The sequence below is a fragment of the Heteronotia binoei genome, chromosome 5 (genome assembly GCF_032191835.1).
Source record: "Heteronotia binoei isolate CCM8104 ecotype False Entrance Well chromosome 5, APGP_CSIRO_Hbin_v1, whole genome shotgun sequence".
Classification (NCBI taxonomy): Eukaryota; Metazoa; Chordata; class Lepidosauria; order Squamata; family Gekkonidae; genus Heteronotia; species Heteronotia binoei.
In genome coordinates, this window is record NC_083227.1 from 83463969 (window position 1) to 83536057 (window position 72089).

At 43.0% G+C, this 72089-nt stretch overlaps 2 protein-coding genes across 2 annotated transcripts; one reads left to right on the forward strand and one right to left on the reverse strand.

The window, feature by feature from the left end:
• Positions 1 to 13784: 13784 nt before the first annotated feature.
• Positions 13785 to 24573, forward strand: LOC132571487 (fibroleukin-like). The gene is given in 5 exon segments (XM_060238286.1): positions 13785 to 14156; positions 14159 to 14348; positions 19274 to 19318; positions 21029 to 21150; positions 23832 to 24573. Coding segments are annotated over 5 exon segments (1302 nt in total). The 5' UTR covers positions 13785 to 13805; the 3' UTR covers positions 24426 to 24573.
• Positions 24574 to 39191: 14618 nt separating this feature from the next.
• RPN1 (ribophorin I) lies at positions 39192 to 56671 on the reverse strand. Its single transcript, XM_060239703.1, has 10 exons — positions 56296 to 56671; positions 53554 to 53618; positions 52335 to 52641; positions 49937 to 50146; positions 47483 to 47675; positions 45645 to 45744; positions 45273 to 45411; positions 44875 to 44994; positions 41177 to 41422; positions 39192 to 40038 (listed from the first exon to the last, which is right to left on the reverse strand). The coding sequence occupies exons 1-10, from the start codon at positions 56527 to 56529 to the stop codon at positions 39856 to 39858; spliced, it is 1797 nt and encodes a 598-aa protein (XP_060095686.1). The 5' UTR covers positions 56530 to 56671; the 3' UTR covers positions 39192 to 39855.
• Positions 56672 to 72089: the final 15418 nt, after the last annotated feature.

The window sequence follows — 72089 nt, forward strand, 5'->3', positions numbered from 1 at the left end:
CACAACATTAGTTTATGTACACAACAATTAACATTCTTCTATGTACAGTTGCTGCCATCTGCTGAACATCAGTTTGGGAAATCAGTGTTCTCTCTCTACTCACACATCTGTTCATCTCATACTAGACTGAAATGCTGCATTACTATTCTGAAAACCAGTGGGACTCAGGGCAAAGAGGAGAGAGACATCCCTGGCATCTTCAATATCTTTGGTAATAGGCATTGGGAAAGAATATTCCCTGCCATTGATCCTGGAAAGCTTCTGCAAAACAATACTAAGCTAGATGGACCAATGGTCTGACTCCATATTGGACAGCATTGTATGCCAATGTGAACCCCATAAAAGGCACTTAAGCAAATGACATGGCAAATATCCCACATTCTTAAGTGTTAGAAATGTAAATTTGGACATCACTAATCTTATCTGTATTCAAGAAGCTCATTGGATTGGATAGTTTTTGTTTAGTGTCAAGAAGACTAAGAGAATAGTCCAAAGCAGTCTGTTCATAATCCTACTCCTGTCTACTCAATGAGACATAGTTCCAGGAAATTGTTTTTAGGATTGCACTGTAAATTTTTGAGCTACTGAACTCAAGTTCCTAGTACAATGGGCCAAATCCTTCCTGTATGCTAACTGTATGATCTGAACACAACTGTGCTCTTGCTGTCTGCTCCGGTCCACTTGCAAAGCATCCAGTTTCCTTTTTGCCACGCGGAAACACACAGATTCTGCATTTACCAATGGAATGACTTTAAAATATACAATCCAGACCACCCAGTTTTGTAAGTCAACATGCAGTAAAGATTTGGGTTAGCCTTTTTTATTAATGAGGATGAGCTTTTAAAAGATATGGGAGTTTGCTATGGATGTCCCAATCAGATGTCCCAAACCTCTCTGGAGTTTTGAATACAAATGACAGATTGGTTATAAGTTTCCTGGTACAAAGGGACAACTCACCTCCTCATATTGACTCTAGGCCCTTTATATTTATTTTATTTTGATAATATTGAACTTGAATATATCAATGTTATATAGGCAGGGCCTACATCTTTCAGCTCAACAAAATACCACAATGCTGTTTCTGGAACAAGTGAGATTCTTCTTGTGGCTGAAATCCTGTTATTCCATTGGAGAGAAAACAAATGGACTAAAATATCTACAAGCTTCCAAGAAACAGAAAATCCTTCACTATTTAGATCCTCCATAATTTGGATTCTGCAATATATCATAGTCTGTTTATCTGTTGTGACAGCATCATGCAGTCTGAGACTTCTGGATGATAGATGCATGTTGGGAAATGTAGTTGCAGTCAAGATAATTGCCTTAATGCAACATCAACTTCATATGCTTATATTCAGTCATCATAGTGAACAGATAGTGACAGTGTTTTAACTACTATCCCTGCTCCACTAAAATGATTACAGTGTGAACCACATATAATATTTTAATCTGGTGTGAACCATAGAATATCAAATGCAATAATTTTTCAGCAGTTACTACTACAGAGTGCTCTGACAACATAAGGGTTTTTGGAATCCTACCTGTCTTAACATAGTTAAGAAAGAGCAGGGCATTCTAAAGTCCTTCTTTATCAGTTAGAGCTTCTCCTTCCCCACATTATGTAAGCTACACCAAGATGTCCATCTAGCAGTGGTTCAGTGCTATCATTCAATGCTTTGACGGGTGCTTGACATAATCCCTTAGGAGTTTACCCTTTAATTTATGAAACAGAAAAATGTGCAAGTAGAAGAATGTGAGAGAATGTAATATTTCTGACAAGTTCTGTTTCCTCACATTTTCACTTGGACAGCCTTCAGCAACAGGACAAAAACCTATTATAAGGCTGTGTTAAGTATGGCCTGTTTAGGAATACCACCGGTACCTGTCACAAAGAATCTGCACAAAACTCAGTCTCCATATACAGGCCTATTGCTATGAATATAGAGAAAGAGTTCAGGGGCTAGGACTGAAAGGGCAATTCTTATTCCAGCCATCTGAGAAGTCTTCACATTATTCCAATGGTTCACTTCATGACCCATACAAAATGGCTCCTCCAGTGCCTCAGTGAATGATTCTAAGTGGCTTCTGCTGCCTCTGGTAAGGAGGCCAGAGTGTCTGCCTCTCCTTTTGGTGACAGTGGCAAGGATCCAGGGAGCCTTCAGATCAGAGCCATCAGAAGGTTTCCTGTCTGACGTCCTGACAGAAGCAGTGGCTCCCCAACCGCTGCTAACTCTTAGGCTTCCGGCCGGGGCTCCAGCCCGAACCCCCCTGTGCTATCAGCTCCACACCAGATGCTTTTCAGGATACTGTGGTAAAACTGTGCAAGGCATGAGCTGCAATTTGGGGTTTTCTCCAATGTCAGCCTCAAAGACAAATTGGATGGGGGGGAGGGAGAGAAAAAGATGCCCTGCCTCGTCACTGTACATTATTCACACTTGTTTTTCTTTTGCTTATGCGGAAAAAAGCAATGAGTCTTCGAGAGAGATTGTATAAAGAGCTGAAATAAGGAGAGAAATCTGATCAACTGTTGACCTGGCTAGGAAAGGGCAAGACCTTTTTCCACCATGGTCCGACCATTACTACTTTGATCGGATCATTTGTTTGTCCCCCTAGTGGTAAAGCATGGGCCACTGCACCTTCTGGTTTTCACATTTCTGGAGAACAGAGCAGGTAAAGGATATTCTTTACCTGCTCTGTTCTCCAGAACAATGTTCAATGTTCATTTCAATGTTATTTAATATATTTCTATACTGCATTTCCAAAGAAGTCAAAGCTTTGTCAAGTCAGGCAATTTTTTGCCTCTTAGGTAACCAATGTGAAGATATAATTTAGTTCCCCTCACATATATCTTCCACGAACTTTCCAAGTTGTTGGGTTTTTTGCATAAATACCTTCTAGTTTCATAGAAATCTGATATTCTTAGATTAGAACTGAAAAGCCAACATTTGTATATTAGTACAATACGGATTGTGTAGCACCTTCTCCCTCAATAGGAATTCTTATTTTTAGATGGATGTTGACCCCTTTCTGAGAAGTCTGGTTTGTTCCAACATCGTGGCATTCTGGGCTGAAAAGTAAAGTTTTCCCCCAAATGTTTCTTGTTCAGGAACAATACAGTTCCATGTATGTACAAACTGAGGTTTGAGGTAGCCAGTGCTTGTTAGATATGGCCAATTACCTTACAATCTCAAGAGCTGATCTTAATTCTCCACCTCTTTGTCAGCCATGCAAGAGTCTGCTTCTGAACCTCAGTGATCAATAATCTTTGGAGATCTGAGCTCGCACATGCAAGAAAGGGACCATGAACAGACAATGTAGATCTGGCATCCTATCTCTTTCATTCATTCATTTCCATTTTTATTCTGCCCTTCCTACAAGGAGGTTTAGGGCAGATCACAACAAACAGTATACAACAATAAAACAATAAAAATAATCCAATAATTAAAACCGTTAAGAACAATATACATTAAAAACAGGTAATACTGTCAGTTTACTTCATATGTATCGAATGTATGTACTTCATATGTATGTATTGAATTCTTGCTGTTAGCCGCCCTGAGCCTGCTTTGGCGGGGAGGGCGGGATACAAATAAAATGTGATGATGATGATGATGATGATGATTTACTTAATTGGATGCCCACTGCCTCATCCAAAGGCCTGGGAAGTTTTTCACAAGCAAGGGATATTCTTACATGACAGGCCTGGCACAGTATCTGATCTGAGTAACATCCTTGCTCTCTTCTGACAGGAACACCGTATCCCCTCTGGGTATCAATGACAGCTGCCCAGTGTACTGCTACTGCAGTACCTTTCAGTGAACTGAGTTGTACTTATAGGCAAGAATAAAGCTGAAGCTCCCTCTGATATGGCACATAATGTTTATGGGTATTGACATGCTGCTTCTGGGAATCACACACAGTTCTCAGTCTGCTCACTGGCAGTTGTTTCCACTTTCTACAAAAAAGGGAAAGAGGTTGGTGCAGGATGCTTGTTTTCTGCTTTAGCAGGTAGAGCCCTGCAAATCACAAAGCTGGACCTTAGAAGGTGTATTTATTGGACAGGGCAAGTCCTCTTTCCCTCTGGACCAGTGAGCAAAAGAGTAAAGCACAAAGAACACCAAAGGAGTCTTTTGGAGGTATCAGTGCTTTAGAGTACAGATCAGAAAGAGGAAAAGAACATGGGTGAGGTCAGCAATGAGCTGATAACCAAACTTCTGGACTGAGTTTTAGGACAGAGTTAAAACTAGAACACCAGTATTTCAACTGTGGTGCTGATTTGAATCATTTGACTCCACTGCAGGGGTTTAACCCTCTCTAGAATGCCAGGGATTGCTGTAAACTGCATGAAACAGTAAGAGAAGTGCCTTTAGCCCTCAGCCTGTTCCAGTGGCATGCTCAGAACATGTCCCTTCTGTCTCCGCTCTTCTGCTTGGCAAGGCAGGTTACTTAATGCAATGGGAAGGCCAGGAACGTTCATCACTTTTAAAGAAAGCCAGCAACATGCTTACTGCTGCCCTTTATGCCCCACACTGCTTTTTTTTCTCCAGTTACAAAAGGCATGGCTTTCCCAACATGTGTTGGTGAAAAACTAGCATGTGAAACAGCATTCCAAACTGACAGTATATGTGCCATGATAAAATGCCAGCATAGTGTGAGCTCTGAAACAGTCATTTCAGAGCTCAAATAATAAAAACTCAGAGTTATTATTATGAACATCTTGCCCAATTACTAGGTGAAGTGCAAACTAGGTGAACAGATAATTGTTTTGGCCTCTAGTGGGCGCAGAGTTACTATTTTTCACTCATTTTGTAGCTGAAAGTAAGACATGTGGGAAGTTCTATGTGCCAGTTCTTTGTTGGATGCATTCTCAGTCTTAAACATTCATGATCAATCTGTTTGTGAATCTTCCAAGTGATTGTAAGTTTCCTGAAAAAGCAACCAATGCACCTACAAAACATTTCCTCACCTACAACAGCATTTTAGTCCACTAGGGTTGCCAAGTCCAATTCAAGAAATATCTGGGGACTTTGGGGGTGGAGCCAGGAGACTTTGGGGGTGGAGCCAGGAGACTTTGGGGTGGGGGCAGGAGACATTAGGGGTGGAGCCAAGATCAAGGCTGTGACAAGCATAATTGAACTCCAAAAGGAGTTCTGGCCATCACATTTAAAGGGACAGCACACCTTTTCAAAGCCTTCCTTCCATAGGAAATAATGAAGGATGGGGCACCTTCTTATGGGGCTCATAGAATTTGACCCCTTAGTCCAATCTTTTTGAAACTTAGTGGGTATTTTGGGGAGAGGCACTAGATGATATACTGAAAAATTGGTGCCTCTACCCCAAAAAACAGCCCCCCAGAGCCCCAGATACCCACGGATCAATTCTCCATGCTTTTCTATGGGAATAAATCTCCATAGGGAATAACAGAGTTCCCAGCAGACATTTCCCTCCCCTCCCCCCGCTTTCTGACGACCCTGAAACGGGGGGAGGGCCTCCAAACCGAGGGATCCCCTGCCCCCACCTGGGGATTGGCAACACTATAGTCCACACGTATCTCCTCTGTAGTTATCATAATGTCCATTCATTCATTCACTCACTCACTCATTCATTGATAGTCCACTTTTTTCCCTAGGACTCAAGATGTATTATAAAAAAATTAAAAATTCTATCACACAGCATAAGTTCTCCAATCAACAGTCCAACAGAACTAAAGTTACAGAATAGATTGAATTGCAGTAATCTAATCTAGAGGTTTGTTGGTTGGTTGGTTCAATTTATAGCCCTCCCTCAGGGCTCAGAGTGGGTGACAATATTCATATAAACAGTGTTCACAAGTTTAAATCTATTCAGACAGCTTTTACAACACTACTGGCAACTGATAAATTAAGACATTAAAAGGAAGCACGACAATGTGCCCCTTATCTAGGGGGAGAATAGATATCTTTTTGTTGTTGTTCAGTCACACAGTCGAGTCCGATTCTTTGTGACCCCATGGACAAAGTCACGCCAGGCCCTCCTGTCTTCCACCATCCTCCAAAGTCTGCTCAAATTCGTGTTTGTTACATCCGTAACACTGTCCAACCATCTCATCTTCTGCCGTCCCCTTCTTCCTTTGCCTTCTGTCTTTCTTAGCATCAGGATCTTCTCCAGGGAGTGCTCCCTTCGCATTTGGTGGCCAAAGTATTTGAGCTTCAGCTTCAGCATCTGACCTTCCAGGGAACAGTTTGGGTTTATTTCCCTTAGGGCTGACTGATTTGATCTTCTTGATCAAATCAGATATCTTACAGATTGGTAAATAGGGAAAACAGGAAAAAGGGGAAATGGACAAGGGGAGGATAGGAGGGAGGCCAGTCTAGATGAAACTACTGCTGTCTTCAACCATTGCTGTCGTTCCCCCCACCCCCATACCCCTGATAGAATATTTTTTTTCTTACAGGCCCTGCAGAACTGCATCAGATCCCACAGGATCCAGATCTCACTCTGCAGAAAGTTTTACCAGGCCTGGGCAAGGGCTGAAAAAGCCCTGACTGTGGTTGAGGACAGCTGGATACTTTTGGGGCCAGGGATCACCAGTAAGTTGTTTTCCATTTAGTGTAAGGCTCTTGGAAGCAACAGATACAACTGGGTATCATCTGCATACTTATGGCAACCCATTCCCAAATGCCATATCAGCTAGGTGAGGGGGTGCATGTTGATGTTAAATAACATTGGGGAGAGGATTGCCCCTTGGGAAACACTACACACCAAAGGATAACATGTTGAAACCCTCCTCCCAAGCACCACCCTCTGTCCCTGACCTTGGAGAAATTAGAACAGCCATTTCAAAGCTGTCCCACATGTCCCCACATAAGTGAGGTGATGGGTCAACAGATCATAATCAACCATGTCAAATGCTGCCATCAGATCGAGTAATAACAGCAGCACTGACCCACCTTGATCCAGCTATCTATGGAGATTATCTGTGATGGCAACCAGCATTATCTCCATCCCATGGTTGGGACGGAATGGGTCCACAGCCAATGTGTCCTCCAGAAAAGCCTGGAGCTGTTGCACTGCTACTCTCTCAACCACCTTACCCAGGATTCAAAAGTGGGCAGTAGTTGGATGAATCAGTAGGATCCAGAGATGGTTTCAAGAACAGCCTCACTACTGCCTCCTTTAATCTTTAAGTGAAAATTTATCATGTCCATCAGGGGAACCTATTCTCCATCACAGCTTTTGCCAGCCATGGTGGACAGGGGTCTAGGAGGCAAAGATTTATGACAAAAGAAATGGTAAGAAAAATCTTGAACCAAAGTTTTCAAAAGATTCTGACAGTAGGAGAGAGTAGAGTTAGCATAATGAAAGAGTTGCCAAGACAAGTGATAAATGACAGGAAATCTTACAAGAAACTGACAGAGAAACTGCGTGTTAATGGAACAAGATACAGATGGATAATACCTGAAGGTTTGAGTTTTGAGCTACATGGAAGAAGGATTACAATTACGAGTGCACATGAGCTGTGTAGTTTCTATGAACAGAATAAAGACTTTGCACCATAATGGATTACAAATTATTATCTTGGAAGGTAAATGGACTAAATTCACCGCAAAAAAAGAAAGCAACATTTTATTGGATTAAAAAGCGAAATTGTAATATAATTTGTTTACAAGAAATCCATATACAACAAAAAGATTACAAATATTTATGAAATAAACAATTAGAATTGGAATTTTTTTCATTGGCGGAACAAAAGAAAAGGGGTGTAATTTTTTATATTAATCAACAATTAGAGCCAAAATTAATATTTAAAGACAAGGATGGAAGATATGTGGAGATAGAGATAATGATAAATGCAAAGAAAACGTTGTTATTAGGACTGTATGCACCAAATGGCGCAAAAGATGCTTTTTTCAAAGACATTACCCGACAGCTTGATGAAGTGACTTATGACCAGATATTGATGATGGGAGACTTTAACTGAAAAATACAGAACAAAATGGATAGGTCTGGACAAAAAAGTAACAACAAGGAAGGAAAACTGCCAAAATCTTTTTTTGAACTGGTTAAACAAGAAAATTTGGAAGATATCTGGAGAAAATTCAACCCGGAAGTAAGAGACTATACTTTTTTTTCAGTGAGACATAACACTTATTCCAGAATTGACATGTTATGGGGTACTAAAGATTTGGGCCTCATAACTAAAAAAGTAGAGATTTTATCAAAGATAAGTGCTGATCATAACCCAATATTATGGGTTACAAAACTGCAAAAAAACCCCAAGAAGATGGAGATTAAATGAAGATTTACTACAGAATAAAGAAATAGTGACATCTCTAGAAAACGAAACTAAAGCTTTCTTCCAAATAAATGATAAAGATATAGAATTTCAGACGGTATGGGATGCTTATAAAGCAGTAATGAGAGGAATATTGGTTACTTTGAATAATAAAGACAAGAGGGCAAAAGAAAAACAAATGCTCGACATTCAAAATGAAATAAAGAAAAAACAAGAGGAACTGAGAAAAAGGCCAGGGAAAAAGAAAATTATAAGGGAGATTACTATATTACAAACTCAAATGAGACATTTGCTGAACAAAGAAATTGAATGGAATTTGAAAAAATTGTAACAGAAATCTTTTGAGGGTGCAAATAAGCCTGGAAAGTATTTAGCTTGGCAATTGAAGAAAAAGAGAGAAAGTAAAATTATTAGTAAAATTGTGACTGGTGGAAGAGAGGTCGTAGATCAAGAAGGAATAAAAAGAGAATTTTTTAAGTATTATGCCAACTTATTTAAGGGTGTGAAAATAAAGAAAAGATTGAAGAGTACTTGCAAAATGTTAAAATAGCACCCTTAATGGAAAATATGAAGAAAATTTTGAATGATCCAATTGAAAAAAATGGAAATTGAAGCAGCAATTAATGCAATGAAAATTGGTAAGGTGCTTGGGCTGGATGGATATACGGCTAAATTTTTTTAAAAAATTAAAGAATTAGTACCAAAATTGATGAATATGATGAGAATAAAAGGGAAAATACCAAATACCTGGAAAAAAGCTATAATTTCGTTGATACCTAAAGAAGATAGAGATGTCACGAATGTACAGAACTATAGACCAATTTCATTATTTTTTTTTTTTTTTAAATTTAATCCAACGTTTATTGAAGTAATTCAAATTATACAAACATGGAAAGACAAAAGTAACAACATTGGAAAAAGTCTTCAGTGTAACACTTCTGATGTCTATTAACCAAGCAACGTGGGAGGATATGAAGAAAACGTATATCGATGCGTGACTGCATATACATATATATATCTAACAACTTAAATAATAATTATAACCACAACTTTATCGGGAAGGGGTAAAGCAGGAAGAAAATAAACACAAGGTGTGCGTATTAACTTGGGATCTTAGGTATCCTATAGGGAAGATGGTCACTAAGTGAAAGGTTAATATAACAAGAGGTCTTTATAAATAGAACATTTGGTAGAAGGGTTAATGTAAAATGGGTCACTGTCTAATTTCTCCAAAACAGGTAACCAAGTTGCAATGTAGTTAGTATGGGCTCGAAGAGGATCTGACTGATCTAGTGAGGCTTGGATTCTATCCATAGCAATATGCTCCCAAATTTTGAGTACCCATGAATCAAGCGACAACAATTTCATTATTAAATACTGATTATAAGATATACACAAGAATCCTGGCAGAACGACTTAAACAATATTTGATGAACTTTATAAAGGAAGATCAAGCAGGATTTCTCCCTAAAAGACAAATAAGAGATAATATAAGAACAATTGTTAATATTGTAGAATATTATGAAAAACATCCAGAAAAGAAAGTTGCATTATTCTTTGCGGATGCAGAGAAAGCTTTTGATAATTTGAACTGGGACTTTATGTTTGCAGTTATGGAAAAGATAGAACTTGGAGAGCACTTTATAAGAATGATAAAAGCAATATATATGGAACAGAGGGCAAAGTTGTGTATAAATGCAGACCTTACAGATAATATGATTATTAGTAAAGGTACAAGACAAGGTTGCCCGCTTTCACCACTGTTGTTTATTATGACTCTCGAAATTTTACTGATACAAGTACAAGATGATAAAGAAATAGAAGGGCTAAAAATCAGAGGATCTATTTACAAATATAGAGCATTTGCTGATGACATAATGTTTATAACTGAAAATTCTGTACAAGTAACACCTTTGTTGTTAACTAAGATACAAGAATATGGTGAATTGGCGGGACTTTATGTTAATAAAGAAAAGTCAAAACTTTTATGGAAAAAATATACAAGCAAACAAACAAAAGGAATTGCAGAGATTGATGGGATGTGAAGTTGCTTCCAAAGTAAAATATTTGGGCTTGGAGATAACAATGAAGAATATTGATTTATTTAAAAATAACTATGAAAAGCTATGGCATAAGATGGATGAAAACTTGATTAAATGGAATAAACTTAATTTGACATTGTTGGGTAGAATAGCTGCAATTAAGATGAACATTTTGCCGAGAATAATGTATTTGTTTCAAACTATTCCGATTGTGAAAGATAGTAAACAATTCAATAAATGGCAAAGGAAGATTTCAGAATTTGTCTGAGCTGGGAAGAAACCAAGGATTAAAATGAAAATTTTAACAGATGTTAAAGAGAGAGGAGGATTCCAGCTGCCAGACTTAAGAATATATCATGTTGCTGTTTGCTTAGTATAGATAAAAGACTGGGTGACGCTGTCAAATAAAAAACTTTTAATGTTGGAAGGTCATGGAAATAAATTCGGCTGGCACGCTTACATGTACTATGGGAAGAAAAAAATGGATGGTTTTTTCTTTCACCATTATATAAGAAATAATCTGTTAAATACATGGATGAAGTATAAGAAGTATGGTGATGAGAGAGAGCCATTATGGATAGTGCCAGAAGAAGTGATAAAAATAACAGCTAAGACCGATGAAGAAAGAGGGTTGTCATACAATCAACTATTAAAAATACAAAGTGGTAAAATAGAATTGAAATCCACGGAGGAGTTGAACAACAAATATGATTGGTTTCAAATGCAACAAATAAAGAGCCTGGTGGAAAATGATATTAAAGCTGAAGGAATAAGACAAGAGCAAACAGAAATGGAGAAAGTTCTGCTTGGAGATAATGAAAAATTAATTTCAAAAATATATAAGTTACTCTTAAAATGGTCTACGGAAGATGAAGTAGTAAAATCTCAAATGATTAAATGGGCAATCAATGTAAATAAAGAAATACAGATGGATACATGGGAATATCTTTGGAAGAACTCTATGAAACTTTCAACATGTCAAAGTATTAAAGAGAACTGTTTTAAAATGATGTACAGATGGTATATGACCCCTAAAAAGTTGGCAAAGATGAACAATAAGATGCCAGATAGATGTTGAAAATGTAAAAAACATGAAGGTTCTTTCTACCATATGTGGTGGACTTGTGAAAGAGCAAAAAAGTATTGGCAGATGATTCAACAAGAAATTTCTAAGATCTTGGGATATGAATTTAAGAAAGTAGCAGAAACATTTCTGTTGGGATTACAAATGGAAACATTTCCAAAAGAAGATAGAACTTTGATTTGGTACTTGCTTTCAGTGGCTAGGACATTGTATGTGCAGTTATGGAAGCAAGAAAAAATACCAGAAAAATGGGATTGGATTACAAAAATAATAACATGGAGTGAGATGGATAAACTAACAAGAATCTTAAGAGACTATGATTTGAAAGTTTATAGAAAGGAGTGGAAAAAGTTTAGAGGTTATGTAGAAAAACAATGGAAAATAAAAGGACATTGGACATTTTTTTAATAATGATTAAGTATTAGAAAAAAGAAGAACATGAATCTAGGCTTATATGGTTCATATGATTTAAGGGTACCTTTAAGTGTTAACATTTTAAGTTTATAACATCGGCGGGAGTCAAGTAGCGGGGGGAGGGGGATTTAGAAAATAGCATATGGGGAAAATTAAAAAAAATTATTAATAGATAATGTTACCATATGTTATTAATAAAATTCTTTAAACATAAAAGAATTCTGGAGAACTCAAATGCATGCATACTGTTTAGTGTTGTTTTGGTTGGTCTTAAAAAAAGGGAAAGGAACTACCTTTACCTTTTTAATAAAAAGTAACGTAATATATGGGGGGGGGGGTTGGTTATTTCTCTCATTACTTCCCTTTATTATTTTGTGACAAAAAAACCCTAAGAATACTCTGAAAAATTCAAGCCCAAAGGCAAATCCATTTGTCTTGATGGATGTTTTGTTATGTTTCAGTCCAGGATTTTCCACTTGCTAAATGAAAAAAGAAAAGTTAAATAATTGACCCCTTTGGTGCTCATACATGGCTTGGAAGGAAGGTGAATGAATGCCTACAGGCAAAAATTTAAGAAATCTAATTTTTTAGGTCTGTGAAGGAGGCATGTTTGAGAGACATAACTCACCCCCTCCCATTTTTTGACCCACCAATTTATCTAGAGATGAGAACAAGAAACTAAATCCAAGATGTATTCAAACAGATAGAAGTGTATTCTGGATAAATAACAGCATATTAGGATTTGACTGAATAACTAAAAATAAGGTACAGTTCAAGGAACTGGAAAATGTCTCCCTGACCTATGATCTAAGGTTTTGCATAGTACAAAAGTTTCACACAAATGCAAATTCTGTTTTAACAGAATGCTTGTTAAGTACAATCCCCAGTTTAAAACCAGTGTTTGAAGGGTAGTTTTTAAGACTGCATATAAGCAGGGCTTTTTTTGAGCAGGAACACACAGGAATGCAGTTCTGGCTGGCTTGGTGTCAGGGGGTGTGCCTAGTATGCAAATAGTTCCTGCTTCGCTTTTTCTACAAAAAAAGCCCTATGTGAAACAATGGTGATGTCAGGGGTGTGGCCTAATATACAAATGAGTTCCTGCTGGGCTTTTCCTGCAAAAAAAAAAGAAGCCCTGTATATAAGTCTTTAATGTCTCTGAAATGCTGAGTGGGCTTTTGCTCAATGGGCAGACCTCAGCAGGATGTAATGTCATAGAACTGATCCTCCAAAGCAGCCATTTTCTCTAGGGCAACTGATCTCAGTAGCCTGGAGATCAGTTGTAATTCTGGAAGATATCCTGGCCCCACCTGGATTCTGGGAACCCTACTTATTCTGTTCAGCACAATTTCCTGTGCAGTTTGGGCTCCTGGATTAGGCTCAGAGATGGGCCTCAACTTGATTCACTGCAAGACACGATTCTGTGTTCTCAGAGTTTCTCTTGAATGAGAAAGTAGGAAATTCATTGGAAATCTTCAAAGCATTTGCCTAAAGTAAATGGAAAACAGCAGGTCTGGTTGTTTAGTAGGGAATAGATTCACAGCCATACTTATTGAGGGGGGGGGCAAGAAGAGGGATGTGGGTGGCCACACTGTGCCTATGACCAGCATTCTCTGAGAGAGAGTAGAGCTTCTTTCACTCAATTCCCATGCTAGTATTTTGGTGATTTCCTTCTGTCTTTAACATGCGCACAAATTACAGGCCTTACAAGTCAAACCCTTGTGGCTCTGAGTGTAGTTTGCACAGCAGCTCACTTATCAGTGACTCCCACCAGAGCCTGGCTTTAATTCCCCATGACATGCTAATATGCTGGAGAGTCTCAAACCCTTCTTTATCTGTGTCTCTTTTTTTCCCTCCTCCTTTTCTTTTTGTAGCTCTTCAGTCTCTGTGAGCAGTTTGACCCAGCCTGTGTGTGGAATTCCCAGCCTGTAGAAGCCCTGTCGCAGTTCAGAGCCTTGCCATCTTGCATTTCTAGAGGCAGCAGCAAGAGAGAATGAAACTCTTCTCCCCTTTCAGCAAGTCTTTTTTCCTGATTGTCATCTTTATGGTTCTGCAAGGCTCAGGAAACCTGAATCCAGACACTCCTGAATGCAGTCCAAGAGAAGGCGATTCTGCATGTCCAGGGTCTCTAGTGGCCATACTTCCTCCATCATCAGAAGGTGGTTGTGATGGACTGGGGAGCTGCAAACTCCATGTGCTCATGCCCGAAGAGCTGGCAACACCAGAGGAAGTGCAAGAAGTTCCTCCTGGGCAACAGCAGCAGATGGAGTTCAAGCAGCTCCTGAAGCACGCTGGAGAGATCAACAAACAAAACCCTTCAAGGACAAGGACCCTGATGGAAAACAGAGTATCATCAGCTTGGTGGAAAACAGAGTATCATCCATGTCTTCAAGTTTGCAGAAATTGCAGGAGGAGGGTCGAGTGAATCTGATCCGCCTGGAGAAGCAGCTCAACTCTTTGACAGCCCTGCTGCTGGGGATCCTGTCTGGCTGCAAATTGCCTTGCAGTGAATCAGTTCTGAAGGCATCCATTCTTGGTGAGTACACTGGAGTTCTTGGCTTCCAGTTTTCTAACTAGCCTCTCTTGAGAAAAGCTAGACATCTCCAGTAAAACAAATACAACGTGCAATGTTGCTTGGTTTTACCAAAATTGTAAACACAAATGGACTCATAGGAGGTAAAGCAAGAAGGGAATCTAGTTGAATTCCCTGATTCTTGACACCTTATGCATAAATGTATTCTCTAGTCCCAACAACAGATGTTAATACAAAACTGATGTTTATCTCCACTGTTCCTACCTTCAGCCTATCTTTTCCTTCTAACAATCCTATGATGATGTTATAGGAGTCTATGCATAAGACTAAAGTTTTAGTCCAGTGGTATCTTTAAGACCATCAAAGTTGGTCTTAAACGTGCCACTGGAGCCAAACTTTGTTATATCTCTTCAAACTGACACAGCTGCCTATGTATAAGACTGTGTATAATTTCATTTCATTTCTAACTTGCCTTTCATTATTATGTAGATCCAGGACTGACAGAGTTGCCAGTTGGCTTGGGAAATATCTGGAGATTTTGAGGGTGGAGCCTGAGGAGGGTAATGCCATAGCATACACCTTCCAGAGTGGCCATTTTCTCCAGGTGAACTGATTTCTGTCACCTGGAGATCAGTTGTAATCCCAGATCTCTAACTACCACCTGGAGGTTGGCACCCCTAAGGACTGATTACAAAGTTAATAAAAACAATCTATCAAACAAATACTAAAATGAGGAAAATCCAGTAACAACCACAAATCCCTAACTGCAGCATAGACCGAGATAGATAGGCTTCTCAGTGGTCTGTGGCTTCATGGTTAAGCACTGGCTTTTCATGCAAAAGGTCCCAGATTCAATCCCCAACATCTCCAGTTAAGAGGCTCAGATGGGGAGGTTCACACATTCTGACCAATGTAGGTTTTAAGAGAAGTGATTGGATTTACGGTATACCCCGCCCTTTGCTAGCCAAAGGAGTCTCAGAGCATCTTACAATCTCCTTTCTCTTCCCCTCCCCACAACAGACACCCTGTGAGGTAGGTGGGGCTGAGAGAGCTCTCCCAAAACGGCTCTTATGCAGAACAACCCTCAGAGAAATTATGGCTAACCCAAGGTCACATCAGCAGGTGTATGTGGAGGAGTGGGGAATCAAACCTGGTTCTCCCAGATAAGAGTCCACGCATTTAACCACTACACCAAACTGGCTCTCAATACATTCTCAATACAAAGTGGTCTTGTAAAGAAGACACTTCAAGCGTCATATATGAAAGCTACATTAAAATGACCAGTTGACTTGATCAAATGTTTTTTCAACTTTTGATCAATGGCAGAGAGACCAAGAGAGAAAATGGCAGTTGAACTGCTATTCTTTTGGATTGCTGCCATTATGTCCAGAAAAGCCAGTCATTGGTCTGCACATGGGCCTGTGTAGTACAAAGCCAATCTGAACTCACTGCAGACTCTTTGCAGGCTCATTGCTAATAGTTTAGATATATTATTGCAAAGTTATATATTTTGGCACCATCATGGTTGCCTGACATCTTGTTCTTGTTTTAGGATCACAGCGACAGTAGTCTCGTTCCCTGAATCAGTAAAGGTCTCATTCATAGATCCCTCTGTGACTTTTCAGAGCTCAAGTCTGAAACCTGAATATCTTTCAGCTGGAAATCCACCCAGTCCTTGCGCCTGCCGTGTCGCTGCCAAATTAATCTCATGTATTACAATTAGATAGCAATCTAGGCCATAGCTAGGGTAGAGCAACAGAAGCTGCTGCCTGGGAAATAACTGAGTGGGGCGGTAACACAGTTATGCCCCTCTCCTCAAAAGAGCAAAATAAGAGAGTTTTAACATTTGCAGTTGCCATTTTTGCTCAGAAATTGAAATGGAGTTGAAAGTATCAAACTGCCACCATTCTGGAGTAGTGAATGAGAAGGAGGAGAGCCCTACAGCTTTATCATCAATTATCTCTTGGAAGCAACTGAGGTCAGAGGTGGCTTATGCAGCACAATGTAGGCCACTGTGAACAAACAGCTGGCACTACCCAGTACAGCAGAATTATATTCCCCATTCCCCAGCACTATGCTGTGTGAGCTGTCCTCAGCAACAGAGCTCATTTCCTGCATTCTGCCCCTTCCACCAGCTATTAGATGTATGTGCAAGTTTTTTAAAATGTTGCATAGGATACATAAGTGTCAAGCTATAGAACTGCATTGCTTCAAATTTAGAACCTCCAATAAATGTTCTTTTAGATCAGGATCCCTTCCTGCACCATGAAGTTCTAAGTAAAGTTTTGTAAATTGCTCACAGAGATCTAGTCGGATACAACTTCTGATCCTGGCTATGGTGGGTCATAGAGCATTGAGAGGCCATGTTCTCAAGACCAATCTGTACCCTTGTTTCCTTCCCAAGGTGAGCTCTGCCCAGAATGAAATCAGTCTGGAAGAAACAGTCTAGTCTGTAATATCTGTGATTCAGGGTGACTACAGTAGCTCACATTTCCACTTTATCCCATTTTAGATTTCCAAATGGTCACATTAATACGTGCACCAAGCAGAGCCTGGCTTAACTTTAAAGCCCTATATGGCCGAGGTCCTGTCTACCTTAGGGACCATCTCTCCCCACATATTCCCCAGAGGGTACTGAGATCTGGATCACAAAATCTATTAGAAATCCCCGGGCTGAGGGAGGCAAGATTGTAGGCTACCAGAGAACGAGCCTTCTCTATTGCTGCCCCCCACTGGTGGAACCAACTCCCTGATGATGTTAGAACCTTGCGGGACCTTGCCCAATTCCGCAAGGCTTGTAATCAACACTTTTTCGAATGGCCTTCAACTAAAGTACAGAGCTGCTTAACATCATGGTATGGAATTTAGCACCAAAACTGTTTTTAAAATCTGTTCAATATTTAAAGTGTAATTGTTAATTTTAATTTATCTTACTGTAATTGTTTTTATTGCTTTGTGTGCCCTGAGCCTGCCCTGGTGGGGAGGGCAGGATACAAATAAAAAGTATTATTATATTATTATTAACAGGAATGGGCAATGCTTCAGAGTCCTCATTCGCTTCTTGCCCAGCTTCCTTTTTCTCTGCCTCCCCCTCCTTTCCTTTCCTTTTCTTCCCCTCCCCATTTCTTCTGCATGACATGTTCCACTCCTCTTCTCTTTGATGTCTGACATCCCAACAGTTTGCATTCCTGCAGGAATTCCAGACAGCTGGATGTTGCATTAGAAAGAAATGGTTGAGGGGCTTGCTCCTGACTTTTTTATCTGTCAGGCTGTCTGGTGCTGTAAAAGGAACTATTCTCTCTCTTTCGAACACAATCCCCCCACTGTTTGCCGTTTCCTCAGATTGGACCTCCAGATAGTGCCCTCTTCCTCTCAACATCCTCCCTTCTGATTATGCCGGACCAAAAGATGAATAGAAAAAGAGATGGAGATGTTATCATGGGAGAGGGAAGGAATGGCATTGAGCCAGCATCCCTTGAAAAGCTTATTTGGGGATGGGGAGGGGATGAGATCAACTGGCTTTCATTTAGGCATATAACTTGGAAAATAATACATTTTTTAAAACCGCAAACCCCTAATTGATTTGTAAACATATACCATCCATTTCTAGGGAACCACCATGGTTCAGAAAGTCTTAACTAGTCAGACACAATGCTAGAAAACCCACATCCATAAGAACCCTGCTGGATCAGACTGGTATGCATCCCAGACCAGCATTCTGGTTCACATTGTGGTTAACCACTTGCCGTGGAGGGCCAGCAAACAGGGAATAGAGGCCTTCCCCTGAAGTTGTTTCTTAAAACTGGAATTCAGAGGTCCACTGCCTCTGGATACAACAGTTCTCTTTTGTCATTATGGGCCTATGTCCTATGGCTTTGTTTAAAGCCTTTTTAAAGCTTGTGGTAGATAACCTGTGTGGAATTCTTACTGCAAGGATGACCAGCTTCTGTACTTTTATGAGGCACTGTAGTCTTCATAGCTGGAAGTGTATTTTTCTACTGAATTTGACTCCTTAATGGGAGGGCACTGGGTTGGACCAACACAGCATTTCTACAAAGGAACCCACAAACATTACACTTTCCAAGCCCTTGGGATTTTGTCATTCTTTTCCTTGGCCACACTGTTTGCAAGATCCTTTCCAAGCTCTTGGAATTTCGTTGTTCTGAATAATTTGATTTGACTGATTGATTTAAATATGTTACCCTGCTCTTCTACAACAGTAAGGACTCAAAGAGTCTTACAAAAATAGTGTGTGTGTGTGTGTGTGTAAAACCTCTTTCCTCTGTGGTTAGCTTATAGAAATTCATTATTACATATCTCAGAATTAAATGTGACAGCTACACGCTTTTCCCTAGAAGATGTCTGTGCTTTCCATAGTCCATTTGCATTCAGTAAATGTATAAGAGTGTGGATAGAATACTGTCCTCATACCTTCTTCTTTCATTTGAAATCCAGTCATGGTGGAAATATGTGAGCTGTGGACAGGGTAGGTCTCTCTTGCGAGTTTAATATGAGTTTGCCAAAGGGCTATCACTTTGAGTAGTTTACTGGGGCCTGTGCCCTTAAGAGTTAGGTTGCAGGACAAAGTTCAAGAGACCCAGTTCTCCATCACACCTCTGTACTTGGAAGAGCTGCAGCCTTGAATGGCTGTCTGTGTCAGAATATAACTGGTGACTGATTTGTACAGGATCTCTCTTGTCCACAGCATTCTAGGCAGCAAAGTGCACTGATTAGATTCTGCATTGTAAAATGGACGGGGATTTAACAGATGGATTCAAACATTAGCAATTCTGTAGAAGAAGATTGGATGACTCCATCATTAGTGATTAGAAGATGACAAGATGATGTTTATCACATTAAGTATTTTCAGGATCTTCATTGATTTCATTGATTCTTCATTGATACGTATTCCACGTATCTTTTTTCAGATTTAGGAAAAGAACACAATGCTGAAGAGACACCAGCACTTTTCGGTTAGTAGAAATCAACCATCTCTCTCTCATAGCTTTACATTTGATTTATTGCTTACATTGTACCAGGGCCTTTTTTTTGTAGAAAAAGCCCAGCAGGAACTCGTTTGCATATCAGGTCACATCCCTGACATCACCATTGTTTCACACAGAAAAAGGCCAAACAGGAACTGATTTGCATATTAGGCCACACCCCCTGATTCCAAGCCAGCCGGAACTGTGCGTTCTGTGCGTTCCTGCTCAAAGAAAGGCCCTGCTTTGTACCATTATATTGTACCTACCTGAGGAGGGCAGGGTTTAGGCGAGGGACTTCAATACCATAGAGTCCACCTCCAATGTGGCCATTTTCTCCAGGTGAACTGTTGCCTGGAGATCAGTTGTAATAGAGGGTGATATCTAGCCATTACCTGGAGGTTGATGAATAGGAGAAACCTGTGTTCAACAAGCTCACTCACAAGGAATTCTTTTGCTGAAAAAAGCTCTGTCACTTTTATGACTCTTGCTTATATCAGCACATATAACAATTCAAGGTAAATAACCCTATTCGTACAAACATTTCATGATATAACACTAAATAATAAACAAAAAGAGAACACTGACAAGTTCACCCAGGCAAAAGCCTATGTTTGAGCCTCTTGCTTGTTAGGTAGACCTCTTGTTTCAACGGTTGATGTTGTTTGTGTCAAAGTGTTACTTTGTAACAATGTTGCAAAACATTAGTTGTAGCTCAAAAGTTCTCCAGAAACATGCTAAATTGCTAAAACAGATAGGACTCCCAGACTATATTGAAGTATATGGGATAACACTATTCTAGATAAGCACGTGTTTCGATGTCCACTTCTTGATCACACTACTTCAAATTTTGGAACCAATGCTCAGACAGCTATAGATGCAGTTAATCAATTACTGAGGCAGCATTAGCAGTTAGTCAATTACTGAGGCGGCATAACCTGGAGATGGCAATTATTATGCATGGTGTTCTGGAAGTAGTACAGCAAAGAGCTTTCAGTCTACAATGGAGACAAAACAAGAGGAGGAAAAAAGGACCTTAGGGGAGGGAAATAGCCATCCTTTTCAAATATGTCTATCAGATCAGGCCTTACTCACATGAACTTCTAATGTAAATAAAGACTACACAGGAGCAGGATTATGCCACCATCATCCAGCTTTGCATCCACATGTTGGTTATAATGCTTAACTGGGATCAAAACATTCCTATGCACATAGCTCTGGCCAGCTGCATTTAAAAATAAAGTCGCCTTCTTTTCACCTCTCTCCCCCTCCCCCCTCCACCTTCCTTCCTTCCTTCCTGCTCTCCAGCATCTGATGTTAATGTCTTGTGGCTGTTAAACATCTAACATTGATTCTATGTAGCTCTTACATTAGGCAAGTTTAGCCACCCCTGCTTTGGCCCTTGACTAGAGACCCCATTTAACCATTATATCCAACATGTGGAGATGAGAGAAGGCAGACACTCCCCAACCATAGATAGTCTCTACTCACTTGGGAGGCACTGGTGCTATTTAGCTCAGCATCTGCTTTCTTACGAAGCAGAATTCCTCTCTATCCTGTTAGCATAACTATAATAAAGTTAATAGGCATTCTTGACCATATAACAAAAGGGTTTCTGCAAAGCAGGTAGCATATCCAGAACTGGGTCCCATCGTCAGGCCCTAGTGGCTTGCTATAACTCACTATGTCATCTGCTTCCAGTGGAACCTTCTGAAAAATCCGAGCACACCTATCCTCAAGATTGTGCTGAGATCCACAAGCAGGGCATCCAGGACAGCGGGATTTACACCATCCAGCCCATTCCTCTCCATCAGCCCTTTGAGGTAAGGTAGGTAGTTTCAGGCATGCACCTAAATACATTAATCAGATCACCACATGCCAAGTATGGTCTGCTCCATTCAGCTAGGGGTTCACAATCATGATGCATATGCAACTTCTTGCTCCAATACTGTGTGGCTCTATAGCCCATTAAAGTTGTCACACTGACACATACAGGATGTGTAATGATACTTACCCAAGTGGATGGTGGTTTCCGTTCATCTTCCTATACATCCTTAATGGAAAATCTTTTGTCCTTTCTGCTTGGCTTGTATATCCTAAGTGCAAAGGACCACTACAGCCACCTGCTTGTTTTAAACCTTTTCATTCACCACTTGTATACTTTCGTTTACAGTCCCTTCAACCTCCTTGAAATTTACAGAAATGTTCTTTGAGTTTCTGAAGTGGGTCCTCACATTGTGTTCCTAGTATCTCTGAATGAACTCTTTTCAAAGGATGTGCCTTCATCCTTCTTCCGTTTGTTCAATTTCTGCCTTTAATGAATAGATCTCTCCCTTATTTTATTTATTTATTGTATTTGTCTTTTTCCTTTCCATAAAATGTTCAAAGTGGCTTGAAATTTTACAGTAAAAAGAATGTAAATAACATAAAACCAAAATCATACTGAAACCCATAAATCAATAAAAGTAGCAATAATAGAATCAATCCTCAAAAGCTATCAGAAATTTTAAAGTATAAAGTGCATAATCCTGCAAATGTTCTGTGTCATTGAAAGCATTAGACCCATGGAACATTTATTAATGGTAGCAGGCCATCTCTTTAATATCCACCACATGCTAAAGAGCATACCCTTGGTTCTGGTCAAACCAACATGTGTGGATTTTTTGGGTCTATGTGCACGCAGTGCTTTTTTTAGAATCTGAAATTCCTCTGATCAACTGCTTGGTAAAAGAGGGGCAGGGACTAAACCCCTCCCTATCTCCCCTCCTGAGCTGTTTCATGGGGTTTCAGCTTTTTAAAATGAATTCTGAGATGTTGAGTGGGACTGGAGAATTATACATGTAACACCTGTATGTGCATTTAATTCTCTGTCCTGCCACAACATCTGCACAGAGAAGCCTGCTTCCCCCACCAGGATCTGTGTGCTCCTATTATGCATCAATTAATCTGTAGTAAACACCACATCTGGGGACCTTGCTGTCTAAGTAGAATGATCATTTCATGCATAACTATGCTTTGAAAAGAAAAAGGGGTGTCTATTATTTTAAAACCAATTTTTAAGTATGTTAAGGGAGTTTAAAAAGTGTTAAATACTAATTTGCACCCTTTTTGTATGATCCGTTAAAATGTGTCCCAACTTCAATGTAACATTTGTACAATTCTCCTGCAATAGCAGTGTAGCCTGTCATCCTGTGGTATCAAGGAAGACTCAAGAGGTGAGCATATGCTTTGCATGCAGACGGTCATATTTTCAATCCCCAGCTTCTCCAGTTACAGGATCTTCGGTAGCTAGTGTTGGGGAAGACATCAGACCCTGCAGATTGACTCCCAGGCAAAGTAGAAAGTACTGACAAAACAGAGACGGCTCAGTGCGTTGATTCCATGTCAGGCAGTTTCACATATCCATCCAGACTTGCAAGGAATAGCTATGCTGCTATTGGAATCCATTCATAAAATCTGAGTAGATAGACAGAAACGAGGTATTCCAGAGAATCAAAAAGAATTAATTCCAGAGTGTTTAAAAGGAACAAACTAATTCAGCACTTTAACACAAGTAATAGCCAACCATGCACTTGTGCTGGAACTCTGCAGTCACCACAGGATTAAAGTAAAATTCATCATGTGGTGCCTGAATGGGTGACAGTGCCAATCATTAGCACTTCCTGCTCATCATGACAAGGGCAATAGTTAGGTATGTATTGTAATAGACTCAGTCCATAAAATGCAAGCAGAAGGATAGTTAATCCAAAAAAAGATGAATATGCATTCTGTAAAGCCAAAATGGCAATGTTAGTCCATTGCCTTGTTGATAAGGGAACTATTGTTTGTATGATTAAAGAATCTCTCTCACTTTCCTTGGTCCTGAAGCAACGGGTTTCATCAAGGATCAGCCTTGAAACCAAAGCTGCAACCAAAGTCTGAGTCAAATGAAGAATCTCAGAGACATTTAGTAGGTCATTTTTATATTGGCTTTGTAAAAGAATCCTTGGAATTGTGTTTTGATAGGGACTGAGAATTCTGTTAGAAATGCCTAAACCTCCTGCTCCAACATTTCCCTAGCTTCCGTGTGAGCAGGGATTTTAAGTACGTGATGCCCAAATTTCGAGAATGAGCATAGGTAAGAGAAAACCACCTCCAGCCTGGAAGATGATGTCATCATGGCACGGTGTGAATTTGGGGTGGAATTATTTGGTTGCCAGTCTCCAGGTGGTAACTGGAGATCTCCCAGAATTACTGTTGGTCTCCAAACAATAGAGATCAGTTGCCCTGGAGAAAACAGCTGCTTTGGAATGTTCACTGAATGGCATTATACCCTACAGAGGTCCCTCCCCTCCCCAAACTTCACCCTCCCCAGGCTCCACTCTCCCCCATGTCTCCAGGTATTTCCCACTCAGAGCTGGCAACTCTAGGTGGAGAAGATCAGAACAGGGCTTTCTTTTCTGTTTTCTGCAGGGGCATTCTACTTCTGCTGCTCACTGATGACATTTGTCTTTTGTATTCTCAGGCACACTGTGACATGGAAACAGATGGTGGTGGATGGACCGTGATCCAACGCCGGCAGGATGGTGCTGTGGATTTCAACCGCACTTGGAAAGAGTACAGGCAAGGGTTTGGCAGCTTGCAAGGTGAGCACTGGTTGGGCATCGAGCACCTCCACAGTTTAACCCATCTGGGTCAGCATATGCTACACATTGAGCTGGAGGACTGGTATGGTGTCAAGTGGCATGCTATTTACCGCAAATTCAAAGTGGCCAGCGAGGCCAACAAGTATCGTCTGACAGCCCAGGAATATCAGGGCAATGCAGGCAATGCTCTGAGCTACAGTCGCAACTACAACCATGATCATAAATGCTTCACGACCTGGGACAGTGACAATGACAACTACCCTATGGGCAATTGTGGGGCATACTATGGAGCAGGCTGGTGGTTTGATTCCTGCCTAGCTGCCAACGTCAATGGGAAATACCACCGGGGACGCTACAGCGGGGTGACCAGTGGCATCTACTGGGGAACATGGTACATTTTGATTGACAAAAGGACCAATCAGAAGTATTCTTTCAAGAAGGTGGAGATGAAGACCAGACCTCTTGGCTTTTAAGAGCAGTCCACAGCCCAAATAATGTGTACAGAACTTGTGGCAGGGAAAGGATCTTCTCAATCAGGAGATCAAAGTGAGCAGGAAAAAATAAAAGACAATTGCCTGCTGCTGAGATGGGCGAGTCTAAAGCAAAGGAAGACTTTGAATATTTCATTCAAAATAAGATGAAACCTTAGTCATGATGGGTAGTTTGGCCAAGACTTGTGCGAGGGGCACTATAAACATAATCTCCAAACCACTCACAACCTTCTTCCTCAGTAATACTTAGCAAGACCCAGTCCTGCAACCACCATGTTGAATCGCAGCTGCAGAACCTTGCTTGCTCTTTCATGACTTTGCTAAGTTAGAGCACAGGTTACTTTATGCTTCATGGTGGCATCCATTGCTGATTCATCAGACATGGTGGCCACTGGGAAAGGCTTCCCTGCCTGTTAGCGGATGCTGAGTTCCTGCTAGACTTATTCTCACAGGCCAGGTCCACCAACCAGGAAGCCATACTTTATTCTGAAGAGGAATCAGGTCAAGGGAGAGGGTCCAAGTCATATGTAGAATGAAGACTTTTGCAGACATGAGTGCTCCATCATTTGCATCCCTCACCATCACCCCTCGAGGACATTATATTGAGTTTTACAAAAAAAGACTATGAGCATCTTGAAATGACCTGGATGTTCCTGTTACTTAACTTCCAAGGGAGAGAAGTCAGGATCAGGGATCAGCTCTAGAAACCTTATTCCTTTACTCCATATATGTACAGAGAGAAGTTTAGAATGTCTCTGAGTACAACCCAGAGGCATTCAGATGTCTAATTTGCCTTTTCTAGACACTGGAAGGTAGAGAAAAGTGACCCTGTACTCAAGCTTTCCAGGGTCATGCCAGTTTGGAGCACCAGAACCAGACAAGTTTCTTTTGTGAGCATCTTTAATATTGTACTTGCTTGACCAGAAGTCCACCTGCTCACTTCGGAAAAGAGACAGGAAAATAACAGGCAGATACCACCACTAATGCTGAGCATGCTTTGTGTCCACACAACACAACTGGGTATATTTCTAAACCCAGAATTTGCTCCTAGCTCTGGAGGATTCAGAAAACTTTACTCACAGTAAATTCAAGCCACTTGTCATAGCTCCAAATTATACTAAAGAGTGTTGTTGTTCAGTCGTACCACCTCTTAATTGGCAAATTACCGACCGGTTTCTAATTTACCGTTTTTAGGTAAAATTATTGAGAGGGCAGTGGCGTTGCAACTACAGGGTTTTCTGGATGACGCTTCCGTCCTAGACCCTTGCCAGTCCGGCTTTCGCCCGGGCCACGGGACGGAGACAGTGCTGGTCGCCTTAGCGGATGACCTCCAGCGGCAACTGGATCGAGGTGGCGTGGCGGTGCTGATGCTGTTAGACCTGTCGGCAGCGTTCGACACGGTCGACCATCGGCTACTGACCCGCCGCCTCGCCGACATAGAGGTCAGGGGGCTGGCCTTGCAATGGCTTTCCTCCTTCCTCAAAGGTCGGGGACAAAGGGTGGCAATCGGGGGTGAGCTTTCCCAGAGGCGCACACTAGATTGTGGGGTGCCTCAGGGAGCAGTTCTCTCCCCGATGTTATTTAACATCTACATGCGCCCCCTTGCCCAGATTGCCCGGAGTTTTGGACTGGGTTGTCATCAATATGCGGATGACACCCAGCTCTATCTGCTAGTGGATGGCCGGCCTGACTGCGTCCCAGTGAATTTAGACCGGGCACTGCAGGCCGTGGCAACCTGGCTTAGGCTGAGTGGGTTGAAGCTGAACCCGACGAAGACAGAGGTCCTTTGCGTGGGGTGCGGCGCTCTGGGAAGGGAAATACCCCTCCCGGTTTTTGACGGTGCGCCGCTGAAAGCGGCGGGCCGGGTCAAGAGCCTGGGAGTACTACTGGAGCCTTCACTATCAATGGAGGCCCAGGTAGCGGCCACTGCCAAGTCGGCATTTTTTCATCTGAAGCGGGCAAGGCAGTTGGCTCCCTTCCTGGAGCGCCGGGACCTCGCAACAGTGATCCATGCGACGGTCACCTCAAGATTAGATTACTGCAATGCCCTCTACATGGGGCTGCCTTTGTGTCGAACCCGGAAGCTGCAGCTGGTGCAGAACGCAGCGGCCAGGCTGTTATTAGGACTCCCGAAATGGGAGCACATACAGCCGGGGCTGCGTGAACTGCACTGGCTGCCAGTTACATACCGGGTCCGATACAAAGTGCTGGTTATCACCTTTAAAGCCCTATATGGCCGAGGACCTGCCTACCTGAGGGACCGTCTCTCCCCATATGAGCCCCAGAGAGCACTGAGGTCAGCAGGGAAGAACATGCTGACTATCCCTGGGCCAAAGGAAGCAAAATTACAGAGTACCCGGGCACGGGCCTTCTCTGTTACAGCCCCGTGCCTTTGGAATCAACTCCCGGAGGAGGTACGGGCCCTGCGGAATTTGGATCAATTCCGCAGGGCCTGTAAGACCATTCTTTTTAAGCAGGCTTTTATAGACCGTTGATAGGATGGCTGTTTAATCCATCAACGATTTATCCAGTGACCCCTGCCATAACATAAGTGAACAGAACAACATCAGGAAGATCACTACCGTCCAAACCATGGAATGATCCAGGCAACTGGAACTGGTTTTAGATCGCTGTTTTAAATTATTGTATAATCTTATATTGTTTTAGATTGTATTTTATATTACTGTATAACCTAATTGTTTTAAACCCTATATTGTATAACTTATTGAAATGTTGTTAGCCGCCCTGAGCCTGCCTAGGCGGGGAGGGCGGGATATAAATAAAATTTATTATTATTATTATATTATTAATTGAGAAAAACATTCCAGTGGGATAGCCATATTAGTCTGTTGATAGTAGAAAAATGGTGTCCTTTGGCATTTTAGGTCCCGCAGGTCTTGTGCCCATTTATTCTTTTGAGTAGATGCCAGCCTGTTTTGTCCTATGCAGACTGCAGAAAGGTCCTCTTCCCAGATGACTCACGTATTGGCATATATCGGTACGCTCCTGGCAGTACAGTTGATATCTATAGTTCCTGTCATAATACTGCCTGAGTAGATACGGAGACCCAGAGCTGGTATCCAGGTTTGCTGCTGGGTCTGAGCCTTAGGTTAATCTCTGTAAGTGGGCCACTATTGCTGATGACTATATTAGATTAAGGGGCTGCTTTTTTGGTTCAAGATAACTAGCACTAAAGAAACTTTAGTTATTTCAGCTGAGTATATTCCAAACTTTTTGATGCCGGGAGGGGGAAGGGTTCTGAGATTTTCTCTGGCTTAAAACTTGAAGCATATACTCAGAACATTTGATCAGCTTCCACAATAAAGGGTATCCTTCTTGAAAGATGGGGAAAATGCAGTTGAGACTACATCCCTTCCCTTCTGCGCTCAAGAATGAGACCAATCTTTCTGGACAATGGTGATGCATTTAGGATTCTATTTGTCTGTAGTAGAGGGAATCCCAATACATCTATACTCCCTCTGCCTGGCGTGACTTCACTGTCCTCTTCTTGCCAGGGAGGAAAGGAATCAGTGCTTTACAAGACTTCCCCACCAAGGGCAGAGTGGTAGATGCATCCAATAAGATGGCTTCATTTCTCAGAAGAAGACAACTGCAGATTTATACCCTGCCCTTCTCTCTGAATCAGAGACTCAGAGCAGCTTACAATCTCCTATATCTTCTCCCCCCACAACAGTCACCCTGTGAGGTGGGTGGGGCTGAGAGGGCTCTGCTAGATCTATGGCTAACCCAAGGCCATTCCAGCAGCTGGAAGTGGAGGAGTGGGTAATCAAACCTAGTTCTCCCAGATAAGAGTTCACACATTTAACCACTACACCAAACTGGCTCAGGGCTTATTGATTCCATTCATAGTGCTCAGTTTGGGGATCACCATTCAGACTGCACAAAAATAGACATTATTAAAAATATTTTTTAAGTAATCCTGGAATCTGTAATCCCTGGGCACTATTCGAACTGGAAGCAGTGCATGTGTCTTTGGGCACCACCAGTGATGACATTACAATGGTCTCCATCATCATTATTTTTTAAAGACTCCAAAAATAGTTATCAATATGAGGCAAGTCATAATACCAGACAGGCTTCTCTGCATCTTTTCTCGTTCTGCTACCTTCTCCTAAAAGATAGCTAAAATTTGTTAAAGGATTCTGAACTGGGAGCAAAAAAGGCAGTAAATAACAAATCATATGAAATTGCCTTAATACAAAGACAGCCCATTGATTGCTTTAGCTGATATCATCTACTCTAACCAGCAGCAAGTTCTCAAGGTCTTGGGTAGGGGTGTGCATTCGGTTCGGCCGAACCATATATACAGCCGAATCAACACTGATTTGGCTGTATACGGAATTGGCCGTAGCCGATTCCCATTGCCGTCTATTATGCGGCAGCTGAATACGGCTCGCCGTATAATGCCGAATAGCTCTTCGGAAGTATACGGCTGTCAATGGAAAAGGCGGGAAAGTAGCTTCTGCAGCCTCAGTGGAGCTGCTTGCCTACTTTCCCGCCTTTAGTGGCCTCTTCCCGCCTCTCCCATAGCCTCCCTGGGATCAGGGAGGGAGGGGGAAGAGGAGCCCCAGCAGCCAATCCAAAGCATGCATTTGCAAAATGCATTGCAAATGCATGCTTTGCAGGGCTGTTGTGTAGCTGATGGCCCAGCCATCAGCTACATTGTTGTTATTTTGATCTTTTGCTTACTTGAATATCCAAGTAAGCACTGTTGTCTGGCCAATCAGAGAGCAGTGCTATTTTTTGAAATTGCTCTCTGTAGGGCCAGAGAACCTTTTTAAGGAGTCTTCCTGGCTGGACTCCTCCATTGCTGTGTTGGTGTATGTGGGTTGGTGTGAGAGATTGTGCTGCTGCTGGCTGGCCCTTGGCTTCAGCTGCTGCCTGCTGCTCTCTCACTCAGCCTTACCAGACTTCCCTGGAGTAGAGAAGACAAGGTAAGACAGTTTTGGGGTTCTTGTTTTAGTTTTTGTTGGTAAAAGGACTAGAGTCCCTTTACTTGCCCAGATTTGGGTGGGTGAGTACTGGGTGGGTAGCCTATTTGGGGTTGGGGTTAGGTTCTGCTGGGGGTGGGGGCCTGGGGTGGGGGGGTTGCTAATTTGCCCATATCTTAATTTAGTGAGAGGACTTTTAAAAATGCAGTATCCTTTTACTTCTCCTGATTTGGGTGGCTTGGATTTCTTGGGGTTAGGGTGAAGGGGTTTTTTTTTGGGGGGGGGGGGTTGGCAAAGTTCCTGTATTGTTAAAAGTTGAGGTTTTTTACTGTTTTAAAAGTATTCAGTGTTTGATTTGTTGCTGCTGTGTTGTGCTGCTGCTGTTACTTTTATCTTCAGGTTATTGGGGGGTGGTGCTGTTTGGCCTAATTTTCATTGTTTAAAAGGCCACTTTTGTCCCCCTTTTCCTGGTTCTGGTTTTAGGGTGGGGGTGTTGTTGTTGACTGATTTGGCCTGAGTTTTCTTATTGGTGAAAGGCCACTTTTTAAACACTTGAGTTGCTTGGCCTTTTTTCCTGTTGCCCCTTTTCCTGGTTTGGGGGTGGGGGATTGGGGGTGGGGGTGTTGTTGACTTATTTGGCCTGAGCTTTCTTGTTGGTGAAAAGGCCACTTTTTTAACACTTGGCCTTTTGTGATTCTGCTGGTTTTGTTTTGTTTTTTTTAAATTACCTCTGGTTGGTGTGGGGGTTGGCGAGGGTGTGCTAATTTGCCCATATCTTAATTTAGTGAGAGGACTTTTAAAAATGCAGTGTTCTTTTACTTCTCCTGATTTGGGTGGCTTGGATTTCTTGGGGTTAGGGTGAAGGGGTTTTGGGGGGGGGGGGTTGGCAAAGTTCCTGTATTGTTAAAAGTTGAGGTTTTTTACTGTTTTAAAAGTATTCAGTGTTTGATTTGTTGCTGCTGTGTTGTGCTGCTGCTGTTACTTTTATCTTCAGGTTATTGGGGGGGTGGTGCTGTTTGGCCTAATTTTCATTGTTTAAAAGGCCACTTTTGTCCCCCTTTTCCTGGTTCTGGTTTTAGGGTGGGGGTGTTGTTGTTGACTGATTTGGCCTGAGTTTTCTTATTGGTGAAAGGCCACTTTTTAAACACTTGAGTTGCTTGGCCTTTTTTCCTGTTGTCCCTTTTCCTGGTTTGGGGGTGGGGGATTGGGGGTGGGGGTGTTGTTGACTTATTTGGCCTGAGTTTTCTTGTTGGTGAAAAGGCCACTTTTTTAACACTTGGCCTTTTGTGATTCTGCTGGTTTTGTTTTGTTTTTTTTAAATTACCTCTGGTTGGTGTGGGGGTTGGCGAGGGTGTGTGTGGGCTGGGTCACTTTCTTGTTTTTATAGAGTAGATTGTGTGTTCTGTGGCAGGGAAGCTGGCACCTGGGTGAGAGACCCAGAACCAGCAGGCTTGTTGTGGTTGGCCAGCTCTCCCCGTGTTGTTTGGGGCAGGGCTGGAGAGCTGGCATCTGTAGATTGTGTGTTCTGTGGCAGGGAAGCTGGCACCTGGGTGAGAGACCCAGAACCAGCAGGCTTGTTGTGGTTGGCCAGCTCTCCCCGTGTTGTTTGGGGCAGGGCTGGAGAGCTGGCATCTGTAGATTGTGTGTTCTGTGGCAGGGAAGCTGGCACCTGGGTGAGAGACCCAGAACCAGCAGGCTTGTTGTGGTTGGCCAGCTCTCCCCGTGTTGTTTGGGGCAGGACTGGAGAGCTGGCATCTGTAGATTGTGTGTTCTGTGGCAGGGAAGCTGGCACCTGGGTGAGAGACCCAGAACCAGCAGGCTTGTTGTGGTTGGCCAGCTCTCCCTGTGTTGTTTGGGGCAGGACTGGAGAGCTGGCATCTGTAGATTGTGTGTTCTGTGGCAGGGAAGCTGGCACCTGGGTGAGAGACCCAGAACCAGCAGGCTTGTTGTGGTTGGCCAGCTCGCCCCGTGTTGTTTGGGGCAGGGCTGGAGAGCTGGCATCTGGGTTTGCTGCAGCCAGGTCTGCCTCAAACCCCCTGCCCCCCAGTAGCCTCTAATTATGCCCTATGTTGCCATTGATGTCAATGGCCCATAGGGTATAATGATGGAATAGGGGCACCCTCTTTGGGTGCCCCTGGAATGGGATCCCCTGGCCCAATCTTTTTGGGACTTGGAGGGGTTGGAGGGGAGAGTCCCCTGCAGGTCCCCTGCAAATTTGGGGGCTCTCCCTCAAACCCCCTCCCCTCCAGGTGGCTTCAAATATACCCTATTTGCCATTGATTTCAATGGCCCATAGGGTATAATAGGGCCGTATATTCGGAAATAGCTGAGCATCTACCGCATATGCAGCTATTCCAAATGCGGTATTCAGCAGTATACGGGGATTCCGAATTTTTTTTCCCCGTATACTTCCGAATCCGTGTAATGCCGAATTTTTTTTTTTTTTTGCACATCCCTAGTCTTGGGCAAAAAGGTCTTTCTTAACACCAGCTATCTGGGAGCCCCTTTAACTGAAGGTGGCAGAGGTTGAACTTGGGACTATCTGTGCATGTAAAGCAGTTGCTCTACCACTAGGCAACATATCCCTTTAGATGTGTTATTAGAGCTGGAAGCCAGGACTACACAGAATCTGAATTCCATATCTCACCTTCATACCCTGGCTAGAAAAAAAAATTAATGCAGAAAAGCCAATGGAACATTTGCCTGATACCTTTTTTGGCTGCTTTCCTTGCTTGGGGCCATGCCTGAACATTGCTTGGCATGGGACTAGCCTCTTGAAATGGCAACATGCTGTAATTATAGAACAGATGCATCAAGACTTCAAAGCCAAAGTGAGAACGGGACAGATGCTGGAGCCAAGGCAGCTAATTACAGTTTCCTCTTTCTGCCTTTGACAAGGCAATAGGAATGGCATGGCAAAAAGTCAGTTTGCAGTCCCAAAATTATTACAACTCTAACAGAGGTAGAATGGAAGTTACCTGAATTGTAGTACCAAAAACAATTGGGGAGCAGAGAACAAATCAATGGGGACTGATGCTGTTGCTTCTCTCTGGGGTACCACTGGGTCTACTGCTTTTTAAGTTGTTCATTAATGATTTGGAGTTGGGAGTATGCAATGAAGTGGCTAATTATGCAGATGACACGAAGTTGTTCAGGGAACCAAGGAGAACCGAGGAATATTGTGAGGCACTCCAGAGCAGGGCAGTGGAGGACAATGAAGATGGTGAAGGGTCTGGAGGCCAAGACCTATGAAGAAAGGCTGAAGGACCTGGGTATGTTTAGGCTGTAGAGGAGACAACTGAGAGGTGATATGATCACCGTCTTCAAGTACTTGAGGGGTTGTCATATCATGGAGGATGGTGAAGAGTTGTTTTCTGTTGTCCCAGAAGATTGGACCAGAACCAGAGGGTTGAAATTAAAAGTTTCCGGCTAAACATTAGGAAGAACTTCCTGACATAGCAGTTCCTCAGTGGAACAGGCTTCCTCAGGAGTCAATGGGCTCTCCTTCTTTGCAGGTTTTTAAACAGAGGCTAGATGGCAATTTTGCAGCAATGCTGATTCTCTGAACGTAGGGGGAAGTATTTGTGAATTTCCTGTATTGTGAAGAAAGTTGGACTAGATTACCCTGGAGGTCATATAATTCTATGATTCTATAAGGCCCAGGGGCCAGAACCAGCCCATCCAGGGCTGTTATGTGGCCCGCAAACAACCACATTCATACTTCTCCACTTGGCTCGCAGCTCTGCCGATGCTGCCAGGATGGCTGCAAGGGTCAGCGTTTGCATGTGTGTGCAGACAATCCTCTGTTAGAGGCATGGGAACATTTGCCCAGTGCTGCACTGCTAGCTCTCCTGTCCATCCACGTGGGTTTTTCTCTGCACTCCCCCTTCCAGCCCATGCAGTAAGGACAACTCAGAGCTTACCAGTTGCTGTCCTTTATAAAGTTCATATCTCTGGTACTCAGCATTACATTTTATGGCACACATGGCCCAGCCCGACCAAGTTACATGTGTGTCAGATCCAGCCCTTGTAACAAACGAATTTGACTTCTGCTCCAGAGGGATCTGTCAAGATTGGGTGAGTGGGCACCAATGTGGCAAATGAGGTTCAACATAGGGAAGTGCAAGGTAATGCACATTGGAACCAAAAATCCTAACTATAAATGCATGTTGATGGGGTCTGAACTGGCAATAGATAAGTCACTGAAAATGTTGACTCAGTGTGCAACAGCAATAAAAAAAAGTCAAATGCTATGCTAGGGATGATTAGGAAGGGGACTGAAAACAAATCAGCCAGTATCATAATGCCCTTGTATATATCGATGGTGCAGCCTCATTTGGAATATTGTGTAAGGTTCTGGTTACCACGCCTCCAAAGATATTACAGCATTGGTAAAAATGCAGTAAAGGGCAACTTAAATGATTAAGGGGATGGAACACATTAACCATTCTTCATAAAGAGGTTAAGGCTCTTTAGCTTGGAGAAATGACAACAGAAGAATGACGTGATAGAGGTTTACAAAATTATGCATGGGATAGAGAAAGTAGAGAAAGAAGTACTTTTCTCCCTTTCTTACAAGAACTCAAGGGCAGTCAATGAAGTTGATGAGCAGCAAGTTTATAACAGATGAAAAGAAGTACTTCACTCAAAGAGTAATCAGCATGTGAAATTCACTGCCACAGGAAGTGGTGGTGGCCACAAGCATAGAGGGGACTGGATAATAGCCATCCATGGCTATTAGCCGCAAGGTATATATAGAACACTGTCTGGGGCAGTGATGCTCTGTATTCTTGGTGCTTAGGGGGCAACAATGGGAGGGCTTCTGAAGTTCTGGCCCCACTGTTGGACCTCCTGATGGCACCTAGGGTTTTTCCACTGTGTGACAGAGTGTTAGACTGGATGGATCATGGGCCTGATTCAACATGGCTTCTGTTATGTTCTCTCATAAATCATATCCAAAGCAGCAGATTTCTTGTGGCAGTCACACCTGTTAATAGATGCCACATCTTTGATACAAGTCCAAGACACCCTTTCCATACAGCAAGGTGTGCAGGAGTCAATTTCAAAACCAGGAAGATGGCAAATTTAACACAGTATGGATTTTCCATGAGATTGCTTTGTGTTGCACTTAGAACCTCACAACTGCTTTTATAATATTGGATGCATGACTAGAAAATTAAGATCATAGGTTGCTCTATAGACCAATTGATTGGGATATTTAAGTTCATCCTCAAGCAATGAGTATTTTCTCAGAAAGCTACACACTGACAAGAAGAGTTATTAAAGGGGATATCATGCTACAGAAATCTTATTCAATACTGAAGCCAAGGTAATTAGTTTATTTTTGATACTTCAGCATTTTGCTTGCCCCTGTTTCATACCAAGAGAACCTCTCTGTACAAAGTTGTTGTAGCTGTTATATTGACACAAATATTATTGTCAAGGTAGAAAAAAGCAAAATCATTTTTACACTTGGCTCATGCAACTACATTAAACTTGTCTGAATTTCTACATCATTCCTTGTTTTAAAAAACTGGCCTCCTGCATGCAAAGGCATCAGTGCCATCTGGTGTCCAATTTAGGCCTGAATCCTATTTACATGTGAAGACTTCCATACTGACTAGGCATACTATTAAGGAGCGCTCCACAAGACCCTTTTAAGGGGCAACTCCTACAGATTGAAGGGTAGTGCAGTGGCAAGAACGTTTCCAATTTCTGCACTATGAGCCCAGTCAAGTCTGTGGAGTTGCAAGGAAAAAGGAAAGGTCCCCTGTGCAAGCACCAGTCGTTTCCGACTCTGGGGTGACGTTGCTTTCACAAGGCAGTCTTAAATCCGTGTCTGGCAACAAATAGCCACATTTTAAAATACACTGAATTGTAAAACAAAACAAAACAAATGAAGAGGGAAGGCCCAGAATAAAAAGTTCAGATTGTTATAAATACAACGAAGACAAACCCTCCAGTAGCTGCCCATGTGTCTGCCACTACTCACTTCCTCATCTGAAAACTGAAGGGAAAGGACAGGGCTTGTTTTAATGTCTTTGGAAATAAATCATATAAACAGTTTGGCAAAGATGGCTTTCAACTATATATTTCCAAAGCACTGTCCGCTAACACTTGAGAAAAAATCCCAGCCTCCTGTGATTGTGCACTGGCTAATATGAGAATTTGTGTTCTTCCTTCTATCTCAATCCAGACACCGTTCAAAAAGCTACCTGCACTTCCCCTGCAGAACTTGTGACAGACAAGTTAGGTTCCACCTCTCCCTGAGAGCAACTGATGAGAGCTGATGGAATGTTGGGTAGAGACTGCAGAAAAAAGGGCAGTTTGGGAGCTGGTAGGTAGGAAGTGAGAGAGGGTAAAGAGTATGTCTGACTGAGTGAAGCTGAAGCTAAGATCAGCTTAAAACTAAATGGAAAGCAAAGTCCATTTGTAACCAAAGATCCCAAATGAAAACTGTTTAAAAGTTCAAGAGAAAGAACACTATAACCTCTACCTTGCTTTCCTCAGTGTTATGTTCATACCATAAATAAAAGTTAACTCCTTGTTTAAACCTGTGGGCTGTGTGTCTTAGGGAAAGAAACACACGCCAGTGCATGCTAGAGGGCATTCCTTAAAACTAACAAACTACTTCAGTCTATGTTTTAGTATATGAATAAATGATGGCAGTGTGTGAATGGAACAGTATATGAAACATCAACTCCAATAACTCTGTGAAGTGTTTGACTGAGGGGGTGGGCTACCAAACCTGATGTCTCAGTAACAGAGGAGATCCAAGAGGTGAAATAGTTATGGCTCTGTAGAGATGTTAAAAGAGATAAGGGCAGCAATGTTTGACAGCTGGATCTACTTGCGTCCCTGAACCTGAGAGGTGTAGAGGGAGGGAGGCACTCTGTGTGAGAGGAGGGGTGTCACAGTGTTATTATAAGGACATAAAAGTTGCCCCACTGGATCAGGCCAGTGGTCTATCTAGTGCAGCACTGTGATTAGTCACATAGGGTAGTTTTGCACAAGAGATTTGGCCCGACCTAGCCCCGCCACCCATTCGGATTAAAAGCACACGATCACACAAACCCATCTGCCCTCCGAGCTGCACCCATTTTCACCCCGTCTCAAGACTCCTCCTATCCGCATTAAAAAGCTACCTGGATTTTCCTGGTAGTATCTCCCTGAATAGGATGTAGGTTGCGTAATCGGCTGCTGTGTGAATGACCCAGTGCAACTCATAAATGAAAGAGCTGTGTGATCACGCAAAGCCATTTTTGGCATGGTCAGAGTTCCACCCACCCACCTCCCACAACCCTTCAAGGTATGCTTGTGTGCTTCTCTGCTTAAGCACACACACCAGGGGGTTTTTTTGTTTGTTTTTTTAAACCTTTCCGCAGCGGGTCCATGGTTGAGCCGTGCTAGCACTGTGAATGGACAACCACAGACAGCTGGTGGGATCCTGCCACTTCAACAGCAGCTGTCTGACAGCCCGGAAACAGATCAAACTCAAGCAGTTTTTTTCTCAACGGGATAAAATTGTGTCAATTTCATAGTGTGAAACCAGCCTCTGTGATGCAGAACAGTGGACTAATTTGACCTTCACACCAATCCAGGAGAGCTCTGCATATGCTCTTATATAGCATCTAAAGTATGCTATAGACCAGTGTTTCCCATTTGCAGGGTCATGACCTGGTACTAGGCCACGGAAGCCTCACTACTGGGTCACAAGAAAAGCCAAAGCTAGCCTCGCTCCCAGCAAAGCTAGCCACGCTCCATCTGTGTTGTACAGAGGAGCTGGGCTGCCTCTCCTTCCTTCTTTCCTGCCCCCAGTGTTTGAGAAAAAAGCTAGCATCCACTGGCACTTTAGACCCATGAAGTGTTCTTCAAGGTATAAGCTTTAATGTGCCTTGCAGCATGTTCTTTTTGGGAGATTTTGCCGAGAGATCTGGGTGGCAAAGGAGGGTGTTTTTTTCAGCCAGGAGGGGCAGGGAGTGGGCATTCCAGTAGCTATTTTTTTTTTTTACCAAACGACCCCTGGGCAGAATTATCACTGGCTAGGGTCATCTGATGGTAAGGAAGGCTTTTTTTCCTTTGCCCCCCCTTTCTTTCTTTCCCTGCAAGTGATGCTCTATCTGTATTCTTGGTGCTGGGAGGGGGGGGGCAAAGCAACAATGGGAGGGCTTCTAAGTGCCCTGGCCCCACTGGTAGACATTCTGGTGCTTTTTGGGCATTGTATGAGGGAATTTTGGACTGGATAGTCCACTGGCCTGATCCAACATGGCTCCTCTTATATTTATGTTCTTTCTTTCCATGTCTTTTTCTTTTCCTTCCATTTCATTCTTTCCCTTTCTCTCCTTCCATTTTTACTGGATTAAACTTTCCTGTTCATCATACTGTTGTTGCAGACATAGGAGCTCTGCCAATGAAAAGTTGGCACCCCCAGTTGTAGCCAGCTGGCCTTCTATGAGATTTCCGTGTGAGTGTGAGAGGTGTGGGGCAGAAAGATTATTGGAGATCACTGCGGTATATCTCAGCAGCACTGGAAGTGATGGAACTATGAACTTGGCACCATTTTACTGGTCCTGCTTTTAATAGCTGTCTGACACCAAAATTAAACTCCTCCTGTAGATATTAAAAAGGATCAAAGAAGTTCACTGGCTAAGTATCTGCACAACAGGTTGCTTTTAAAGGCATGAGAAACACAGCCAGTAAAAAGCTGCAAGCCCCTCATATCCTTTTTGGGATAACTGCAGAAAAGCTTGCATGAACTTTATATAACTTGAAATTAATTCATTAATTGCAGCACAATTCTCTGCTACCTTTCACAGCAATTTCCCAGTGTTTCAGTCAAGGAAAAGTATGAAAAATAGCTGTCAAAAGATTTTCTTGAAACCAAGCAAGCTTGGTTGTAGCTTGAGGAAGGGTTCCAGTAATAACAGCTGAAGGAAGGGCCTACTAAATGTGTCAGCATATTTTGACGTAGAGCAGCTGCCAGGGCCCAGTGTGGGTGGTACACAGTGCTGGTATTCCTGTTGGCAATGGCAACAGCACTCCCAACTGCATACACTGGCCAGTGCTGTTGAGGAAGGGATGTGTAGGTGGTGCAGGCTATTGAACATGGGCATTAGGAGCGCTTGCAAGCTGGAGAAGAACACACAAACAGATAAGTGCATGCAGGTGTGGGAGTGGAAAGAGAGGACCGTCCACTTTCCACCCCCATTTTGACTCAGTATTAGTTTCAGAAAGATTTTTCTGAAAATTAATTTATTTCAGAAGAGGCAGGTTTGGGGGAGTGCCCTGAAAGTGACATCACAGGAAGATGTGGAGTTTTGGTTCAGTGTGCCCCAGAAGTGACATCTCTTGGCCCTTGACATCACAGGAAATGACATAATTCCTGTCTCCCAGCTCCACCCCCAAATTTAGTGGGTCACAAAGGAGAAGTGTAAAAATAACCGGGCCACGGGAAGGAAAAGTTTGGGAAACCCTGCTATAGACACTATGTGCTGTAATATGACTTAATGCACAACAATCTATCTCTGCATCCTTAGGAGAGTTTGATTTATTCCTCAAATCAGTTTAATTTACTCATTAAACTGTAGTAATTAGTTTAAGAGTTCAACAGCATCAAGGAATAATATATTTTAAATAAATAGCAGTACAAAAAAGATTCCCATCACAAACTAATTTACTGCTCAATTTTGAAGCTCAAAGCTTGAAGAAATTTGGTTTAGACCATAAACACAACCAGAAGCAGAACAGACATAAACTTTATTTCAGTTTGGTCTTTTCTACAAGATGTCTTTAAAAAAAAAAAAGGAAAAACAATTTGAGGGAAAGCACAGGCTTATAAGCAAATTAATCTCACCCATACCCTTCACCTGCACTGGACTCTATCCACTGCTGTAATTTCAAAGAGGCTCAGAAAGTTCAGGCGCCAGAATCTCAACTTCTGCAACAATACTGTAAAAAATTCCTTTGTTCAAGTTCTTTATCTGCACCCTATCTCCAAAATATAAAAGTATAAATTCAAAGATGGGAAGAATTTTTTTCTGCCAAACCTTTGAACAGCCCAATTGTGTATATCCCCTCTGGTTGAGACTTTCAGTGCCAGCAGAAGGTCCATTTGCACATGTGCCTACTGATAACGAAAGGCTCCCGGCAGAACATCAACAGACAGGACCGTGAAGTCGTGTTGCTAAGTTTGCCATTTACAGTAGGACCATGGTTACAGTAAGTACAAGGCACATTAAGCCACACCTCTCCCAGGTAGTACATATCGTAACCAGGCCTTAAAACAATAACTCCAAATTTTAAAGAAAGCAATTTCCAAAAATTCTCCCTTGCCCCAATTTTATAAGCCAGTGACCTCCCCCACCCCCTGCCAATTCCCCATTTGGAGTGGCTCAGTATGCCCATTCGACAGCCTTTAGCTCTTTCCCCATTTTTTTAAAAAAAACTTTTAATCTTCAAAGTTATAGCGCATCAAGGATGTTGTCAATTTTGGTGATCAGCTCCTGCCGCTTGTTGGAATGCAGCTTCTCATTCTCTATGTATGTATCCTTCTTAAGCTTGCCAACTACCAGCCGCTCAGCCTCCACAGACGATTTCAGAACCAGCTCCTTAACTTGGCTGTCAAGTTTCTGAATTTCACTGACCTTGAGGAACAAAACATTATCAGAGAACTGGACAAAACTCAAACCTTGTAAGCAATGCTATAACATTTTAGAACACAGAAGCGGTAAGCTTTCAATACATGCTAGAGGCCATTCCATAAAACTAACCATCTACTTCAAGCGTCTCCCCTCTGTTCGGTAGCAGATGTGTTGGCATGAAAGCAAACAATTATATGTCAAACTGTACTACACCTGCAAAGAGGCTGAAATAATGTTAACAGTCTCCCTACAGCCATTACAGTACTAGCTGACATCACTAAATATAGATTCTCAACAAAGCTACGAAACTTCAGCAATAGTCATGGTTGTCAGAGTCTTTACAACTTCCAGTGCATAGCAAGTATTAAGTTAATTTTTTTTTTAAAAAAAAATCACTTTTAACACTTCCTCTGCTAACAGCAGCTGAGTGAACAGAATTTATTAATACTTGTCCAAAAGCAAGTTATACCTGAGCATGCAAGTAAAAGTGGTCAAAGCAGAGTGATTAAGACATTTCCTAATCTGGGAACATTTCCCTCCTATGGACTGGGGCAGATAGGAGAATGGCATACCTAAGCTCTATCCACTAATGGCAAATAGCAACATGCAGGAGACCTTTCATTTCAAAGCAGTGAGCATGCTGGACAGTGGTAGCCAAAAGGCTCGAGAATTAGGGTTGGGATAGGAAATGTTAACTATGCTGTGCTATGAACAGCAGAAGGCTTAGGCCAAGCCTTCTGCCACTTATATCTTCTCACCAAGTAAAAGGCTTCAGCTGAATCAGTGGGTAAATCCTGGCCAAGACATCCTAGTCAGCTGGAATGGTCACCAGCTCTAATCTAAATCCTTTCCAGCCAGCACTACATTTATTTCTTGATGCTGAGAATTTGGGGGCTTTTCTCCTGGGCTTCCCAAAAGTTACAGCCCAATAACTGGATCCCAGGGTTTTCTCAACCATTAGGAAAGACAAAGGCCTCCAAGCAAGGTGTTTTTTTAAAAAAAATACTGAACAAAAGGAGTGCTCTACAGAACAAAATACACTAAAGTTAACTGTGCACCCTGTGTCTAGTGGGAGTGACCTGAGAACACAAGCTCCCAAGATGAACAAGAGCAATAGCTAAGAAAGGCAACAGATTCTTACTTTGTCACATAAGTCAGAGCCTTCCGCCTTCAGTTTTGACTGCAACGAAGCTATTTCACTGGTTAAGGACTTGTGTTCTGTCTCCAGAGATTTTTTGCCACTGTTCAGGGTGGATATATCCCGTGACTGCTTGTACTTATTCACAGATTCATCAAAATGGCGGTACAGACCAAGTCTCTTGTTCACTAAGGTAAGAACTTGCTCTGTAATGCAAGCAACTTTCATCCTAGCTTCGGCTGCTGGATCCTGAGGAACAGCAAAGGTTCACTATGAGTGCAAACCTAATGTTATTAAAATTCAGAATTCATGCAGAATATTTAAAGGGATTAAAGCACTTCACAAGCACTCTCCACAACTCTTAAAAATCACCTCATATGGTAGGTGAGAATTACCTCCATTCTGCAGTGAAAGTCTGAAGCTGAGAAACAGTAGTTTATTTCAGCTCAGTCTCTTACTCACTACAATGGCTAACTGGCACAGCAGGTTCATGCAAAATTTACAACTTATCAAATGAGTTACCAGAAGCAACATTAGATGGGCTTGCAATTCAAGATAAACCAGGATATCCACTTAGACAGGATGAACTAGGCTGAAAGCACTAATACGAAGACAGCCATCTCAGTCACTAATGATTAAAGACAAAAGGCTTTGGCTGTATCTAAACCAGCCTCTGCAAAAGCAAGGTCAGACTTGTTCATTTCTTCACTCCAACAATCTGTAAAAGCATTTCAAACAGACTTCTCTTTGGAAAGGAACTATTATTAATCCTCGGAACATTGCAGTTAAATGTTATGTAATACATCAGTAAGTACACAGTTTAAAATGGAGAAAGGGAGAATGATGTAAGCCACTTTGAGACCCCATTGGGAAGAAAAGCAGGGCATAACTGAAATTAACGAAGTCAACTTAATAATAGTTACATACATACATATGAAGCTATAATAATAATAATAATAAATTTTATTTGTACCCCGCCCTCCCCCGCCGAAGCATGCTCAGGGCGGCTAACAATATGATGACCAATGGTACATTAATTAAAACAGTAATAAACCACATAGTGACCAATGGTACATTAATAAAACAATCACATTAAGAACATTAAAGTTAAGCATTAATTAACCTTAAAAACCAGTTAGAACAATTAACTAAAACAAACTATAACACTATCATTGACGCTATTCTAGTTAGTGCTGATGGCGGATTTTCTTCGTTGTAAAATTATAATTCAGCTGTTCATAAAAGCTAATTTAAAAAGGGTGGTCTTGCAGGCCCTGCGGAACTGATCAAGGTTCCGCAGGGCCCGCACCTCCTCTGGGAGTTGGTTCCAGAGATATGGGGCTGCAGCTGAAAAGGCCCGTGAGCGAGTGTTCTGTAGTTTAATTTCTCTTGGCCCAGGGGTAGTCAGTCTGTTTTTTCCTACTGACCTCAGTGCTCTCTGGGGTTCATATGGGGAGAGACGGTCCTTCAGGTAGGCTGGTCCTCGGCCATATAGGGCTTTAAAGGTAATAACCAGCACTTTGTACTGGACCCGGTATACAATCGGTAACCAGTGCAGCTCGCGTAGCCCCGGCCGTACATGTTCCCATCTTGGGAGACCGAGCAACAGCCTGGCCGCCGCGTTCTGCACTAGTTGTAACTTCCGGGTCCGGCACAGAGGCAGCCCCATGTAGAGGGCGTTACAGTAGTCCAATCGTGAGGTGACCGTCGCATGGATCACCGTTGCTAGGTCCCGACGCTCCAGAAAAGGGGCCAACTGCTTTGCCCGCCTCAGATGGAAGAATGCTGACTTGGCAGTGGCTGTTATCTGGGCCTCCATTGATAATGAAGGCTCCAGCAAGACACCCAGACTCTTCACCTGCTGCGCCGCCTTTAGCTGCACACCGTCGAAGGTCAGGAGGGATATTTTCCCTCCTGGAGCGCCGCGACCCACACAGAGAACCTCTGTCTTTGCCGGATTCAACTTCAGCCCACTCAGTCTAAGCCACGTTGCGATAGCCTGTAACGCCCGATCCAGGCCTCCCGGGGGGGAGGCGGGCCGGCCGTCCATTAGCAGATAGAGCTGGGTGTCATCTGCATATTGATGGCAACCCAGCCCAAACCTCCTGGCAATCTGGGCAAGGGGGCGCATATAGATGTTGAATAACATCGGGGAGAGGACTGCTCCCTGAGGCAACCCACAATCTAGTGTGCGCCTCTGGGATCGTTCACCCCCAATCGCCACCCTTTGTCCCCGACCCATGAGGAAGGAGGAGAGCCATTGTAAAGCAGACCCGTTAACCCCAATGTCGGCGAGGCGGTGGATCAGTAGCCGATGGTCGACCGTATCAAATGCAGCCGACAGATCTAATAACATCAGCACTGCTACACCGCCTCGATCCAGTTGCCGTTGGAGGTCATCTGCCAAGGCGACCAAGACCGTCTCCGTCCCGTGGCCCGGTCGGAAGCCAGACTGGCACGGGTCTAGGACAGAAGCGTCATCTAGAAATCTCTGTAGCTGCAACGCCACTGCCCTCTCGATAATTTTACCTAGAAATGGTAAATTAGACACCGGTCGGTAGTTCGCCAATTCGGCCGGGTCTGCTGTAGATTTTTTCAAGAGGGGACGGACCAAGGCCTCTTTCAGAGGCGTTGGAAAACGCCCCTCTAGGAGGGATCTATTTATGATGTCCCGTAAAGGACATCTAAGCTCCCTCTGGCAAGATTTAATCAGCCAGGAGGGGCAAGGGTCCAGATCACATGTTGTTGGGCGAGCAGCTGCCTTATACTGAATCAGACCCTTGGTCCATCAAGTCAGTACTGTCTACTCAGACTGGCAGCGGCTCTCCAGGGCCTCAAGCTGAGGCTTTTCACACCTACTTGCCTGGACCTTTTTAGTTGGAGATGCCGGGGATTGAACCTGGGACCTTCTGCTTACCAAGCAGATGCTCTACCACTGAGCCACCGTCCCTCCCCTACCAATAAGTTAAAGGGAAACAAGGGAATAGAAGACTGGTAAGATATGCTAGGAAAGACAGAAGGCAAAAGAAGAAGGGCATGGCAAAAGATGAGATGGCTGGACAGTGTTACTGATGTAACAAACACGAATTTGAGCAGACTTCGGAGGATGGTGGAAGACAGGAGGGCCTGGCATGACTTTGTCCATGGGGTCGCAAAGACTCGGACTTGATTGTGCAACTGAACAACAACAAGATATACTTAAGGGACTAGTTATTATTAAAAAGTTAGCAGTACTACCTAAAACAGGCAACATCTAGCATCCAGACACTGGGCTGTTCGATGCCAAGACCACAGAAACTGTGGGTTGGATACTGTTAAGTACTAACAGAACAGAAATGTGACTTAACACTATTCTATTGGCTTAAACTACACTGGAGAATGAACAAAGATTACCATCATGCTTGCATGTGCAGCCTGATCAAAACCTTTTGGTTTGATCCAGCTCCATTTCACCACAGCTTCTAAGTGGAGGCACCCAGGACTTTTTAGGTGTGAGTGCAGCCTGTGGTGCTAGCAGCAGTTCAGAACAATCAAGTTCTCTTAGCGCCAGGCTCCTCCTTGAGAGCAATTAAAGCTCTTCTGCTGCATTATGCCATTATGTCAATGAAAGGAATCCTATGTCAATGAAAGGATCTAAGTCAATAAGATTAATTCTCCTTTCAACCATCCGATCATGCTCTCTCAGCCTCACATTGTGGTACCTTTGTGATGGAGAAGTCAAGCCTCACATAGAGAATCACAGTAAAGAACAGGATGTAAAAGGCTCCAACTACCAGCAGAGGCTCCTGCAGCATCAGGACCTTGTTAAAGTTGTAGTGCACCTACAAAACATAGGACAAAAAGGGAGTCATATTACCCTGGCTAGTTTATCCACTGTAGGATCCTAAAACACAAACAAGCTGCAGTGTCAAAAGAACCAGATCAAAATATAAGCAATAGTAAGGATGTCAACCATCTCAAATTGTAAGAAATTAAAAGTTCTTTAACTTGCAGAGGTCAAGGCTGTAAAACTAGGCAAACAAATATAGGCTTAAGGCTGTGGCCAAAAGAGCCATACCATTAAGGGAAAGGAAAGGAGAAACAAAAGGATTATGCTTACCACAATATCCTGGATGTGCTGCTCTACTAGGTTGCTCTTGTGCGCCACAATGACTGGGCGGCCAAATGTATCCAAGTAGGTATAATGAAGCTCATCAGGAGCCCGACTGATTTCATACGGACTATCCACATGGATATTCCTACAGGCAGAATTAGGTACATGAATATTAGCTATCCTAGGGGGGAAAAAATCCTAAGCATATATTCATACACATGTAATAGGGAGGGGAATATCACATTAAAAAAGCATATTGCAACACAAGGATGTTGAATGCTTATATCAAATTATTATGGCTTTATGAATTACAATCATTTGAAGACTTTTACGTACTCAACAGGCAAATACGACATTAACAACCATACTGATGCTTACTTGGCACCTTCTGGAAGAATTATTTTCACGGTCAGCGAATCTGTAACTTGCTCATCAAATACATGGTCAACAAACCTCATCTTCAGAGCATACTGATCACCTGGAAAACAAAGGAAAGCAGGTGTCCATGAATTTTTCTATATCTAAGTATGCCAGCAACAGAAGTCATATTGGGTAAAAGAATGGGAATGTAGACACACAGTCACAAAAGACATCAAGCTGTCCTGGAAATGGTTTTAATACAGGCAGATTGCAAAAGAGAAGAGGAAGTTATTCTACTGCTCTACCTCTTTGCACAGGAATCCCCAAAAATTTGTCATCAGTCCTCCTGCATCCTCTATTCACACCATACTTCAGTGATTTCATCAAATCCCATGGCTTTCAGGGGATGATGAAACCCGCTCTATCCTTCTCTGAAGTCTTTCGATCACAGAGGAGGGACATTATGACCCAGTGTTCAAACATTTTTTTCACACAAAGATCCAGGTTCAGTCTCCAAAAGATCAGGTGATGTGAAAACCCAAGACACTGGAGAGCTGCTGTAACAGCAGACAATGCTGATGGGCCAGTGGTCTGATTTGGTATAAAGCAGCATCATACGTTCTGCTCTGGGCTTTCCTCTATCTAATCCTGTACATCCAATCACCTGCCTGACATTTCCCTTGGAAATCTCATCACCATCTCAAATTCAGCATATCCAAAACTGTACTTCCAATCCTTCCCCTGCAATAGCCTGGGGCTTTTTTTTGCTCCTCATATTCAATCTTTAGTCAGGCTGCATCACTTTTCCTTTCACAAAATTCAAAAAATGACCCTCCCTCCACCCACATGCAGCCCCAGGAAAAACTCTGATCATCTCTGACCTTGATCACTACAAACTTGTTGTCTTTGGTTCTCCACTGATGCACCTTGATCCCCACACCACTATGCCACACTCTACAACTAAAACCATTTGCTTCTCTAGCCATTCAGAACACACGATGCCCCTTCTTGTTTTTAACCTTTCAAAGACATCCTTGACCTTGCCTTCTCTTGCCTCTCCTCTCCCATCTTCAAATACATTCAAGTCCAAGACCTTCACTCCTTCAGCTCCACCACTTTCAGCTGTCCAACTGTTTCCAGCTCCCCAAACATCATTTGCCCTCTCTTCCTTTCTGCCTCTCAGAACATGTATGACATCAACTCTTTTACTTCCTCCAAAACCCTCTCCAAAACTTATGTTTCCTATAAGACTTTGATACAAACCACCTTTCCTACTCAAATTAAGCCTAAACTGAACAAGTGTGCATTTCCTCCTGTTTATTCTCACCTGTCAAATTTTAGAGTGTGAGCTTCTCATAGCAGGGACCAATCTTCTTTTACTCTGCAAAAAAATGCCATGCAGCCTGATGGCTGAATCAGCAGCAGCAGAGAATATTCAGAACAAAACTTTTGCTCCCAAGCAGAAATAGCTTTATTTTGGATAAGCTATGTATATATTAAGTTTTTGAAAGGGACAACATAGCACCAGAGGAGAACAAGAAACTGGAAGTGAGTAATAGAGCTACAAGAAGCATATTTGTTTGAATGCTTTGAAGAAGGGCATGATAACTGTGCAAAATACAGACACCATTCAGGCCCAGTATGCATAGTTTTGATAACTCTCACAATCATAGGATGTATAGCTGTATAGTACTATAGTAAGTAATAATGAAAAAGGAAAACAGATTCTTCAGCATCTCAAATGTGACATTCAGCTCAGAGGTGCACCCACCGAACCAGACTGATTCCATTACCTTGAGATATATACTATGTTTCTATTAGCTTGGAATGTCATTACCTTATCAAGGAAAACCTACCAAGATTAAAGAGGTACTCATAGCTAGGCAGGTTATAACCAATGATGTAGTGAGTCTTCCAACCACCAAACAAGGGGAAACGAGGACGAATCTCCATCTCCACCGAATCATCTAGGACAAGAAGATGACTGGTAGATATATTGCCAATCTCATCTCTGTAATACACATCCTGAGCAGCAGCCGGAAGAATGGTCTACAAAAGCAACATAAACAAACATTCTATGCATTTTTACAAAAACAGGGTAATAGCGCACTGATCCCACCCTCCTCAAATCAGCATTAGTGAAATCAGTTATATCTATCCACATAGGGCAGCAAACCAAAGAAGTTTATATTGTAGGCTACGTTAATTTGAAGAGAACTGTGGTCTCCCACTCCAGCCTCCTGCCCTAAAGCAATCCTCCCTAATGCATACATAATGATTTCTTCAGTGCCTTCAAACTAATCCCCAAATGGCTAACAGATGTCGTCATGAATCTTAGGTGTATATTTATCAGGCCTTACTAAGTTGATATCATACCATCACAAGTATTCTCCAACACGGCTTGGTTTATCTGATCTATGGCCTCTTTCCCTCCTTGTTTGTGGATTCCAAGCAAACTTTAACTCAATGTGATGTGTTATTGTTGCTTATATGATACTATCAATGCACACAACACTTTAGTGAGAACATGTCCCTGTCTCAGAGCTTACAATCTAAAATCTGAAATATATTTGAGCCAGTCACGTATTTCAGTCTAACCCAGGGGTGGCCAAACTTGCTCAGTGTAAGAGCCACAAAGAATACACATCTAGATGTTTGAAAGCCACAAGACATGAATGTCAGAGGAAGGAAGGAAGGAGATAGATGATAGACAGATATGAGAGAGAGAGAGAGAGAGAAGGAAGAGAGAGAGAGAAATAGAAGTGATTTAAAGAGACAAATGCCTTCTCCAAGCTGGGGTGATGGGGGTTTCAAGAGCCACACAATATATGTGAAAGAGCCACATGCGGCTCCCGAGCCACAGTTTGGCCACCCCAGGTTTAAACTAACTCACAGGATTTTCGTGAAGATAAAAAGGAGAGGAGTATGATATATGCTTCTTAGGGTCCCCACTGGGAAGAAAAATAGGGTATAGCTGAAGAAAATAAATCAAAATTAATAAATAATATGAGTCAGCAAGGGGACGAAAGGGAGGATAAGCTATGCATTCATTCCAGTTATGCGTACTTAAGTTTAGTTGAGTAGGAACGCAGCTTAAGGAATTGTGTCAAACACTTCATGGGCGGATTTCAGAGGATGAATCTGCAGGGGTCTCCCAGAGCCCCCTTATCATATTAATTCCAGTCAATTTACTTGCAAGTAAGTTTGCTTAGGATCAGGCTGTAAGTTCTGCTGCCTATGTTACTAAGAAAATGAAAAACCTATGTTATTTGGCCTTTTTTAGATGCTACTGGGAAGCAGGTTTTTCCCCCTGCTTCCTCACAAACATTGTGGTTCTTCTGTGCACCACCAGAGTTTTCCTTGTCTTTTCTCCTGTCTTTCCTAAAACTGCTTTGCTATGTTTTGAGAAAATCACAACAAAGTCAGAGTGGCTATGTAACAGTCCAACAGCACTGGTGAACGGGCCCTTGAAGCACAGGCGCCCGAAAGCTGCCCAGCTGAACTCAACAGGGAAGCTAAAGTAGATGTGAGCAGGTAAGCCAGGTGGTAGCGAGGGAGATTGAAGCTGAAGCTGTCAGCAGCAGGAGGCCAACTTGTCGGAGCAGGAGGCTGAGAAGAGGATTCCCCTGCAGAATGATAGTGGCAACACCCCAACAGGTATCGAAAGCTTCAGGGCAGTGATCCAGGAATTGAGCGCCCCCACCTTCCCTTCAGCTAGGGTGGCTCCTGCTTGGGACACTAAGAGTCTCCTAACTTGGGACTCTAACAAGGACTCGCGGGGGGGGGGGGGTGTTGCACAAGTTTCCATGGGGCTCAGTTGGGGACTACGATGAAATGTTTCTGTACACTTGAGGAATTCTCCCAGTCCTGTCCACATGGCAGCCACTTCCATCTCTGCCCTGTGGCAGCCACCCCCACTCCCACCTGAGCTGCCAAGGGACATTTTTGAAGTCAGTAATTGACAAATCAATAAAATTATATATTAATATGCCAATTACTGGTTTTAAAACACCTTGGAAAAAGACCTCCACCATGATTGTGCTGCATGACATAGGGGTTTCCACAGGAAAAGCATCATTATGTGGAAACGGTCAGATTTGGGATCAAAGGGCTCAGGGTTTTGATCACACTCTTCAAAAAGAAGAGAAAAAGAGGGACCCCAAGCTTCTTGCATTATGCTGCTCAGCCCAACTGCCACTTAGTTCCTCCCTCTCACATTCTGTGGGAGGAAGGGAAGAGAAAACACAGAACAGCAGCAGAGAAATCGCTAACATCACAGAGAGAAATATGAAACAAATGCAACAACAAACCTTAAAGGATTTCACAGAAGATATTCCACTGTCTGGCTGCCTTTGGTAATCGTATCTGGAGAAAGGCCCTTTAAGCACAGCTCCTGTATGTTTTAAGTCGATGGTCTCTTCAACAGCAATATTACCCCAGTGTGAGACTTCAATAACTCGAGTCATGCTTGTGATAGTCAGAAATGGGCTGTTGTTTTCATAGTGTACCTTAAGGGTGTCCTAAACAGAGACAAATATAATGAAGAAACTGAACACTTCAAAAAATTCTTCCCTTATTAAACAAACCCTTCACTTACAGTACAATTTAATAGCCACTGACACACTACACTTTTGAAAGGCTAAGGTTTAATCTGCTATGAATTCACTTTAACTCTGTTTAGATGGTCCAGAAAGGTAAATTCACACTGTCAACATTTCTTAAAGGACAGGATACACAGAGGAATTGTATGTTATGACCACAAGATGTCACTTTCTCACACCCTTATCATCTTGTATGTGGTGGGCACAATGCTGTGTATCTTTTTCAGCATTGTTCTAGTTGAAGTAATGTTTGTTTCCCCAAGAACTGAGCATTAGCTGCTTGTTTCTCCTGTTCCAACTCAACATAGGACAACAGCCCATGCCATAACCTAAAATGTACATAGACATGTATATGGGGTGCTTAATTCTTCAGAATTTAAAACACTTCAAATCAGGAGTAGCTTTTCCCTTAATGAAACCTGTATACACTCAAATTCAAAGATGCTTTTATAAACTGTAAATTAGGGCATTTCTGAGGAATGTTCCCTTATGGAAAGTCATGCACTGTGGAAATGATCAGCAGAGCATCAAGTGATTCCTCAGCTTCCTGGGAGGCTGCATTTATTTACAAGGTGTGGACTTGGAAGAAAAGAAAGAGAACAACCATCATTGCTCAAGAATTCAGACTACAGTCTGGAATGTAAATCCTACTCTCTCATGGTGACTCGTATACATACAATTTGATTTTGGCAGCACCAGTGTGTGCATTCAGTTGCAACCAAGATATACCAACTGCTCTTCAGCAGTCTCACCATGTCTTAGACTGACAAAAATCAGACCTTTGCTACATGGGCTCTCAAGAGTGGAGCTTGCTCCTTCCAGTTATTTGATATATTTAAAAACAGACAATAAATTTTCTGCAACCCAGATATTTCATTTCCCCACCTTCTTTAATTTTCTTTAGTTGTGTTTTGACTACATTGCATTATGTAGGAACATTCATATTTTATTATATTTTGTGAAGTTGCCAGATTATTAGTTACCAAGAGGACTCTATATAAATAATGATATTGCAAAGCTTTGTCACTCACATGATTTATATCCCATCCTATACTCTGAATCTCAGTGTCTCAGAGTGGTCACAATCTCCTTTATCTTCCCCCTCCACACACACATAACAGACACCCTGTGAGGTGGGTGGGGTTGAGAGGACTCTCAAAGAAGCTGCCCTTTCAAGGACAACTCCTACCAGAGCTATGGCTGACCCAAAGCCATTCCAGGAGCTGCAAGCGGAGGAGTGAGAAAACAAACCCTGTTCTCCCAGATAAGAGTACATCCACTTAACCACTACACCAAACTGGTACTCATACAGAAAGTGGACCAGTCTAGAAACTGGCAGGCATAATGCAAATTTCCTGCTCCTTCAGCTTCTCTTATGACAGATATAAGAGAACACGTGTGACACATCTGACAAAATTCAACAATTACTGCAGTGCCTGAACAAGAAGTGTTTTGGGTCTGAGAACACTGCCTATGGAGGAAAGAGTAAGCAGATCTTACAGCTTTTATTTAGATTCTTAGGCATCAGACAGACACATGGAACAGATATTTTATGTACCCATGATAGCTAAACATTTTTCAAACCGCAAGTGTGTTTCTGCAGGTTCTGTATTTGCACATGCACCTATGAGAACAGAATATATACAGCCCTGGGAAAACAGAACCTGAATTCTTCCAGAACTGAAACATTTTTCATTCATGTACTAGAACTCCGGCAAACTGGAAAGAAAACAAAGGCAGCACCCAAATCACTCCATTCCTTGCTAGCTTCTCTTATTGTTCTATGGTCTACCTATAAACCCACTCACAACAGGATCAAATAACCTGTGTTTTGTGAAGAGCACCGACCAAGCAGCTAGTATTACAAAAGTAATAAATAGTAATCACAGTCATGGAGTGACCTTATTCCAGACATACCTTTGTAATAACATGAATACTTATCAGACAGCACACTGACAACCTTCTGTAACCAGCCAGTCAGATCACAGCCTGCTAATTTAGGGTCTGAAAAGTGTTTACAGGATTAGTTGCTAATGGAGAAACTGGTACATTTCAGGAGTATTTTCTGAAATCCTGGTTTATAGACATTAATTTGCAGTAAGTTTACCTCACTATATGGTGGTATATCTTTGAAGGGTCCATATTCAATCATGTCCTCTGACCGGCTGGGATTGCCTAGTTTGGTGTAGCTTTCCACATTTCTTGAAGCCAGTTTCAAACGAGTAGTTTGGGTCTTGGTTAGATATGGAGAATAAAAATAGTGGTTGCCCTCAAAAATTACAAATTGCTTCTCTGCTTGATTGATGTGTGTAGGATATGGCTGTAGGACATGAGTAAAAACAGTTTCAACAGATAAACGAATTTTTGCTCCTGGAGCCAGAGGAGATGGCAATTTTACAGTGAAAAGTCTTCCACTGAAAGAAAGAAAAAAGCAGAATCAGTCAAGCTTTGCAGGCCTGAGACACTTAGAAGTATAGACACAAGTTTCTAGGTAACATTCACTAAAGGAAAAATCTTCTCTCTCTTTTCCAAACTCCACTTCAACTTTAAAAATGCACTGTTATGGATGCTCAAAACTATCTTTCTACATTCTTACCTCACACCACTTAGTCTAGGATTATTGCAAATGGCAACTTCGCCCACCAGTCAGCAATCAGCACATTGATTTAGGCACAAGATTTACAATTTTAAATAATCCAAAACATTTCAATGTTGATTAAAAAAAAGGATTAAGAGGAAACTGCTTTCCACATCCAACAGGCAATTCCAGATTGTAAAAGGCTAAAGTACAACAATGAACTGCAGTTCCTCCCCAAATCAGGAAGCAATCACATCTGCACTGCAATTGCCAACCTGCATATCCTTTTATTAAAAAATGAAGAAATCACAATGGCCAGCTATCATGAAAATGGCATCTGAACAGTCAATCTTTCTGTGCTTGCAGTGTTATCAAATTACACATATCCAATCATTTTCTAGTATATCCAATCACTTTCTCTTATTTATTGTCATTTTATGGACACACTTTTAAAGGTGTATATTTAAACTGCAATCACACATACTAAATAATGCACTTTCAATTCACTTTCCAACTGGATTCACACAGTAAAATCCAGTCGGAAAGTTGACTGAAAGCACATTATTTAGTGTGTGTGATCGCAGCCCTGATGTACATTGTGTGACCACAAACTGGCAAATTTGTTTACTGTATAGGTACACTTTTCAAACAGCCAGACTGGATGTAGCTCTGTTTAGTAGTGACAATTTTTTTTTCTTAATCACAAAAAATGGCCATTTTATGTATTATATCCAAGAGTAAAACTCACCTTTTACTTTTAACCTTTGTCTCCTTTACCTCCAACGTATTCTCCTCCTCTTCTTCACCTTTCACCTGTTCCAAAAAACAATATTAAAGTCTAGTCAATGCTACCATTTATAATTACCACAGGAAAAATCACTGAATTACCCAGGACAAAATGCAAGATGATACATATTTCCTACCAGCAGAAAGAAAGGGGTTAGAAAGGTTCAAGCAGCTGCACAATTTTAATTAATTATATACATGTTAACTATCCAATCTGAAAATAACATCTGAGAGCAAAATCACACATTATAAAGTCCTTGTGTCTCCCACATGAGTGCCATGAGGACCTGTTATCAGGTATGCCCTGTGAGTTCTGTATTCAGAACTTTTAATTCCCAGGCATGCTAGGTCAGAAGGGACTTGAAAAAATATGAGAAGATATAATTATGGTCATTCTTCATTGAAATCAGAAGGGGAAAAAAATTCCTAATGCCTTATTCCCACCCCATTTTACCAATCTGAAACAGCTCTAGCTGCTATTTGCCCCACTGGGGAAACTTACATTTGGATACCTTAAGTTTCCTCAACGTGGCAAACAGCATCTCCCTGGGACTCATTTAGGTTGGGAAACAGTGAGTGGGGGAAGACTTAAACCTCCTTTTCCCAGTGTTCTATTCCAAATCAGGCATTCATGGATCTGGGAATTGAGTTCTGAGCATGGAAATCCCAGCGCCTGTCTGCTCAAGGACAGCCACATGGGAGTCACAAAGACTTTGGTGCTGAGATAGGTCTGAAAACAGGAACCTCAGTCTATATGCAGCCTTCTCCACTAACTCAGCAGTGTATTATTTTACAGCACAGCAAGCAAATAGACTGCAGAGCAATTCTGTGGACTCCTACAAGGAAGGCAACCCCATGGAACTCAGGACTAATTTTGCAACTAAATATGTTTGGATGTGACTGTAAGTCACATGACAAATTGGGCTTCAGGGATGGTGAATGGAACAAGGCTGTTCCTCCCATTTAATTTGAGCAACTCTTTTGGCTTCCAGATGAAGGACCAAAGTCCCTGTCCACTTTCCTTGTAACGCTCCCATCCACCCCCCTTCACACCACTCAGTCTTCCCCTCCCCCCACAAACTGATCAAACAAACTCTGAGCAGCTCTGACTGCAGTACCTTCAAATGGAAATTTTAAATATAAATCAGGGAGGAGAGAAACATCTGGAAGATGGACAGAATGTAAAGGCAGAGGAATGATAAAGCTATTGTAAGGCTTTAATGCAGACATATTGGAAATGGGAGCAGGGACAGAGCTAAAATATCCATTTCTTTACAATGACACTATACGGTAGATTAGGCTGAGTGTGTGTGACTGGCCTAAGGTCACCTAACAAGCTTCTACAGCAGAGTAGCGCTTTGAACCTGCAATCTCATGAATCCTAGTCTGAAACTCTGACCACTAGAGTTGGGGGGGAGGGGAGAGAGGATAAAAAGATGTAGATGTCCACTGAATGGTCACTGCCAAGTTTCTGCGCAGAGCAAATCTTGCTGATTTCTCATACACTGCCTAAAAGCAATTTGTTTTTCAAAACAATTCATCCCCAAATAGTTGAGATTGCTTTCTTCCTAATACTTCAATACATGTTTGTAGCTATTCAAAGTTCAAGACACACTTCATATCGACTTGTTCAAAGCTACACTTTATACTGACTTGTAATCACAATAACAGAAGCCATTTAAAATGTCTTTTGTACAGGCTACCGGACTTCCCAAGATAATATTTACAGACCTCTCCAAATACCCCAAGCCAACCAAAAAGCACAAACGGTGTTAAAGGCTAAGAAGCCCTTGAAAAATTCTCTTGCCTGCAGCCTGTGTGTGCAGCTAACCACAGGCCTTGTAAACTGTCATGCATATAAAATTTTACAGACATGCCTCAAGATCCACGCCTCCCTCCCTTCAGGTTGTTACTGGTTACACTCAGATTGAAGCGCTTATGCTTACGTGTCAGCATTTCCCAGGCCACTACTACAACAAAAAAGAGAATCGACAGCCAGGAAGAAGAGAATTAAAGAACCGTGTGATGAACCAAATAATCACTTTGCACATTTCTTAGACAGACACTTTGGCAAACTCCACAAGCAGTTTACATACGACTTCTCAGCAGCCGACATTCTCTCCCCAGTCCCTTGAAAAATGCTACCTTCCTTGCATGTAGGACACTATGTAGACAGTTCCGGAGATCCACACTTCTTCTAAATCAACAACATGTAATTACATTCATAACTTATATCTTTATCATACTACCCAAATCACAAGCAGACCTTACATTGAGCATAAAAACAAACGAGACCAAGCTCCACCATCATCGCCACCCCACTTAAAACCCAGCCAGTTATCGAGCACACTACTGAGGCATAGAAATGAAACCACTGCAGAACTTGCATTAAAAAAAAATCACTGCTAATACCAGCAAAGAGAAAAAGGACGCAACGAAGGACACAGAGCAAGGGAAATTAGTGCTACACTGGGAGAAAACCGGGAAAGTGTCACCACAGGGTGGGGAGGAAAGGATTAACATTAAACAACACAAAAACAGCGGTGCAAAGAAGAGATTGACCACGCCACAACTGGTATGTGCCGCATCTTTATGCAGAGAGATGGGGCGAGGGATTAGGACTTGCGTCAGTCACAGGGGGCTTCAAAAGAAAAAGCACTGAGGAATGAGACGGGAAGAAACTATGATTATCTGCATTGCTCACCAGCACCCCCAGGTATGCCAGGTGGCTCTCCAGGCCGGGATCCAAAGCCAGAAGGAAGGAGGAGGCAGCCCCGGAGCTCCTAGCGGAGTTCACCAAGCTCAGTTCGGCCGTCACTTTGGCCAGGTGCGTGCTAAGATCTATCGTCCGCTTCACCTCTTCATTGAGGAGCTCTGGGGCCGTCAAGGCGCGCCCCAAGCAGAGAAAGAGGAAAAGGCTGGCGAGGTAGGACTCCATGGTCAGCCACGCTCACAGACGCAGCAGCGGACCAAACCGGATGGACTCGCTCCTTTGTGTTGCCGCTCATTCATCAGGAGGGCACAAGATGGCGCCCCCCACGCTGAGCGAAAGACAAGATGGCGACGCCCAGCAAGCAACCAGCGCAAAATACTTAAGGGCCCCTCCCTCCGCTATCCCTGCCCGCTTACCTCATGTGATAAGGCAACTCTGCAGTTGCCTGCGTGCAAATGAAAAATTCAGTTCAGTGTTGACGGAGTGCGTCAGACTGCAGGGCTGCCAGCACCCCAGATGTTGGCCAGTTACAGGAAAACCGTACGGGGGGGGGTGTTGAACCTATTTCTTTCAAAAATCCTGAAACTTGGTTTTCAAATTGTGGTAGATACCAGAATTAGAGAGGTATTGTTTGTGAACGTTTTCCAAAACCGAGTATTTGAACCCTGTGCAAATTTTCAAGGAAACCTGGTAAAATAACAGTTTAGGGTTGCCAGCCTCCAGGTGGTGCCTGGAGATCTCCTGCTTTTACAACTGATCTCCAGCTGGCAGAGAGCAGCTCCCCTGGAGAAAATAGCTGCTTTGGAGGGTGGACTCTGTGGCATTGTACCATGCTGAGGCCCCTCCCCTGCCATCTCCCAGATCCACCCCCAAAGTCTCCAGGTATTTTCCAACACAGACCTGGCAATATGTGTGTGTGTGTGCGCGTGCGTGTTTTGGCAAAACTGAGCTCTCTCATTGGTTGGGACTGCGCTGCATCAATCTTTGGCCTGTAAAACCATCAATCAAGAGTACCTGTGTGCCATTGGTTTAAGTCCATACCTCTCACCTGCAATAGAGTGGCTGTTGCTAGCCAGCCAAGCTGATTCTGTCAGTAAATGGCAACCAACTTTGGTTCTGGTAGTTTATGGCTCTCCGTACCCTCCCATTGATTAAGCCACCTATTGCACTGTTCGCAGAGGAGAGAGAAAAACCCTTCCCTCGATTGGCAAAGGGAGAAGGGAAATAGCCAGAAAAAGCTTTTCCCTTAAGTGGCTAAGGGAGGAGGAGGGAAAGGGCCAAAGAAAGCCTTCCCTTGATTGGCTGAGAGCTCCTCCCTCTCCTCCTCTGAAAGGGAAACAGCCAGAGATTTTTTTTTGGGGGGGGGGGGGATTGTGTCCTCTGGCAGCAGACCAAATACAGCAAGGAAGGGAGGGAAAGCAAGACAGAGAGCAAGAGTGAAGTCCTGTGCTTAAGACCAACATTATCAGAGAGAGACTTGTTGGTCTGAAAGGTATCACTAAAGACCTCTGAGGGAGAACTCATTGGAGCCAGTTCTGACTAGGGCTGCCAGTTCAAGGTTGGCAGGAAATTCCTGGAGATTCTGTGGAGGGGGGAGGCGATGTAAAGGTGAAATCAGAGGGGCAGATAAAGGGAAGGAGATAGGGTTGCCAATTCCAGGTTAGGAAATTCCTGGAGTTTTTAAGGGGTGGAGCCTGGAGAGGGTGGGGCTTAAAGAGGGGTGGGACCTCAGACAGGTACAATGCCATACATTCCACCCTCCAAACCAGCCATTTCCTCCTGAGGAAATACTGTTGCCAATATCCAGGTGAGGGTTGAAAATCACTCAGGCTTAAAACTGCTCTTCAGATGGCAGAGATCAGCTCCCCTTGAGATGGGGGGGAGCGAATGCCTTCCCTTGAGTGGGTGGAAAGATAGCAAGGCTGGGGGGGCATTCACCCATAGCCTCTTTCTAGAGCCCATTTTATTTTTCTTCACAGTGGGCATTAATCCTAGTAACAGCATAAGAACATAAGAGAAGCCTTGTTGGATCAGGACATTGGCCCATCTAGTCCAACACTCTCTGTTACACAGTGGCTGAAACCTGGGTGCCATCAGGAGGTCTAACAGCAGGACCAGAAATCTAGAATCTTGTTGGCCCCACCAAGCATCAAGAATACAGAGCATCACTGCCCTAGAGTGTTCCCTCTATACCTTGTGGCTAATAGCCACAGATGGACCCATATGTTTATCCAATCCCCTCTTGAAGTTGTATATGCTTGTAGCCACCACCACTTCCTGTAGCATTGAATTCCACATGTTAATTACTCTTTGGGTGAAGTTCTTTTATCTGTTCTAAAGCTACTGCTGATTAATTTCACTGAGTGCTCACAAGTTCTTGTGGGAAAGAGAGAAAATTACTTCTTTGTCTACCTTCTCTATCCCATGCATAATTTTGAAAACCTCTGTCATATCACCCCTCAATTGTCATTTCTCCAAGCTAAAGAGCCCTAACCTCTTTAACCTTTCTTCACAGGGAAGGTTTTCCATCCCCTTAATCATTTTAGTTGCCCTTTTGTGCTCTCTTCCCAGTGCTATATTTTTTTTGAGGTGTGGTGACTACAAAAGTACACAATATTCCAAATAAGGCTGCTCCATATTTTTATACAAGAGCATTATGGTACTGGCTGATTTGTTTTCAGCCCCCTTCCTAATAAGTCCCAGTATAGCATTCGCCTTTTTTTTTTTAATTGCAGTAGCAAACTGAGTCAACATTTTCAGAGAGTTATCTACCACAACTCCAAGGTCTCTCTACTGGTCAGTTAACGCCACTTCAGACTCCATCAACATATGTTTATAGTTAGGATTTTTTGCTCCAATGTGCATTACTTTGCACTTGCTCACATTGAACCTCATTCGCTAGGATGACACCCACTCACCCATCCTCAACAGATCCCTCTGGAGCGCCTCACAGTCCTCCCTGGTTCTCACCGCCCTGAACAACTTAGTGTCATCCTCAAACTTAGCCACTTCACTGCCTACCCCGAACTCTAAATGCTAGAACCAATACTTGAGGTACCCCTCTGCTTACAACCTTCCACTGTGAAAGCTGCCCATTTATCCTTATTCTCTGTTTCCTGTTAATTAACCATTTTAAACCCACAAGAGGACTTGTCCTCTTATCCCTTGACTGTTAAATGTAGTTAGGAGCCTTTGATTAGGAACTTTATCTAAAGTTTTTTTGGAAGTCTAGGTAAACAATACTACTGAGTCACCCTTGTCCACATGTTTGTTTACCCTCTCAAAGAACCCTAAAAGGTTATTGAGACAAGATCTTCTCTTCCAGAATCCATGCTGATTCTTCCTCAGTAGCTTTTGTTCACCAACAGCTCTGATCTGTCTGTGACAATGATGGATCCAACAAATTTCTATGACACTAGGATTGCCAGCTCCCTAGCCCCCTGAGAACAGGTTGTTCCAAGGTGGGAAACATGAGTGGCAAGGGGCAGATTGTGCCAAAGTCATTATTGGTACCTCATAGGGTTGGCTCTGTCCACATAGACTTCATGAAAGAGGCCAGGGAGGACAAACCCACTCTGGCTTTCAGCACAGAGGGGGAGTAGAGCTAGGGGAGAGGAGGTGGAATATATGGTACTAAACTCCCACTCCTCTGTCTGCAGCAAAAGAAGGGCACATCATTCAAGGCAGATCCTGTTTCACAACAGCTGGAGGCTGGGACCCGACAGGAGGATCCAGACAGAGGTTTGTGAGATAGTATATCTCTAAATGTTGGCATGTCTTCAGATATACAAGCATACTGCCATATTATGCAGGGATATGAATTTAGCTGGCATCCTAAGCAGTTCCAGGATGGCCTATCACCTATACATCATGCTGCAAGGCATTTTTTTTTAATTTGCTTTTATTTAATCAACAAAAAATACACAATTGAACACAGAAAAAAAAAAACATCCTATTAGAGGTAGATTATGGTATGTCACCATTGTTGTCTTTAACCACATAGCTCAATTTAGTTTTTATCAGTAAACATTGATTGGGTTCAAAGCATCACCCTCCTTCCAACCAAATATATAATTTTTCCCATTTCTTTATCGCCTCACATTTTGACATTCCTCTTACCAAGTTTGACAAAACATCCATTTCAGCAATATCTAAAATCTCAGAAATTACATCATCTCGGAGTGGGACAGCCTTCTGTCTCCAAAGTTTAGCAAAAAGTATCCTGGCCGCTGTCAGAATATAAACAGCGATATACTCGTCTTCCCGCGGAATTTCGTTTCGAACATAAGAGAGCAAAAATATCTCTGGCTTCAGTTGAATGTTCACTTTTAACAATCCTGTTAGCAATCTATGTATCATAATCCAATATTTTTTAGTTACTTCACAATACCACCATAAGTGAAAAAACGAACCTAGGCATTGACCACACTTCCAACATTTTGGAGAGTAGGAGGGGTTTATTTTATTCAGTTGGACTGGTGTAATATACCACCGATGGAAAAGTTTAAAAAAGTTTTCTCTAAGTCTAACTGGTTTAATTATACTTTGGTTGTTTTTCCATAAAAGAGTCCACTGTTCTAACGTGATGTTTTTCTCTAGGTTCTTTGCCCATTTAATCATTACCGATTTAACCACCTCATCCTCCAATTTCCTTTGTAAAACATAGTTATATACTTTCCTAATCATTTTACGTGGACCTGAGACCAAAATTTTGTCAAAATCGAAATTATACTTAGAAAAACCTGAGACCTTATCCCTATTATATTTTGTAGTAATTTGTACCATTATCCACCAATCCAAATAAAATCCTGAAGCCTCCAGCTCCTCTTTCTTTCTCAAATTATCCTTGTTATCAAGTAGGTCTGAATATCTGATTAGCTTTACTGGGCTCCACAGATGAGGGTGGACCGAGGCCTCCTCAGGTGAAATCCATCTGGGAGTTTTTTCACCATAAATCTTATTCTTGATCTTAATCCATCCTTCATAGAGGGATTTCCTGATCAAGTGGTTTTTAAAAAATCTCCGAGGTTCCCCCAAATAGTAGAGATTAGCGTGCCATCCAGTTTTCAAATCAAAACCTTCTATAGCCAGAATGCGTTTGTCTTCCAAAAGTATCCAATCTCTTAACCAAAGTATTGTACAGGCTAGATGGTACACTTCAAGATCAGGGAGTGCCAGGCCTCCATTTTGCTTTACATCAGTTAGGAGCTTCCACCTGATCCTAGGTTTTTTCCCCTGCCAGATATATGCTCTTATCTGTTGATTAATCTTAACAAAGAATGGCTTTCTAGCAGCAAAGTTAACCATTTGTAATAGAAATAGGATCTTTGGGAGAACAGACATTTTAATAAGGGCGGCCCTCCCCATAAAAGATAACCCTAAGTTGTTCCATTTTTTCATCTGTTGATCCATTTCCTTTAAAAGCGGGATATAATTGTTCTCATAAATTGTACTACATCTATTGGAGAATGTAATACCTAAATATTTTACTGTTTTTTCCAGTTTAAAATCCATCCTTCTTTCTATATCTCGGGATTCTTGTAAAGTCATGTTTTTAGTCAAGATTTTTGATTTTTGTTTGTTAACCTTCAGACCCGCTACTTCGCCATATTGGTCTAATACCTTTGCTACCTCCTCCACAGATTCAGTCGGATCTTGCAAAATTAACACCAAATCATCTGCATACGCCAGAATTTTGTACTCTTCTCCCTTTGTCCTAAGACCCCTTATTTTCGAATTTCCTCTAATCACATTGTTTAGAACTTCGAGGGATAAAATGAATAGTAAGGGAGAAAGCAGGCAGCCCTGTCTTGTCCCTTTCTCAAGCCTTACTTCTTCGGTTAATTCCCCGTTAATAATAATCCTAGCTACCTGTTTATCATAAATTGCTTCAACATTACTAACAAAGTCCTTCCCAAAATCCATTTTCTTAATAACTCTAAACAAAAAGTTCCAATCTAGGTTATAAAACGCTTTTTCAGCGTCAATAAAAAGAAAGGCTGCTTGTTTATCCCGACTTAAATCAAAATATTCCATCGCATTTGCAAGTATCCGGATATTGGTACGCATGTATCTATTGGGTAAAAAGCCTGATTGGTCTGGATGTATTACTTCTGATAAAACCTTTTTCAATCTATTGGCCAAAATTGCTGCGTAAAGTTTGTAGTCCACGTTTAGTAGGGAGATTGGGCGATAACATCTAATGTCGTCCAGTTGCCCTCCCGTTTTCGGAATCAACGTAATATTACTGCCTGCCCACGAATCAGGTAGTTTTGCAGAGGACCAAACCTCCTCTGTCAAACTTTTAAAATGATCTATAAGGATATCTTTGAAAGTGATATAATAGTCGGGGGGTATGCCATCTGGACCTGCCGCCTTATTTTTCTTTAGGTTATTCCAAACTTCTTCTATTTCATACATGGCGATCGATTCATTCAATATTTTTATTTTGTCTTCTGTTAGTTTCATCTGAAGGTTATTTACTAAATATTCCTCTTGCTTTACCTTGGAGATCACCCCCTTTTTATATAATTCAGTATAGAACTCTTTAATTATTACTTTTAGATCTTCAGTTCGAGTTTTAAGACTTCCCTCTTTGTCTTTTAATGCCATTATTGTCTTTTTTTCCCTTTCCTTCCTCACTTTATAAGCTAACCATTTCCCGGCTTTATTAGCTTTTTCAAAATAATGCTGTTTAGAGTATAAAATTTTTCTGTCTATTTCCTCCAACATTAACAGATGAAGTTTATGTTGGAGAGTTCTAATTTCAACCTTTATATCCTTTTGCAATGGGTTTAGCTTTAACAACTCTTCCTTATGTCTAATTAAATCCGTTAATTCTGTCATGGCTCTAGCATCCTCTCTTCTTTTATTTGCCATAAAGTTAATGGCTAACCCTCTAAAATAGGCCTTACTTGTTTCCCAGACTAATGAGTGTGAGATCTCCTCCTGTATATTCGATTGGAAAAAAAAGGACATCTCTTCTTTAATATAATCAACAAATCTCTTGTTTTTCATCAAGCCAGGATACATTCTCCAACCCGATTTCTTTCTACTATGCCCCATCCCTAAAAGGATAGGGGCATGGTCCGCTATTGTGGATGGCAAAATATCAACCTCGTACACCAACTTAACCAAACCTAGTGATAACCACATCATATCTATCCTTGACCAGGAATTATGTCGATTAGAGAAAAAAGTATAGTCTCTTCTAGATGGGTTTAAGGTGCGCCAGATATCAACTAAAGCATAATCATCTACCAATCTACAGTAGGTCTCAGGTAATATGTTACTTCCTGACCTCTTCTTTTTCTTTTTATTATCCAATATTGGGCTCCTATCCAGCTCCGGGGTAGTAACTGCGTTAAAATCACCAGTAATACAAAAATTTTCATATTTGCACATTCTCACCTTGAAACATAGCCTCTTGTAAAACGCCCCCTGTGAGCTATTTGGGGCATATAAATTGACCAAAAGAAATTTTTGCTGATCGAACACAATTTCTACACCCTGAAAGCGTGCATCTTTGGCCTCAAAAACCAGATTCGCTTGGATATCACCCCTAATATAAGTAACCAATCCTCTTTTCTTTTTCTTCTCCTCTGATGTGATTATAGCTTTCCCAAGACCTTTATTAACAAGCAAGTGCTCATCCTTCTTTTTGATATGTGTCTCTTGTAGACAAATAACATCAGCATTCAGTTTTTTAAGTTGGAGGAAAATTCTCTTTCTCTTCTGAGGGGAATTTAAGCCATTGATATTCAGTGATATAATCCTCAGTTTATTTATCATATTTTATTTTATTTAATTTTATATTCTCTATCAATCAGTCAACTGAGCTTTTTTCTTTCTCTGTTGTCTTGTTTCTCTTTGTGTGGCTTCTTCTTCCTGACTTACTTCTCCCTCCTCCTGTTCATGAGAATAAAAAATTTCTGGTAGTCGTGAGGGGTCGGTCTGTAGCTCTGTTTCATCTATGCCTTTCCCCGATTTAAATTTCCCCCTCCTCTGCCAATTTCTAGTCTGGTTGGCAATAAATTCCTCCAACTTAAGAATGGTATCAATTTTGTATCTTGTATTTGCATATGTGAAGGACAATCCTTCTGGTATTAACCACCTATACATGATACCCTTGTCTTGCAGTTTCTCCGTTAGCTTTACATAAGCTCTTCTCCTAGATCTTATTGACCAGGGTATCTCCTTCATAATTTTGATTCTAGTTTCCTTTATCATTATATGCGCTTCTTTGGCTTCCCTCCATACCCTTTCCTTCATTATCCTTCGAGTAAATTTCAGGTGTACCTCCCGGGGTAGATCATTCTTTTTGGCATACAATGTATTTACCCTATAAATTGAATCTATCTCTTTCTCTATTTCCTCACTCTGCATTCCTAAAGTAACTGCTAAAGCATCCGCCACTAATTTCAACAAACATTCATTCCTATCCTCCGGTATATTAAGAAATCTGAGAGTATTTTCAGCCTTCCCCATTTCCATCTGCGCCAATTTATTATTAAACTCGACCTGTTGTTGCTCTAGATCTCTTACCTTAGTATCTGTCAAATTTAATTTATACTCTATTGATTTTGTTATTTTCACCACTTCAGCTAAATCCGTTTTAGTATCATTAAATTTGTTATCTAAACCCTCCAATTTATCTGCTAATCCTTGTATCTGCTTTGATAAAGAAACTTGCATTTGATTCAGTGCCTCTTTAAAGTTCTGCTGCAACTCCTTAATGGGGTCCTGTGGAATTGAGGCACCTACTGCTCTTGGCTGACCAGGCGAAAATTTTGTTTTACCTTGTTGAGACATCATGGAAGGGAGAAGAGAGTGGTACTAGACGACTGGTCTTGCCAATTAAGAAATTACAGCAAATTGTAAAGGGGAATAGACCCCTTTGTAGACCTGAAACAACAGGTTTCCCCTTGCACTCTTAAGCAGATGAAAAATACAAACTTAGTAATCTACAATATGACCCTTAAGGCTAACCATACAATTTTTAACCAAAAGCTCCAAACAGTCCCACACACAAAGAAAAGTTTCACTAAAGCCAGTCCGAACGAAGTTCACTCTTCAAATAGGACTCACACTCCTTTACACTCCTTTGCACTCTTCCTTAGAGTTCTTATACGAGGCTGGCTTGATTGTAGCCTTCACACCGTTGACTTCTAAGCAGTTAAAGCAAAGCCGAAAATGTTTAAGTGTCTCCTTCCGCGGCGGCAGAAACCACCCAGTCATAAAAAAAGGAAAGAAAAAACAGCCAGAGAGACAGCTGATCTTGTCGGCCACCATCAGTTCGCGGGCTAATCGCAAGCAAATCCTCCGGCGTTTCTAACAGCCCCACCTCACTCTTAAAGGGGCAACGCCTTCAGTCCTAGAAAGTAGGGTCCTCCCGCAAACAATAAACGGGGTTCTCTCAACCCAGGCTCTCAACCCACAATGGGCGGGCGCATCACTCGACCGCTCCTCGTCCGCTCGCGCCGTCGTCGACCCCGCAAGCGGCAAACTGAGAAGAGGGGGGGGGGAAAGAGCCCCAGCTGGCCAGCTGCTACGGAGACGGAGCTGCTACGGAGACGATGCCAGAGCTCGATTGTCGCCCAAAGTCCAAAATAATTAATAAAGTCAAAAAAGAACCGCTTCTTGCCCTCCTTCCATGCACCACCTCTGGACCGGTGGCTGAGGCTGGGCCGTCCTAGGACGTCTTCTGCCTTCGGGAAGATAAGGTAAGAGGGGGACTCAGTTGGGGGGAGGCCAAATGGTTCCCCCCTGCCCCTCGCCCCTTCCAAGTACCGTCGCTCCTCCACGGAGCTGGTACGGACCTAGCGGCCCCCCAAAGAAAGCAGAAATTCGGCGTGTCCCCCGAGAGCGGTTTGGGACGCCGCCGCTTCGCCTCGCCGGATACCGGACATCATGCTGCAAGGCATTTTTTTAGCAGGAATGCGGAGGAATGCAGTTCTGACTGGCTTGGTGTCAGGGGGTGTGGCTTAATATGCAAATGAGTTCCTGATTGGCCTTTTCTACCCAAAAAGCCCTGTGTGAAACAATGGTTGTTTCAGGGGGTGTGGCCTAATATGCAAATGAGTTCCTGCTATGCTTTTTCTACCAAAAAAGCCCTGAAAAGAATACTCATTCAATTGAAAATTAGCTCTGACTCACTTTCAGTATTTCATTCACAGGTTAAAGTGATGTTCAGAAGTCTTGGGATTATTTATGAGAGCACCCTAACCAAAATCTAATGGCAGCATTACACAGTATTTCCGCTTTGGGCACAGTACCTGGTATTCAAAGGTATGTGAACTCACCGTCTTGGAGAGAGGTCACAAACCCTGTTCCCTCGTGTCCCAGATCAGAAAGTCCCAATGACATCCTGGCTCTTTACCTGGTGAGACAACCGTACTCCTCATTGGGGTTCAGCATCTTCTCCCTGGTAGTAATTGCTGCCACCAAAAAATCTGAAAAAATATCTCCTGCTAGACAGATTTCTACATCTAGCATTCTGTATCTGCCTCACCATTTCAAGCCTCTGTCTAGTTACCATGCCATGCCTCCTGTTTAGCATATACTAGCTAGCATGTAGCAATCTTTGGCATTTTCATTTATTTTGAGCTATTGAACTCAAGGGATGGCAAGCTCAATTGCTGCCCTTCTCCTTTACCAAGCAGGAATGGTATGTTTAGCTAGGGTTGCCAACCTCCAGGTTGCACCTGGAGCTCTCCCACAATTGCAATTAATCTCCAGATGACCAAGATCTGTTCCCTCGGAGAAAATGGCTGCTTTGGAGGGTGGACTCTGTGGCATTATGCTCTGCTGACATCCTTCCCCTCCGAACCCCCCCTCCCCAGGCTCCACCCCCAAAATCTCCAAGTATTTCCCAACTCAGAGCTGACATCCCTATTACAGGCTTTGAGAGTTCAAAATATAAGAAAGTTTAATAGCCAAAAAGAATTCACATGATCTGTACAGGCATCAGGTGGAGCAAAGTTATAAAGAAAACATAGAAACATGCACTAAACTCTATTTGTATCCTAAATAATGTTGAATTAGGATACACTGGTGCAAGGGTGTCAAACTCATTTGTTATGAGAGCCAGATCAGACATAATTGAGGCCTTGTTGGGCCAGGCCATGTGTGTCATAAAATGTAATGCCAGGAGCAGAGATATACGGTAAACTTTATAAAAGACACAGACAAAAACAACGATTTTTAACAACATAAAATAAAACATGCTTAAACGATTAGTATTCTTGCAATTTTTTTTATTTAACAGTCTCTGATAACTGACCTCTTACTCTGAATTCTTGCATTAAAATCTGGAGACAATGTTTGTGCTGTAGCAGTCTTGAGTATGCTGTTCAGGTGTTATTCAGGTGTATATCTGTTGCAAACATACTTCTGATTTAATTCGATTCATTACAAAAATTTCATGGTCAATGCTTTGAGCCTAAGACCCAGAGGAAAACATGATATGGCTGGGCATTGCAAGTTTTTGTACATAAGATGCTTCACATGCTGGTCAGCCAATCAAGAAAATAGAGGCTTTGCTCTATAGCTCCTGTGTGACTAAGCAAGCATGGCAAAGCAAGCTGTGATGCAGAAGGAAACAAGAGAGGGAGAAGGAAGAGTGAGTTGCTTGAGGGCCTGATAGGAGCCTTCTGGGGACCTGATCTGGCCCTCGAGCTGCATGTCTGACACCACTGGGCAAATGATTCTTGGATTTACAATTTTTTTAAAGTCCTTCATTACCTCCATTCTCCAATTCAATGACTCCTCCATATTATCCCTCAGCTTGTAGGCAAGATGAATTACAATGTAAAAGATAGTCCTTTATGGCTTGAAGATACTCCAAGTAAGAGTCTAATAGAAAAGGGTTTCCTTCCCATCTCCTGAGAATTTATAATCTCTCCTCACGAGTCCATCATCCTCTGAGATAATTTGCAGTCTTCCTGACTCAATAGGAAGAAATGCAAGCTAGACTTTTGCAATGCAAGGAAGAAATGCAAGCTAGACTTGCCATAAGGAGTCTTGGGGTGCTTAAACATTGGCAGGTTAGTTCCAGCATAAGCTTTTTCTGATCAAACCATCTATAGAATGCTCTAGTTTAGTTCCTAACTGCATATGTCACAATGAATCAGCTAGTCTTTAAGGTGATGCAAGAACCTTTGTTGCAACATGCTTATATTATTTCTAAACAAACATAATTTAAGGTTCTTTAAACTTCCTGTTAGTCAAGGAAAATTCTAAAATATGGTTATCCTCTGAAAGGGCAACTGAGAATCATACATCTTTTAAATTGACTATGGATTACAACATGTAACTTGTCATTATCTGGATGAGACAGTTTTTGTTAAGACCTAAAGTCAAAGACAATAATAGTGTGATCCTAAACAGAATCACACCCTTCTAAGTTCCCCCAATTAGTTTAGTAGAATGTAACTCTGCTTAGCACTGCATTGTAAATTGCTTAAGTTATAGGCTTGTGTTATCAAACCTACCATCCTAAACATATAGACATACATTGAACTAAAATAAGTTCTTCTAAAGAATATACTTTTGTGAATACCTCTTCATGCGTTTGGTGAAGGGCTTTTCTGTAGCAAGTAAGAAACTGTGAACTACTTCCACATTTTAAAAATAAAATGGTGGTTTGAGGGTCTGGCACAAAGTAATGTGGAAAATACTATACATTCCCCACTAGCTTGGGAAATGGTACATTTACAGCTCAATCCGGGGGGGGGGGAGGCTGAAAGCGCTGTGGAAGCGGACTTACCACTACGTTGGCGGTATGGAGATCTACGCCGGCAGATTCTCCTCCGCACCGGTGGAAATGGGGTGTGCGCCACTCTCCAGCCATCGCAGCGTGGCGCTGCTGCGGGCTGATGGCGGCACACCACACTTGGGGCACAGCAGAGGCACAGGGCGGCACTTCAGCGTAGGAGGGGGCCGACCCAGGGGCATGGCCACTGCTGGCCGGCTCCCAGAGAGCTTTCAGCACGGGAACACCCCCCCCCCCACATGCCAGGCGCAAACTTGCTCCATGCAAAATGCAAGCAGAAAGCACACGCTGGTAGCGCCAGTGCACAAACCCATTTGGGAGCCATGTTATCAACCCACCAATCCCCTCCTGCTCTGGGCTGGGCATGGCCCCCCTCCCACACCCAATGAGTGCCCCCCCTCCCTACTAAGTGCGGACTAAGCGCGAGGAGGGGTGCACTTGGAGGAGGGAACGGCACAGAGAAGGATTTTAGTTAAATTAGAGCAGCTGGACTTGGGGGGAGGTGAGCTAAGTTTGGACTGCCTGTTTAACCACTTGTGCTTCCCAGTCCTAACAGGTCTCGCTTCCAGAGCCCCCCATATGGACGGGTAAGTCTGGCTAGGAGTCCCCGCAGCCCCCAGCCCCCAAGACCGTCCAGCATGGTTGTGGCTTCGTCTGGGGTGCTGGCCACCACACATGCGCATGTGGGGGTGTGCCCTGGCCGTCCATCCCACTGGCAGTTCCCCCACCCTGTGTCTCAGGCATCCCCATGCCGGGGCGAAGGGGGTGCGACACGTGTTCCAGCTTTCTGCAGGCCAGCCAGCGACTCACCATCTAGGGCAAGTCCTGCCACTTGCGCCGGCCCCCGCCGTGGCTGCCGTGATTGCGGGCTCGCATGCAATTCAGCTGGCCCATTATGCAGGACAGCTGGAATTGTGTGGGATGGCTCCACCAGAGGCAGCCAGGACGCTCTCCCTGCTCCCAACAGGCTCGCCCAGGGATGGAGTCCTATGCCTGCAGCCAGCAAGGGTCCCCCCCATCTCTCTGTCTTTCAGGTGTATGTGCTGCACTCCAGCCTCTGCGGCCGCCACAGCACAGCCAGCCGGTCCCATCAGCCCCGCAGCTATTGGTGCATCCTCCGGCAACAGCATTTTGGACTGCGGGAGCCAGGAACCTCCACACGTGAGCTTGCTCTCCCTGCTTGCAGATCAATAAACTTAGGCCAGCATGCTCATCTCGTCTTCTATGTCTTTCACTTTTCCCACCTCGCCCCGGCCCCTGTATCCCCTGCGCACTCTGCTCGTGGCCATCCCAAGAGCATGGCTCTGTGGCTGGGGGGACTCTCGGGGCACCCACTTAGTGCAATTGTGTGGGAGATGCAGTGGGCGAGAGTGGTGAAGGGCGGGGGCTGATAGGCGGCAAGGCAGACACTTGTCCGGGGCTGCACCATGTGTTCACAATGCCTGGGTCTGTGATGCAGCTGATGGGGGGCTGAGATCGAGGTGAGTGCCCACAGGAAAGGGGGGGGGATCCCAGGGAGTTGACTTGGACAACCAAAAATAATGGCAGCTGGATGGCAGGCTCAATAAAGAGGGAAGCTGGGCATGTGAGCAGTCCTGCCGCAGGGCGGCCTCAAACCCACAGGCCCAGCATAATGAGGTGGGGGAGTAGCTCGCTAAGCCAAGTTGCCTCCGCTGTGTTCTGAGGCGGCTTACAGCTGCTACATGCCGGGGGCAGGGTTGGTCCTGGCTGAGAGTGTTGGCATAATCAGCTCCTCCCAGCCCCCTTCGGAGCGGGCTCGGTGGGGTCACGCAGAGGCGGTCAAGCAGGGGGCGGCGAGGGCCACCGCGGGGGCTTCTGGATATGCAAATGAGATAAACCTGTGGACTTGAAGGTGTGCCTGCTCAGCCCAGGGAGCACGTGGGGAGGTGTGAGTGGCAGCTATTGTCCCCGTTGGCCACTGTTTGCCGAGGGACGGCTTTAACTAGGAGTTGAGTCTGTGGCCACTCACACCTCACAGAATGCCTGCTGTGGTGCCCTGCCTGACAGTCTCACGGCCACGGCATGTGGGAACCCTGCCGAGGTGCGGCTAGCATTGCACAGGGGTTCCTGGGTCCCCTCCCTATGTTTTTCTACCTTGTCTTTCTTTTTGTGTGTCTCCTTTCAGGACTTCAGCTCTGCCTGCCATTTTGTTGTCTTCCGCATGCCTTTTCCAACAAGTGCATGAATTTTTGAAGGGATCCCAAGAGTGGTCCCGACAATTCTGGTTTAATAATAGAATGAAGTGTCCAAGAGGCATCAGCATACATGGGAGCGCACGGTGTCCCCCCAGGTGTATAAGCGGCCGCACTCACGGCATGCTCTCATCCCTGGGTGCCCTGCCCGCATGCCGATTGGCCCATATGTGAGCTTGCACACGCTCCTGATGCAAGTGGCCCCCAAAGTCCTGCTGGGCAGCGGACCATGCCCCCACCTCCTCATTTCCCCCCATCAGCGACCTGAGGTCTGGAAGGGGAAGGTCCTGGGGGGCTGGCAGGCATTGACGGGTGGTGATGTTGTGTAGCATGACGGACACAGCGACCAGCTTAGCCACAGGCAGAGGCTGCATGCTGCATCAGCCACCTGTGTGGTGCAGGCAGCGGAACCTCATCTTCAGCTGCCCGAAGGCACACTTGATGACCATGCGAGTGGCTCTGTGTGCCTGGTTGTATGCTGCCTGGTCCTCAGGCGCATCCTCCTGTTACGATGTCAGCAGGTACGGCAGCAACAGGTACCCTCAGTCACCTGTGGAGGACAGGAAGGTGAGGACAGGGGATGGGAGGGGCGTCCCACGCCACCACCTGGTGGCTTTACCTAGTAACCACCCCTGCCCATCCGGCCAGGCTGCCAGGAGGCGATTGAGACCTGAGGACGTGAAGATCTGGGCATCGTGCACACTCCCTGGGAACTTTGCCGCCAGATCTGTGAAAAGTCCCTGGTGGTCACAGGATGCCTGCATATTGAGGCTGTAAAAGTGGTGCCTCTTTCCAGTACA

Excerpts from the sequence above, each read along its gene's own strand:
- RPN1 (XM_060239703.1), bottom strand. The coding sequence starts at position 56,529 with ATGGAGTCCTACCTCGCCAGCCTTTTCCTCTTTCTCTGCTTGGGGCGC. Across the intron at positions 50,147-52,334 it reads ATATACCACCATATAGTGAG|GACACCCTTAAGGTACACTA; the intron begins GTAAACTTACTG and ends GTCTCTGTTTAG. Across the intron at positions 40,039-41,176 it reads GCTCTGACTTATGTGACAAA|GTCAGTGAAATTCAGAAACT; the intron begins GTAAGAATCTGT and ends TTGTTCCTCAAG.